Here is a 62,908-nt window from a genome sequence, read left to right as displayed (position 1 = left end):
TCTTAAATATTCGTATCTTCCCTTGGTTCGCTTGTATAAATGCTATTCACAAAACAAACTTACTAAACGTTAAGAAACAATAATATGTGGGACTTCAATACTTTCAAGACTATTGGTGTCTTGGTGATAAATTTGGTGGTTTGATTGACATTACTGCTGAATCATCAATGGCAACAGATTTATCGAAATAAGGGTTCTTGTACGTGGCCATGTTAGTAATGGCGTTTGGTGTTAGGAGTTAACCATTGAGAATAGAAGAGTGTGGGTTGAGATTCGCTTATTGGTGAGCTGCTCGATCCATCCAGGCAAAATATGAAACCTGTGTACGTCACCATCCATAGAATGGAGCCTCCGCCGGGATTTTTCTGACGTCGAACACCATGTCCGATGATCAGCAACAAATAAAAATCCAACGGCGTGCTGATCACGTGTCTGGAAAAGCGGGAGAAAGTCAAACTGGTGGGTCCAAGGAAGCAGTAGTAAGGTCGAGTATTATGGAGACGCGTGTGCAAAGTACTTTGCATTTGAATTCCTCCAATTTCAATTTTGAAGGACGGAAGATGGATAATGTTTGCGGCTAGGCTGCACATGGTTCCGTTTTTATCGGTTTTTGCCAAAATCATCAAAAATCAATGAAACCATGTATTTCGGTTTTATTGGTTTCGATTTTTACTCGGTTTTGTTAAAATTCGGACGGTTTTTGATTAACCGAATGATTTATAAACAATCTTTCACTGAGTCCATGTAATGTCTCAGTGTTTTATAGTTTACACAAACAGCACGTCCAATACTACAAGCGGCAGAAAAGTTTGCTAGCAACATAACAGATACATAAATGATGAACAACTAAAATGAAATGACAACAAAAGGCTGTAATTCGAATAATCCTCCTAACCAGTCCTAACCATTCATTAACTACAATTCATCATGTGAAAAGATTCGTTCTGCTATGAGAATAATAGAGGTTCGCAGTATCGATCTAAGAAAAACCTCAAACATCTTTTAACTACATACTAATTGAAACAAAACTAGCTAAAAAGAGAATAAAAGGCGGATAAAAGATAAGAGCTTAATGCTCCCCTCATTCCCAACCACCAGTTGTAGGCCTGCTGGCTCCCAAGCTACCTCTCCTCTTTCCACGGGAACTCAATAAATGATAAACAAACAGAAATGAGTCTACAAATGGTGGATTATGACTTGGGTTTGATTGGTACCTGTTTACCACTAGAATCAAACTACATAAGTATTCTAAAGCTGTAGTTTGGTCACAGAGTTGATGTTAAGAATTTTGTGTATATTATTTCACGTCTCTTCAAAACTGATTACAAGGATATATATGTGCGACCACATAATAGAGTCCTAATAGAAATACATTCCATATCAGTCTTGGTTTCCTAGAATAAGTCTTTCCTAGACTTTCCTAGTATAAACACATTCCATATCAGTCTCAGACTTTCCTAGTTTATGTTCTAAGAGACGTGTACATCTGAGACCTTCCTAATTAGTCTCAGACACATTCTCAATACCCCGCCTCAAGACGGAGCATGCAGGTCACAAATGCCCATCTTGGACAATAGACCATGAAACTGAGCTTTCCCCAACGACTTTGTGAATATATCCGCCAACTGTATTGTGGTAGGAGTATAAGAAGGTGAAATAATCTTCCTTATTATCGCATCCCTAACTAGATGACAGTCCACTTCAATGTGTTTCGTTCTTTCATGAAACACAGGGTTCTTCGCAATATATAACGATGATTGACTATCACAAAGAAGACTCATTGCTTGTGTATGGTGAACTCCCAAATCTCGGAGTAATTGTTTCAACCATTTTAATTCACATGTAGCCGCCGCCATGGAACGATATTCTGCTTCAGCCGAGCTACGAGACACAGTTTGTTGCTTCTTAGTCTTCCAAGATACTGGTGAATCACCAAAAAGAACAAACCAACCCGTCAGTGAGCGTCTAGTTATAGGACAACTTGCCCAATCCGAATCACACCAACCTCTCAATTTGAAACTACTATCAGAGCGCAACAGAATTCCTTGTCCAGGATTTTTTTTCAAATATCTAACCACACGAAGTGCTGCTTCCCAATGCTCCAGTCTAGGTCGTTGCATAAACTGAGATAAGATATGCACTGAGTAAGCAAGATCTGGTCTGGTGACGGATAAATATATTAAACGCCCAACCAATCTTCTATATTTCTCTACATCACTAAGCAAATCTCCTGTTGCTAAGGCAAGACGATGATTTGTCTCCATAGGAAACTCTGCAGGTTTCGCACCCAATAAACCTGTTTCCATTATAATATCCAATGCATATTTTCTTTGGCATATGTAGAAACCCTTTTTACTACGTGCCACTTCCAATCCTAGGAAGTATTTCAACTTTCCTAAATCTTTCATCTTAAAACATTGACCCAAGTATGCTTTAAATTGTGTAAGCGCAACCAGATCATTTCCTGCAATAATCAAATCATCAACATACACCAGCACATTAAGTTGCATCTTTACCTTTAGTATAGTAAAGAGAGAATAATCTGAGTACGATTGCCGAAACCCATAATTCTTCAATGCAGTGGACAGCTTCGCAAACCAACACCGCGGTGCTTGTTTTAGTCCATACAATGATTTCTTCATTTTACACACCATATTAGGATTACCCTTAGAAAATCCAGGTGGTATTTTCATATATACTTCCTCTTCCAAATCTCCATGTAGGAATGCATTATGCACATCCATTTGATGCACATCCCATTGCTTAGCCGCAGCAACAGCCAAAAACATACGAACAGTTGTCATCTTTGCCACTGGTGCAAACGTCTCATTGTAATCCAAACCTTCAACTTGATGATTTCAAAAAATCACAAGTCTTGCTTTTAAACGTACCAAAGTACCATTTTCATCATATTTTTCCGTATATATCCACTTACTTCCTAGAGCCTTCTTACCAGGTGGCAATTCGGTGATATCCCATGTGCCTTGTTCTTCTAAGGCCCGTATTTCTTCCGCCATTGCTTTCCTCCAACCTGGATGTGTCATTGCCTCTCTGAAATTTTTCGGCTCAGACTTTGCCGACAATGCAGCAATATAATTTTTATGCATGTCAGAAAACCTGTCACAACTAACATAATATGTCAAAGGATAAGGTGTACCTGAGGATGATGACTGTGATGATTGAGAGTGAGATGGACTATTTTCTCGAATGGTGTGCGTCACAAAACCTTTCAGCCTACTTGATGGGATCTTCTGACGCTTTCCCTTACCCAAATCGTTGTTCACAGCAACGGTATTTGTGGGTTGTCCATCACCATTTACATCTGCCTTAATTTCTGATGCCGTAGACTTGTGCTTAACAGCGTTATCTTCAGCATATGTCGCAGTCTGTTCTGCTGCAGATGTCGCAGTCTGTTCTGCTGCAGTTTCTGCAGATGTCGCAGTCTGAACTGCAACATTTCCACCAGGCGCTGCAGTCTGTACAACGACATCTGCATCTGTCTGTCGTTGTATTTCTGCACCTTCTTCTCCGCCAGCTATTACTGAATCTTCATCACTATCATCACTCCATTCTTCACCAACACGATCTGTCTCATGTGTAGTGCCAGCGACATCAGTCGTTATATGAGTTATAGTTCCATCCAACTCGGTCTTATATGGAAATTGTGTCTCATAGAATTTTACATCTCTAGACACTATAAACCTTCTTGTGTCGAGATCGTACACTTGCCATGCCTTCTTACCGAATGGATATCCTAGAAACACACACCTTCTTCCTCGACTAGCAAACTTATCTCCTTTGCTACTTTGATCATATACATAACACAAACATCCAAAGACCTTCAACTGTTTATATAGAGGTGGTTTTCCAAACAATACTTCATATGGTGTTTTATTATTTAGGATAGGTGTAGGAGTACGATTGATCAAGTACGCCGCTGTCAATGCACACTCTCCCCAAAACCGTTTCGGCAAGCTTGCTTGAAATCTCAAAGCCCGTGCCACATTCATTATATGTTGATGTTTTCTCTCAACTCTTCCATTCTGTTGTGGAGTACCTACACAAGACGTCTCAAAGACTATTCCACTAGTCTTAAAATACCCACGTAATGCATTAAATTCCGTTCCATTATCACTTCTAACAATTTTAATATCCTTGTTAAATTGACGCTTCACAAGAGCAACAAATTCACGAAATATTGATTCAACTTCTGTTTTATTCCGAATTAAATAAATCCAAACACCTCTTGAAAAATCATCAACTATTGTTAGAAAATATTGTGCTCCACATGATGAATGGATCTTATAAGGACCCCATAAATCTATATGAACTAAATCAAAAATACAATTCGATTTACTCAAACTACTAGCAAAACTGCTTCTACGATGCTTTGCCCGGGGACAAATATCACAAGCATCATTATTCTTCTTAATTAATCTACTCACACCTTGCAATTTCTGCAAAACTTTTTCTGAAGGATGTCCCATACGCTGATGCCACAACTCATATGAATCTTCATGCACAGCCATAACTTCAACATGCGGCACACCACAGAAAATATATAGTCCACCTTGTCTCTCAGCCACTCCAATCATCCTCCTCGTAGACCGGTCCTGTATAAGACATAATTTGTTAGTACATTGAATAATACAACTCATCTCATCAATAAGTTGTGTGACTGAAATTAGGTTACAGGTTATCTGTGGTACATAAAGCACGTTTTCAAGTTTCAATCCACCAGGGAGAATCACGGTTCCAATTTTCTCAGAGTATGCATATTTTCCATTAGGCAATCCAACTGAACATGCCCTAATATCTCGTACACTCCTCATGTTAAGAAGTTCATACGTAACATGATTTGTTGCACCTGTGTCAACAATCCAGGATGTTTTATTCTTTTTACCTTGTAGATGAGAACCAGACTTTCTTGAGTTTAAAAACTCCATCACCTCTTGAACTTGTGCTGCTGTAACTCCTACTAGACCCGTTCCATCAGCTGATGACGTACCAGCACCAGCACTCTCCTTTGCTGCCGAAATATGCAGGTTATGAGCACGAACAGGATTTCCTCCTTGTCCTCTACCTCCTCTTCCAGTACGTCCTCTTCCTCCAGTTCTTCCTCCTCTTCCATTCTTTGGTCTGTCTCCCCACCATTCTGGATATCCAATAATCTTAAAACAGCCATCATCAGAGTGTCCTTGTCTGCTGCAAGTTTTGCAGAGTATGTTGGGATCATAAGCACTATTAAGTAGGCGTTGATCAGATTGCACCTTAAAAGCCATAACATTCTCTTGCATCTCTGTAGTCACAACTCCATCTCCAATTTTCAGGCGTTCTGAGTTCACAATTGTTTGATATGCAACATCCACAGACGGCAATGGTTCTCTTGCAAGCAATTGTTCACGCAAAGAGCTGTATACAGAATCTAACCCAATCAGAAAATAATGCAATAAATCTTCTCTCTCAACAAACTTACCTGAGATGCAATATTACAGGTGCACTTTCCACACTTGCATTGGGGTATCTTCATATAAGTCACCATCTCATCCCATATTTTGTTCAATCTTCCAAAATATATAGCAACTTCCTCCGTTTTCTTCTGTTTGCAGTCACTTAAAGATGCTTTTAGTTGGCATATTCTTGTTCCACTAACAACGCAAAATCTTCTCTTCAAGTGTGCCCATAATAGACTTGCATCCTCATAATCTCCCAGAGTTGATCTCACTGATAACTCCAGCGTGTTACTGATCCATGAGACCAGCATTGATTGCACTGCTATCCATTCTTCCAACTGATCCGGATCTTCAGGTCTTGTAACTGTTCCATCAATAAAACCAAATTTTCTTTTGGCTATTAACGATCTTCTTATGGCTCTAGCCCATTCATCATAATTATTTCCTCTCAAAGTTATTGGCGTGATGATATTTCCTGTCCTCGAACCTAGGTAATATACAGGGTTCTTCTTTTGTACATCATATTCCACCGTCTTTCCTTTGGATGATTCAATTTCGTTAACCATCTTTAGTTTTTTTTTTTTTTTTTTAGGTTTCGAAACTGGCTCTTGATGCCATGTTAAGAATTTTGTGTATATTATTTCATGTCTCTTCAAAACTGATTACAAGGATATATATATGTGCGACCACATAATAGAGTCCTAATAGAAATACATTCCATATCAGTCTCGGTTTCCTAGATAAGTCTTTCCTAGACTTTCCTAGTATAAACACATTCCATATCAGTCTCAGACTTTCCTAGTTTATGTTCTAAGAGACGTGTACATCTGAGACCTTCCTAATTAGTCTCAGACACATTCTCAATAGTTGAATACCTAAAAATGTATTAAATTGGTTCCGGCTTGAGTAGTTCAGGAACTTAATCAGAAATTATGAACCAGTAGAATATGTCTATACATACACTAGTTTATATTATGACTAGACCTGGTGTGTCCATAAAGGTGTTGTACACTACTATGATTGTAACAAATAGCAGTAGAATTCAATGTGCTTAATGGCAGTTCAAATGACTTACGGTACAACTCAATCTTCTTCTTCTTCATCATCATCTATGTCAATGCGGATGAACTTAGAAGTTGCAAGAGAACCTATAAATTCTGCAAGAAATTACATCAATAAGTGAAAAACAATGAGTAGATAAAATAACAAATCAGAATTTTACAAACAATGAGTAGAGAAAATATCTGAAACATCTTCGTCATCATCAGTTCCTAAGGTGTTTGGATCAAGATCAACCGGTGTCCATAACCAGATTTGCGTGCAAAGCCTCAACTGTTTTAGGCAGCAGTGAACTTCGATAAGGATCAAACATAAAGCAAGGTATACGATGTTTTATAAGTGTGCAGTGTACTGTTGTCCCAAAGGAACCCGAATATCGTTTTCCCACGGAAAACCAGTTTCTTTTCAAGCTTTTTCTTTCTTCTCCACCGTTTCCTTCTGGTTTCCCCGTCGTCATGAACGGATAATTGGCCGCTCACAGGCTCTGATGATACAGACGCACTTAGTTCTATAGGTTTTTTCTCAATGAGGTGATATTATATTAGGGTTAGGTTTAATTTTTAATTGGAAGATTGGTAGTGGTGGTGGCAGTCGAGAAGTCTTTTCAACAAAGCTAAATCTACACGGTTGCGTCTCAATTTTTATCACCCATGTCAGGTAATGATTATGAATATCCCCTCTCAGTCCGATTCACTCTATAATCACTCTTCTGATATGCCGGAAGTTGTGCTAATTACTGTCAAATATAGCTCTGAATTGACATCTATTTCAATTCCAAAGGTCTTCTCATATACCTGTTTGGTTTTGATTATAGTTCATTGGTTTTTGGTACTTAAGCTTTGACTGAAATCTGAGTTTGGTCTGACATTTATCCATCCGGTCTTTGCGTTTGGTCTAAAGACCAACGCCGACCCGCGTTGACTTGGTTAGACCGTAACTTGCCAATAATTATGTTAACTAAATTAGAAAATACGAAAAGAAAATAAACTTTAATAACCTGCCAAGTCCAAAACAATGCACGTGTATCGGTGTGTTGTATCTAGATTAACAGACAAGATCCGTTAAGAATTTAGTTCATACATAAACATCAGCAGGTTTTCAACGTACTTCTTCCTCCGGTAAGAACTCGTTCTCCCTAATTTTCCGGCGACTCTCATCAAAATTCTCTTTTAATCCATATCCAGCCACAACAATTCAAACTCGTATCAAAAGTTTAGTGTTTATTTGATGCCAAAATCTACTCGTAGCCACTTTCAAATAAACCAGGCGGAAATAAGCTTGATGGTTTATGCATTCTATCAAATACTTGTTGTACGGTGGTTTGTTGCTACAAACATGAGGATGTTTTTGATATCTAATACCATCTGTGTCTTTTTCCTGCAGCAATTTCTAAATTCGACAACCCCCACATTTCTAATTAAATCAAAACTCTTAGAAAACAAAAAATAATTCCATTCATTACCGATTAGCAGAACAAGATCCCAACTCATTCATTGAGTTCACGACCACAATCATATCAAGAGATTCAAGATTCTGTGAACACTTCCGAATACTTTTGACACCAAAGCACAACATCTCTTGCACTCTTGGCTAGCCGCCGACAAAGTTACCTCTTGTTACCACTGCAACCATCAAATAAAAAATCTCAATTTTACTTATGCTTAAAAATCCCAAATTCATCAATCAAAAACAAACAAACCCGATTCACCAAAAACAAGCAGATCCTAATTCATCAAAAACATGCAATGGATCTAAACAAAATTCCCCTAAATCAAACAAAACTAGTTCACAAAATCTTCCTTGATCAAGAGCAATGGTTTCTATTTGCTTATTGGAAAGAGTACCGTTTTAGCCGATTGATTCTTAGGATGTTTTGAGAAAACTGGAAAATGATTCTTCTGCTCTGCTTGAGCTTGGTGGCGAAACTGGTGCTATATTAGCTATCAAGATGGCTTTGATATCAATGGCTGATTTAGAAGAGTTTGTTAATGGGGGAGTTCATTTGGAAGAGTTTGTAATTAGTGGGAAATCTAGGGTTGCGGTTTTAGGATTTGATCGGACTTGGCTCGTTAAGGAATCGCCGGAAAGCTCTCTCAACTTCAGCAACCCGCGGAACTCAACAAATGAAAGTCAAAATCGATTATCGATCAGAAAAATAGACCCGTCTGAATTGATCCCGCAAGTGAGTCACGTGTCTAACGGTGCCATTAATGAATAACAGAAATCAACATTTAACTGAGTCAACGCGGATTAACATTGGTCTTTAGCCCAAACACAAAGAATGGGCAAATGTTAGACCAAACACAGATTTCAGTCAAAACTTAAATACTAAAAACCAAATAACCCTTTTGATTATCAACCTATATTCTATCCAATCGTTGTTAGTTTAGACTCTGTGATTTTTTAAAACCTAATTGATTCAGCGAAGCAATATTTTAACAAAACCTAATTGATTCAGTGAAGCAATTTTTTAATCATCTGCAAAATCCTAGTTCTTCCCTATTTAATCACCATATCTAATTGTATTCTCAAACCTTGTTATGCATCCTTCTTTCTGCTCACTTTCCAACCTTACCACACTTATCTAAAAATTCTCTTCAAAACCCTTTCAGTAGCTCTCCAGCTGAGTTTCTGTATCACCGTGCAAGCTGTTTGGCATGGTGATGTTTTAAACCTAACAAACATGTTACAAGCCTCTTTGAATTTGAATAGTGGTAGGCAGTTTGCTCTAGAAGATATTATCCCACCAAGGTTCATGAATAATGAGCAATTGTGGACAAGCTGCTTGTTAGGAGTCTTTGCTGAACCAGTTAATAGAAACAGCAGGGATGTTAGAAAAGCCCTTTTATTTTAGTGGAAGATTCAAGGAGGCCTCTCTGTCAAGTCTCTTAATGAATTTATGTTTCTGGTGAGGTTTGAGAGAGAAGAGAAATACATAGAGTCTTTGCAGTGGCTACAAGAGTAGTCTATGGTGACTTATTCTGCATCAAGAAATGGGACAAGAGAGAGCAATTGGTTAACTGGATCCCAACTGAAGAAATTTTTTTCATCACAGTGCATAACCTAACTCAAGCTCAGGTGACTAGTGAGAACCTAATTAAGGAGTTACATATCTTGCATGGGAGAAATTCTCTCTTTTTCGTATCCTGTAAGAAAAGAAAATGGGAGGTATTCAATAACCATCATAGCTAATATTAGATTCAGGCAGACACTCATCTTCAGTGTTTATGCTGAAAATGAAATGGGTTTCAACAATGAAGTGTCCTTCCAATTCCATCATTTTCCAAACAACTATTGTGACTTCTGCAAGGTGATAGGTCATAAAATGGATAACTTTGAGCAATTTGTGGCTTATCAGCAACAAGTTGAGGCAACTGATGTATTGGCTGCTATGCAGAACATTGATGAACAACAAAAGGAGCATGAAAATCTACAACAACCAGCTCAGCAGGTTATCCAAAATGACATGATGGGCTTTGATGAGGATAACTTAATTGATTCTGATGAAGAACAAGGTGCATCTGAGATTACCTGCTCTGATTATCCAAAGCAGTTTGAAGTACATCATGCTAGTCAAGGTAGTGCTGGTGAAACACAACAACTCAGTGAGACTGCTAATCCTACCATGAGTGCTCTAAATGCAAATGCAACTCCTTTCCCCCCTGTTGGAGGTGACAACAAAGATGCTTACATGTGAAGGTAGTTCAAAAAAGAGATAGGCATGGTCATTCTCTGAGTTCCGAAGATGATTTTTGGAGTGGTTCTAGCTCATCTCATAACCATCCCCACTTGGATATGGACTATTCTAGGAACTGGCAACTAATGCAGTCTTTTTTTCCACTGGGATGTACCTCTACCAGCTTCGAAGAAACTGAAGAAAACTGAGATTGACTGTCAGCAAACATAGCAAATTCCTGAGATTTCTAAGGACATTCATGTAATTGAGGAGCAAGACAAGTCCATCTTTACAAGCTCCCATCCTCATCAGTGGTTTGGTGGTGAAGGCTCTACTGCCTCTCAAGTCATTGTGGACCCTAAGGCTAAGTGCAAAGAAAAATCCAAGCTTGGATGAGGCGTTTATGACCCCATATGAATCATTAGAAACCTAAATGAACCACAGTGTATACTTAGATTCAGAACCTATGGATCTTTTCTTGGTTGTTTTTTGTTTCAGTCTGCAACTTCTTTTTTTTTTGCTATTATCTGTTCTTTCTTATTTGTATTTAGTTGTTTAGTCCTGTATTAGTTGCTTAACTTCCCTAGTCTGTTTAAACCATATCTTGTACATCCAATCTTATATATAACTACTTTGTGTTAAGTTGTCTTCCTGATTAATTTCGGTGCCTTATTAAAATTTCCCTTCATAATTCACATTAATCTTTTTTTCCTTTAAATTTTTAAGTGTCGGTGTGTTGTTTGTTTTACTAGGTTTCGTTACATGCTTGTACTAAACTGCTTCCCCCTACCTATTATTTATCTTCTGCTATTTATCTATTTTGGTTGTAAGTTAGGCTTCTGGATGATTTTATTTTTCTCTCTAGGTAACTTTTCTAGGGATTTCCTTACTTTTCTATTAATCTTGTAAGACTACTTTCTTATTTTTCTTCCTCAATGAAGCTACTATCCTGGAACGTCCAGGGTTTTGGAACCCCCATTACTAAGGATCATTTTCATTACTTGTGTCAGTACTACAAGCCTGATATAGTTGTTTGGCTGAGACAAAAGCTCCTTTGACTCGCATCGACTCTTTTTTCAAAAATTCTTCCTTTGGTGACTGGTTTATTTTTCCTTCCGTGGAATAGCTAAGGGTTTAGGTTTAGTTATATCCTGGCACAGCAATATTGAACTGAAATTAATTTTGTCAAAATTTAATGTTTGCCATTTTGATTCTAAAATAGAAAATACAGATATAATAATCACATTTGTATACGGAGCAGTCGAAGCAGAAGAAAAAATCGACAATGGACATATATCATGGAAATTGCGCAACAAGTAAACAAGCATTGGGTTCTAATAGGCGACCTATATGTAATACTAGACAAAAATGAGAAACAAGGTGGGACCATAGCTGGATCCAGCAACAGTAAATCCTTCGTCATCGATGCTATAGACACTTTGGGCTTACAAGATGTGGTGTACGAAGGATCGCCATTCACTTGGTCAAACAACCGCAAGGGGAGGCAAACATATGCAAACGAATTGACAGGGCGCTAACTTCATTCCTGTGGTCGCATAAATTTCCGGATACTAAGGTAACTCACCTCCAAAGGGTAAGTTCTGATCATATGCCTATTTCATTGGACTCAAACCCAGAAAAATATAGGATCCAAAAAGCATTTAGATGTCTTCGATCCTGGTTAATTCATCCCACTCTACCTACGGTATTTGATGCATCTTGGAAATTACACTCCGCAAACTCCAATGGAACTTCATTCACTGGGCTTATAAAGTTACTCTCCTCCGATTTAGCCGATTGCAACACTAATTTCTTTGGGAACATACACAAAATTATCAAATCCTTAAACAATAAAATTACTATTCATAGATCTGGAAACATCTTTGAACAACTAGATACCCTAAAAAATCTTCTCGCAGAGTTAGGAAAATGGTATAAAATAAAAAAATGATTATTATCGTCAACTCTGGATATGTTGTGATTCTTTTTCTCTTTTTGGCTTCTTTAATATTTCTTTTAGAAAGTATTTACTGGCTACCCTAATCAACCTAATATGGTGCTCTAGTAATTTCCTCTCCACCAATCATACTATTTGCCCAAACCTATAAATAAAAAAACCAAACGATTCCAATTCTCCTCCACCAAAATTCCATCTCTCTCAAATCTTAACAATGGCACCGAAGGCAGAGAAAAAACCATCAACAACAGAAGAAGATCAACAACAAGAAGAGAAGAAATCATCATCACCAGCACCATCACCAGCAGAAAACAAACCTGCCAAAGCAGAGAAACGCTTACCAGCAGTAACAAAAGAAGGATCTGGTCTGATCGAGAAAAAGAAGAAAAAAATGAAGAAAAGCAATGAAACATACAAGATCTACATATTCAAGGTTCTGAAACAAGTGCATCCAGATATTGGGATCTCAAGTAAAGCAATGGGAATAATGAATAGTTTCATAAATGACATTTTTGAGAAATTAGCCCAAGAATCATCAAGATTGGCTAGGTATAATAAGAAACCTACAATTACGTCGAGGGAGATCCAGACATCAGTTCGGCTCGTTCTTCCGGGAGAGTTGGCGAAACACGCTGTTTCTGAGGGTACCAAAGCTGTTACCAAATTTACTAGCTCTTGATTCAATTAGGGTAATAAGTAATAATTTCCTGGTGAAAGTTAATGTGAATTTTTGCTGGTGAAAAATCATGGTGGATTTTTTTTGCTAATAATAGGGTGAATTGCTGTATTTAGATCCGTATTTGATTGATGAAATTGATGTTTTGTTTTTTTGTTCATTGGATTCGAATAATTGTACCTATCTTGTTGGATAAAATTTTAAAGTGTTGTTCCTTTGTCATCTGGTAAAATTTTTGATAGACATTATGCGAAAACATGACATCGTGGATATGCAGAAACACGTAGATGTGAATCATTGTCGACATTATCTGTCGACGTATAATTGAGATATTGTAATTTAACATGTTACAGGTGGAGATGGCTGTGAAAATAATCGACTCATAAACTTGGTACGGGTTTTGAAGATGATATAAATCTAGGTGCAGTGTATCACATGGTATCGTGCTTCTCTCTTCCCACCGCCACAACTGTTGCTTAGTGTAATCCTTGTATGAAATTCAGTATACAATTCTTATTTTTCTTTGTGTTCTTGATAAGTTGATAATACTACATTTCAAAACAATTTTTTGTTGTTAGAGAGTTTTGTAAACGCTGATATTACGAAAGTTTTCGAAGCAATATAAGTATAGTAGATCCTTTCACCAGTGAATACTGAAAATTCATTAAATATATGTGTTTGTCTGTTAGGAATTTAAGATTTCTTCTATTAACATTGGGATATTGTGAAGTGGATAACTCCGGGATCTCGAATACTTCCTCGTTCCAAAGTCTTAGTTTAATTTGTAAGATACTTTGGTGCCTTCGTAAAGTGATCTTGTTCTTGTAAGTAGGGTGTAACTGGTTGGAGGCATAAAGAGACACTTGAAAATATCATGGATTGTGTAAATTTAGGGGATGTAGAAGCACCTCTGATTCCTGGGAATACAACTCAAAATTATACCAAAGATGTCCATATACTGAGCTGTGCTTTCTTGTTAATATTTTTGGCTTACGGTGCTGCTCAGAATCTGCAGAGTACTGTCAATACTGTGAGTAGTTTCAAATTCATATATTTTGCTAATTGTTATTGAATGTTTTCTTGTGGATTTAAACAATTTCACTTTTGGGTATTTGATACTTCGTTTTTCATTTTTTCAGGAGCAAAATTTGGGTACTACCTCACTGGGAATTTCATATGTATCCTTCACTTTTTTCTCTCTATTTTCTTCAACAACAGTTCGGTTGTTGGGTTCGAAGAATGCTTTGATTTTAGGCACAACTGGATATTGGTTATATGTAGCTGCGAATCTGACACCATCTTGGTAATTCATTTTGATTAGTTAAATTTTTTTCTGAATCATTGGTTTATACGATAAGATCACTTTATTAGTTTCATTTCAAAGCAGGAGTAAACTAGCTAAAAAAGTGATTTCCCTTCCTGCAGGTATTCGATGGGACCTGCTGCTATATATCTTGGTTTTTGTGCTTCAATTATTTGGGTTGGACAGGTTAGCTGGCCAGTATTCTATTTTATTTCATTTCATTTTCTATGCTTTAATTTCGTTTGGGCGTGAAGGCGTGAACCAGTATGTTGGGATTAATCAGGGAACATATCTTACTTCCGCTGCGAGAAGCCATGCCAATGATTCCCAGTTACATGAAGGAACGGTCATTGGGAACTTCAATGGAGAATTCTTTGGAATGTTTGCAAGTCGACAGGTGCGTTTTCCTGCGTACACAAATGAGGATTATGATAACTTGGTGCTTCCATTTCTTTCTGTTTTTTTATAGACTTTCTTACGTGATTCTTTTCATCCCGCAGTTCTTTGGAAATTTTCTAACACTAGCTTTGTTGAGAGATGGAATGGTATGTTAATCTCTTATGATCTTCGGCTCTGCAACTTAGCCTTGCATGTTACAAATTGCAATATTGTATCTACAATTGTTAGGTGGATACTTTAATGAATATTCGATTTTATAGATGACCCCAGTGATTGACAGTTTTGGTATATTTCTACAGGAAGGAAAAACTAGTGGAACGACATTTTTGTTTGTGGTCTTCCTTGGAAGCATGACCTTCGGAATCATACTAATGTTCTTCTTGCATGAACGAGATGATGATGGGCGAAATCTCAAAGCACAAAAATCTTCTCTCAGTATAAAAGTTACTGCTCCTTTATTGGACCTGCGAATGCTGCTAATTATCCCACTTATCGCATATTCAGGCTTACAGCAAGCATTTGTGTGGTACTGTCTATGTTCTAATCCGTTGTATAATTCTTTTATTGAACACTAGTATAATTCGCATAATTTTTCTTGTTTCCCCGTTCCCTGTATATATTACTGTTATTATGTTTTACGTATTAGGGCGGAGTTCACCAAGGAAGTAGTTAAGCCAGCACTTGGGGTGTCAGGTGTGGGTGGTGCAATGGCAGTGTATGGGGCTTTTGATGCAATTGTAAGTACTAAAAGCTGATAAGAATTAGTACATACAATTGACCAGCAGTAAAGGTTAGAGTCTGACAAGGCTTTGGCTAATCTAAACCTGCTATGATGTCTTTTGTATCAGTGTTCATTGATAACTGGGCGACTCACCTCAGGTCTCTCTTCAATTGCTGTCATTACTCCTTGCGGAGCTTTTGTTCAGCTTATTGTACTTCTATGGATTTTGCTGAGTTACAGGTACACATTCCATGAAAGCTGAATCCTAAATCTGAAATTTTGTATGTCATTAGCTATATGACCGTGTGCCTGACAAGGAATTGATTTGCTTTATCCGATCTTTTTTGATGCAGTGCAACTAGCGGTGTTCTTGGTTATGTCTACCCTCTTTTGATGGCAGCTATGTTAGGTATTGGAGACGCAGTATTCAATACACAACTAAATGCGTTGCTTGGAATCCTTTTCAAAGATGACACGGTAAATTCAGATTTTGATTAACTTGACACTGATACTTCAAATTTCGCCCGAGTTTGTATCCTTCGTTTGGTTTCTTGTGCGCTTGATCCTAATCAAATTTAATAACCTCAGCTCGTACATTGCCTTATCGAATTTTCAAATCGAAACTAGTCTCTCTTTACGGCTAATTTGTTGAAAATTACTAGTTTTGCTGATTGAGCCCGACCAGTATTATGAACTCACATGGAAGCAGTTCAGCAAAACAGAATCAAGACCGGTTTAGATGTTCTACTCTATTTTATTGCCACACAAACACGTTGACAACTATGCTAGAGTAGTCTAGAGAATTATTAATTTAGGCCTAACTAAACTAGTTTCTCTTCTGCAATCCTTTGTGTATAATCTGTTGTGGCAAGCTTATTAACGATGCTGTTTTTTGGGCTTGTGTGCTGTAGCGAGGTGCATTTGCTCAACTCAAGGTTTGGCAAAGCGCAGCAATTGCAATTGTGTTCTTTCTGAGTCCGCTCATCACATTGGACGCGATGTTAATAATAATGATCACTGCTCTATTCTTCGGAATGGCTTGTTTTTTCTTTCTAGCTCTGCACTTAGACAAAACTGTCTCTTCTCAAGTTCTCCTATCTTAAACAGTATCTTGATATATTAACGGAAAACAAATGGAATGTGTTCTGCAAAGATGAACATTGTTTTTGGTTGTAACTTTGAGATTCGCTGCCTTGTAACATTATAAGAGAGTTGTTTGGCTCTAAATAACCAGATGAGCGACTAGTGCAATGAAGCCGAACTTGTAGACATTGGGACCATTTGTTAATTATTGTAAGTGTAGTTGCAGGTTTCCTTACAACCACACCCTAGTATGATCTAAGAAATCTATCACTGAATATGAAATTCAACACTTAACTTTTATTGATTTTTCTTATTAATTTTACAAAACTCTCGAGAACACTCAAAGGGAAAACAATTCTCTTTACAGACTTTCTCTCTAACTTTATTCTTCACCACCACAAAAGATCTCTTCCTTTACTCGAACTATTAGGTCCTTATACAAAAATTACATAGTGGATGACAGCTAAGTTCCCCACATTTTCGGATTTGGCTTGCGATCTTCTCGTGGATTCACAAAGGTCCTTCTTGCACATATTCTTCAATCTAGCTAAATCTTCATGCTTTTCTCATGTTCGAGCTCACGTCACTTATTACATCATTCTCCTATTTATCTGTGACGACTTCGCACACACTTATTAGTAGAAATTCGTCAAAGCATTATTGCTGCGATATTTTGTTCCTATATTTTACCTCTTCCCACGTCTTTATCTACAAAGAAGAAAATGATGTGAGAATCTATCCTCCGAAATGCCGTAACTACCTATTTCTCGATATTCTCAGTTTTGGACAACTTTCCATGAATCAAGCACCGTTCTTTCCCTTTTTTACCGACACGTTCCATTTCATCGTGTCATTCCCTTTTGCCTATTTAAGAGGAGAACCTGCTGAAAGAATATCTCTCTTCTTTTACTTCGTCTTCCCCATCTTCATCTTCCTTATTTCTTCGTCCTCTGCAACTTTCCTTTCTTTCACTCTTTACAAATTTCACTGCCTACTATCGTTTCTACGGAGGCTCCAAGGTTAGTTCCCTTATTGATTTTGCTGAAATTGTTCTTATACTGTTTATTTTCTATATTAATCTCCACATTATGTTAATCTCCACATTATGTTGTCATGAAATTCTGTAACTAGGGACTTAGTTATTACATTACATTCCAATCTCTTACTCCCTCCGTCCCACTATTAAGTGACCTAGTGTATAACTAAATTACACTAGGTTACTTAATAGTGGGACGGAGGTAGTATTATCTTCTCTTGTTTTTATTAACTCAAGCTTACTACGTTCACAGATTTCTTTCATCACTTTTTTGGATATTACTTCCCAAGAATTCTTTAATTTTTGAAGAATGTCTACCACAAAATCTTATCCGAATCAATTTGTATATGTTAATTACACAATTTATTCTCGAAACTACTCAAATTCTTCATCAATTATCTCTTTCTTTTCTAAAGCACCATGACAATCTTCAAGCTTATTTTCCAATAAGCTCCACCAACAAGAACAATCCGAGTTGATTTCTAACGTCAAAATGTACTTGCAGGTTTCCCTACAACCACACCCTAGTATGATCTAGAATCTATCACTGAATATGAAATTGGACACTTAGCTTTTATTGATTTTTCTTATTAATTTTACAAAACTCTCAAGAACACTCAAAGGGAAAAAAATTCTCCCTACCGACTTTCTCTCTCTTACTTTCTTCTTCACCACTCCAAAAGATCTCTCCCTTTACTCGAACTACTTGGTCCCTTATATAGGGAATTACATTGTGGATGATAGCTAAGTTTCCTAACATTTTTGTGTTTGGCTTGCGATCTTCTCGCGGATTCACAAAGGTGCTTTTCGCACATATTCTTCAATCTCGCTAAATCTTCATGCTTTTCTCATGTTCGATCTCACGTCACTTATTACATCATTCTCCTATTTATCTACGACGACTTCGCACACACTTATTAGTAGAATTTCGACAAAGCATTATTGTTGCGATATTCTATTCCTACACCGGGGCTGTAATCCCCTTCTCAAATTCCAGTATCTTTTTGGTCGGGTCAAATTAGTCGGGTCCTATAGCCCCTGCGGTTATCCCCTACACAAATTCTGGTATTTTGTTGGACGAGTCAAATTAGCCGGGGCTTATAGCCCCGACTGTAGTCCCCTGAACGAATTCTGGTATATTATCTGTCGGGTCAAATAAGTCGGAGCCTGAGGCCCCAGCCGTGGTCCCTTATGAAATTCCAGTATTTTGTTGGTCAGGTCAAATTAGCAGCCCTCGGCCATAGCCCCTTACACAAACTCCAGTATTTTATTGATCGGGTCAAATTAAACGGAGTTATAGTTCCTTACGCAAATTTCAATATCTTATTGGTCGGATCAAACTATCCGGGGCTGTTGACCCCGCCCATAGAAAAAAAGTCATATTTAAATTGACTAATTCGATGAGTGGAATATATCCGTTGGTTACGAATAGTCTTCATGGTTGTCTTCGAGAAGGGAAAAAATAGTTTACCTGTTTCTTTTTCTTGAAGCAATAGTCTTCATGGTGGGTCATCCACTATTACATTATTCGAATAAGAAAATCAACCTTATGAGAAGTGATGTTGAATGGAGATAAGTAATAGATTAGAGAATAATCTCATACCAATAACTAAAAGAAATGCTTCAATAAAAAAAAGTCAATAACTAAACGATCGATTCGTAGGTGTATATATCCTGCATAGATGATACTGAGACAATCGTGGTAAGTCGTTTTAGGTTAAGAAACTGTTAGATTATTAAATCCAATTAAAATAAGGAAACTCGAAAGAGAAACGTGATAATTAATTTCAGTTTTGGTGATTAGGTTAGGTTAACTTTGGTCCGAGCCGCGGCAAATTACAGTCGTGATTAGTTTAGGTGATTAGGTTGGGGTTAACTTTCGTCCAGGCAGCGGAAAATCAATGCCGTCCAAAATAATAAAATCTCAAAGGATCGGATGGACGTCTATATAAAACATGTTACCCATCAATCCGAGCCATGGGATGAAAAAAATCAATGATCGGATTTGCCAGTCTACACACAACATTTTTTTTTATAATATAGATTGTATTTTTGTTGTTCATATTTGATTTTATTTTACTACAACTTACTTATTCAAGTCCTTTCATGTCTTGAATAAGTAAAGTAGAAATCTTCCAGTCTTTTATACGATAAAAGCACACCAGATAGCGGAGTCTGTATTTGCCTTGACGAAGGGACTCCTGAATCAGCAAGATCTTAATATAAAGCATTCGGGATTAAGGTAGCTGTCATCAAACGAAAAAGCAAGTTAGATGCATTGATCAGAGTACTGAATGCACGTGAAAATTACAATTCTTCCAGATCAAAAACGTTTGGGCAAAGTGAACGCAGGGTACTAGGATTGCAGAAAAGGGACAAAAAGCAATTTTGACCAGGGTATTGTCTCACCATGTGACATAGAGTTTGAACTTTAAAGAGATGCATATCTAATACACTATATAAAACTAAACTGACATTTCACAAGGGAGAAGTGTTTGGTACCATTATTTTACTTGACTATGGGTCTGTATACACATTGAGTCACCACCCTACACGTATCCAAGGATTCATACGTGGAGGGGTACAACTAGGGGCCATCAAGGCACGATGCGGCATCAACCACCCTAGGAGAGTCTGTCCTACGGTGGATATCGATATCTGGGCGATCCACGGATGAGAATCAAGGGGCACGGAAGGAAGCAAACTGTTGAGAAGCATTGGATAGTAGCCGAAGATCTACTTTAACCCATCTCGAGGAGGATCCCAGATCAACGGATGAGATCGAACCATCTGACATAGAAGTGGCAGGCGTCGCAGACAGCTGACCGCGCGTGCAGACAGCCCAACCATCCGCATTAAATGCTCTGAACAAGGGGCACGTGTTAACCAGCCAACGTTGGAGACGAAGACTACCCAGCGGAATTTCCCTCTCACCGCTGGGGCCAGAGTTTAGAACCGAAGCCACCCAGCGTGATCAACACATAACCCAAGAAGATAAGGATAACATCTGTCTCAAGTGGGGTCCACGCTCAACTACTATAAATACCCTTTTCCACGTAGAGAGGGTCAAGCAAGTTTCAGTTAGAAATCTTAGAGAGAGAAATAGAGAAAAGCAGAGAGAAAGATTGTCGAATCCAGAGCTAGGCTTCGAGATTCACTTAGAAAATTATTTAATCATGTTTGTAACCTCGAAAAGACATGGTGAAACAACCAATTCCCATGGACGTAAGCCTTAGTACTTTACCACGTAAATCGCTGTCTCATTTACCTTCAGTACTGATTCTTATATTTTAATTGTTTAATCTTCGTTGTATAATACTTACTCACAGCACAATGTCTTAAATATTATACCTATGATCGGACAATGACGAGCCCTAAGGCTTCGAGTCAAACGATCATCGAGATCACATTCTTATTTCCACACAATAAAGCTTTTTATAAACTTATGCTCGACGCGAACATTGTTTGTGAACACGTTGATACCAGCATTATTTTTGTGTTCACAATCTGGCGCTAGAAACAGGGACCTTGTCCTGGTAAAGATTTATCTTTCCTGTGATTTTTCCCTTTATTGAGTTCTCAGCGCTATTCTTCATGTAATAGTGTCTTGGGAAAACTTTTATTATTATTTCTCACGCTTCTTATTACGAAAAACGATGCTTTCTTATTACGAAAAACGATGCTTTCACTATAAAAAAAACGTTATTCTCTGTAGATCTAAGTTTTCCAAATCTTTACAAAGTAAAAACTTTCATTACAGAAACTTTGTACGTTTAAAATCTACGTTTTTCTAGGATTTGTTCGAAAAAATGATATCTTTGGTGGTACAACAATGCTCTTCTACCCAAACCAAGTTTTCATCTCATACTTTTTTATCGAAGATAAACCTAGTAAAACATTTTTTGGAACCAATAGGTAGTGTTAAGTATCTTTTGGTCAAAAGAACTTTACAGAAAAAACGATGATTTTTCGAAGGGTTGGTTTTGAATGACTTTTCAACCCGATCAATGAAACAAGTCTCTTGATAATTTTTCAATAAAACCCATATATCCGATCTATGTTTTTAACGTGTTGTAAAGACTCGGAACTCCTATCTACGTTTTTAACATATAGATCTACAACCTGCTAAGAAAATTTCCCTAAAAACACCTTCTTTCAGCGTGTGAAAAGAGGAATACCATCTTTCGTTTTTGATTAACGTTGTTAATAATGTGTTATTTTTAGAGGCAAAGAACAAAGAGATCGAAGATGGAGAAAACAAAAGATGTGGGAAAGACTAAAGACTCATCCAAGGAGACGCCGACGACACCACCTGTTATCACATGTAGCAAGCAGAGGGGTGAGAAAACTAAGTCATCAAACCAGAAGCCAAATACAACAGAGATCACATCACCACTGAATGCAAAGGTTATAGCAGCGGCAGCGGTCAAAACTATGGCGGCTAAAACAGAAACAACGAAAGCGGCAATGACCTTCACAGCCCAAGAGCAGCGGGAAGGATTTGCTGACTCGACGATGCATCCACCAGTATTGGGAATGCCAACGACAAATGAGCAGAACAGGACTTTGCCAGCTACTCTACCTTTGCTTACCTTAAACCAACCACCAACCCCTTGTATTGAACCACTTGTAATCACATTCGAGCCTCTTATGCCCTTAATCAAAACAGGTGATGAAGATCATACTGTGACAGTTGAGGGGAAAGGGAAGGTTGTGACTCCAGACCAAGGATCCAACCACTCCTTACAGTTGATTGCGGAACTTGAAAAACTAAAGAACAATCAGAAGGTATATGCAGAGGCGGTGGCATTGTTAGCCAAAGAAAACCAAGAGCTTAAGGACAAGATTGCCCATAGCACAACAACGGTCCATCCGCACGACGAGGAAAATTCCAAAACACCGGAGCCTAACCGCGAACAAAGACTCATGTTGACCAATGCTAGGGATCCCGAACCTCTAAACCGAAGGGTTAATATAGGAAACAGGTCTCCCGATGCGAACCATTTTCTAGAAGATCCAGACTACTTCGATCGCGAAGAAGCTTCAGAACGATCCACCGTAAGGGAAGATCATCAGCGAGCTATGAAAGATCTTCGTGCAGAGATGATGAAAGAGATCAAACAACTGAAATCCAGTCATGGGGGAGGAAGGTTGGAAGAAGTAAGAGAAGCCAACACCTACATTGTTGAGTTAGCATCCATAAATCGTCAAAAGTTGTACTCTTTTTCCTTCGTTTCAGGTTTTATCCCACGTGGTTTTTCCTAACAAGGTTTTAACGAGACAACATCTTTTTGACATTTAATTATTTTATTTTATTTAAAATGTTGATATTTTTGCTCTTTTTCCGTCGCCCAATTTGTTTTTCCCCCATTGGGTTTTACTGGCAAGGTTTTTAATGAGGCAGTTTAATTCAACATGGTGGTCATCCAAGGGGGAGTGGTTTATTTTGGTTATTTTATGGATTCTCACCATTAACTAGGTCATTTTTTTAGACCAAATCAACATAACAAGCCCTTAGTAATTTGGATGTCATTTCGATCCACATTAGGTATTACCACAAATACAATTTTGTAATTTATTTACATCTTGGCTCTATGTTTAAGAAATTACATCAACAACTTCTGCAAATCATCTCGGAAAGCTAGCAATCCATGACACAAGTTCTCAATATGTTGAAGAAGAATGTAGACTCTGCAAAGTATTAATCGAAGACAATGCTGCTTGGGCAACACAAAATAAGACTTCATCAACTATATGATATATTCATGAAAGCACGACGATCATCTGCATTCAAGAAATCATTCATCGAAACTTGGAAGTATGGACTCAAAGATTTGCAAGCCAAGATTTAACTGAAGTACTTATCACGTGGAGCATCATAGTTAAGGTATTTTACCGGACTATCACGTTGTACTCTTTTTCCTTCGTCAAAGTTTTGTCCCATTGGGTTTTTCCTTGTCAAGGTTTAATGAGGCAACATATGCATGTCCAGCTTCGTTCTAAGTTTACTCACAATTATACTCTTTTCCCTTCGGTCAAGTTTTGTCTCTTTGTGGTTTCCTGACAAGGTTTTAACGAGGCAATTAGTTTAGACACAATGTCATCAGGGGGAGTGTTATAAACATGTAATTACGTTAAGAATATCTAGGGTGAATCTCGTTTATTATTGGGACGCCCTTGTGTCTAGTCTTATAAATATGGGCTCTAATGTTTTTCTAATATACATGTGAATAAGAAGTCTCTCTCTTTTCTTCTCCATATTTTATGTCTCCTTATCCTTTTACACGACTTTTAAATAAAAGAAAAATTCATTTTTTTTTGGTGGTGTTAAGGCTTTTAACGCAGTTACTCAGTTTTTCGGGCCTTGACTTACATCTTAAAGTTAAACCCAATAAGTTTAACAAACAACTCATAGTGGCCGGAGAGTTCAAACCCTAGAGCGACATCACATCAAATCAAATCAAATCTTAGTAATTGTACGATTACTCCAAGAATCCTATCTAGAAATTTTCACAAGTTATCAACATACATGAAATTTGCATGAATCCTAATATTTATAACTGTACGATTAATTGTAAGTTCGACAACTAAATACACCACAAGCTTTTCGACGGTGATCTAAAAAGTGCAAAGGCTTCATCGAAGATCACTCAATACAGTGGAATAAAACTTTACCTATCAATAATAGATGCCGTCATAGAATATCCAATTGGATACCTCCTCCCTATAATGTTGTGACTATTAATTGCGATGGATCCTATTTAAATAACTTGGGGGTACAATACTAATCATTTAAAATTATGCAGGCACACAACTGGCAGCAAAATGTATCCAACTAGAAAGCATAAGGAGCGCTGAGGAGGCTGAATGTTGGGATTGTGGGAGGCTGTTAAATGGGCGCATTCTCTCAATCTATAGAAGGTGCATTTTGAAATTGACGCAAAGACGATGGTTGATGCAGTTGTGAAGAATTCCTCCTATAGACTCGCGCCTTCTCCATATGATTAAAGATATTCAAATCTTTTTTAGTAGTAACTACTCTTGGAAATGTTATCACATTTCAAAAAGAAATGAATAAAGTAGTTGATATTCTCTCTGGATTATCTAGAATAAATGGATTATCATGTACTTGGTCTAGCTTTTCTCCCATTGAGATCAGATCTAAACTTCTTGTAGACAGGCCACAGCCATGTAACTGATATTTTTCTTAATACAATTATCTTTTCCTTCAAAAATAGATAAATTTGACTTTGCATGTGAGGAAATAAGGAGGCATGGTCCAAAAATCTACCTTCTAACCAAACATATTCTATATTTTGTCTAAACGATCGAGAATTTACCTACTAACCATACTTTTCTCTATGATTTATTTTTATTTGCGACTTTGAGATGATAGTTGGGCACACCTTACTAAATAATTTTTCCCAATACTTTTCTCAAGTCGCAAAACAGGCCTTTATCCTTCTTTCTCCGGTTTTTTGGGCCTTGGCTGATATCTTAAAAACAACAAACAGCTCCTAGAGAGTTCGTTTTGCGAGTTTAAACCCTCGACGCTAGAGCGACATCAGCTCAAAGATCTTTCGATCCAAATTCCTGCCCTCTCTTGACTGCAAATCTCTAAGAATCCGAAGATTTCAGCATTTGCTCGGGCTCCTGTTATCATCTTAAATCGCAAGTTTTTACAAATCAGATAAACTTTGATTTGTAAATTGTCTACTCACTTCAAGTTGATTAAGGTGCATCATGGTGGAGGTTAAAGATTGGGAAGTCTCTTCTGATGGAACACAGGATTCAGAGGTTAATTTACAAGACAGTGATGAAGATGAGCTTGTTTCTATGTCTGGTTCCATACCTAAGTTACAAATTAGGTATGAAATTTTTATTCAGAATCAATTTTTAAATTAGTTATTTTCATAATTTCATCTTGGTTTGTTTGTTTTAACTCTTAATTTCTTTAGGAAACTTAAATCGAAGGTCCGCTGGAATTCAGAGATGAAAATGGCAGAGGTATTAGAAAAGAAAGGTAGATGTTGGGGTACAACAGGAATTGTTCGAAACAGTAACACTTATTTATCGATTGAGGAGACCGTGTAAGTGCATCATCTTATTATGTTTTCTGGTGGTGAATTTGTATGTTTCGATTGAGATTAGTTTAGATTATTGTGGCTGAATTGTTTTTTGAATCTTGGCCCATTGTTATGAAAGTAATTAGAAGTTGTATTTGTGGATAATCCGTTTAGGTGTAGAATTATAAGCAGAAGGTCAGATGGATTCAACATGTTTTGCTAAATGTGGACACCATTTTTTCCTGATAGATTGGCGTTCGGGTTGGCTTGGAACAATCCGAAACTATTTCATTAGAGTTCGAATGATAAACCTGCTTATCTTGCGGGTTTAGAATTCCCTGTTTTTAGGGGAACCTAAAAAATTGTGGGAATGGAATAGTGTTCCAGGGAATATGATTCCACACCTGTGAACTAAATGTGGTCTAAGAGTTTGTTTGGTTCGAGGGTATGAAATCACTTTCCTGGAATATCATCCCATTCCTGTGTTCGGGGATTGGATATTGAAATGTATTTCCCTGATGTGGGTTTCACTAAATTGGGATACTTCTAATCCCATGGAGGAAGGTGGGTTTGTTAAAATTGCTGGGGGTAAAGTCGATACTGTTAGCAATTATGGTAGGAAAATCAATGATCTGTTCAACATGTAAATTTCCCTCTCCAGAAATCAACTCATTTTAAGACCTTAAACCATCACATGTAGATAGCATATCCACGGTAAACTTTATGTTACCCCGGCTTTTTATTCAAGTCATGGAGTGATGGTTTCCTGAGTTATAAAATATGCTGAGGATGATGTATGCAATGAGGAGAATTATAAGTAATTATAAGCAATTTTGGGACCTTTCGGTAAGTAAGTAGAAGTTGTATTTGTGGATAATCCGAAGAAAATCAAATCGATGTCTTGCTAAATGTGGACACCATTTTTTCCTGTTAATGCATGTTTGGTTGGCTAGGATGGAAATGCAAATGTGACTTTCCTGTTTTATGAACTATTTCACTAGAATGAGAATCGTACACCTGCTAATGTTGTGGGTTAGCTATTCACTCTTTTTTGGGGAGCCTAAAGAGTCGAGGGAAACGATGTCTCTCCTGATCTTGCAAACCAGATGTGGTTGAGTGGTATAGCATTCCAGGGAATGTGATTCCCTGCCTGCCAACCAAACGTGGTTTAAGAATTTGTTTGGTTGGAGGGAATGAATTCGCTTTCCTGGAATGTCATCCCATTCCTGTGTGGTAATTGGATTGAGAGTTTATTTCTCTGATTCTTTAGGTTTCACTAAGTTGGGGTACTCCTGATCCCATGGAGGAAGATGGGTTTGTTGACAGTGCTGGGAGTAAAGACGGTATTGTTAGCAACTATGGTAGGTATAATCAATGACTGAACATATCAACAGTATGTATAGATAAACTCCCAGGTATCTACAACCTTGTCTGTAATTGAAGTTTTTGTTTAGTTGTAAGATCTTTGTCTACTATCAGTCATTCATAGTGTGTTTTTAAACTCTTATTGCTAATTCGGCGAATTACCTCAGTAGAAATCAACTCCTTTTAAGACCTTAAACCACCTTAAACCATCACATGTAGATAGCATATCTACGGTGAACTTTATGATTCCCTGGCTTTTGATTCAAGTCACGGAGTTTTGGTTTTGTGAGTTATAATGTATGCAATGAGGACAATTATCATATCATGAAGTCATCCCCTTTATTGTTGCTGTCTTGGTGATCATTGGATTATTTCCTTGTATATGACTAGCAACCAAGGTTTTTAATGTCGATTTACAGTGGCCTGCTTGTCATTTGGATGATTCTCACTGAAAACCACACCATCCTTCCTATGTTGTGGGTTTAGTATACCCCCATTTAGGAGAACCTAAAACGTCATGGAAAGCAATTCTTCCTCTAAACACGAGTATTAAACATAGAAGTGCAACCACATTTGCTATCCCATTCCCCCAACCAAACATACTTAAAGTTAGTTTGGTTGGCGGGAATGGAAACGCTTACATAAGAATGATGATTCCATTCATGTGTTTTGTAAGTGGTTTGAGAGAGGAATGAGCTTCCTGATTTTTGGTTCTCTCAAAATCTGGGTGAATACTGAGAGTAAAGTGTTATAATCACTTGAATATGATGTTGGTCAGGTTGGTGTTCTTCAGAAATTAGTTCCTGCATATGACTAGTAGTAACCAAGTTTACCAGAACTTTTGTGACTGTGGCCACAGAAGGATTATGCAAGGTTTGAAAGTCGATTTTGGGCGAGGATGAACTGTTCTCCATATGGATCATCCTTACTGAAGTCTTAATTTGTTGTAGATTTACGTTAGGATGATCTATGTCGTATGGAGTGTAATCATACCCGAAATCAGACTTTTGGCCATCTTCTTATTGGCTCATGAAATCTTAACCACGTCTTTGAATCACAGTTTTTCTTCCTTTCGCTGGTCTACATAAGTAATCAACTAGTATTCAAGACGGGATACATCGTATTACCTCAACTTGTTTGTTTGTCGTCCCTTTCCGCTTTCCTTGCATAAACTTGTACATGTCATATTAGCTACCTGAAGGTATAATATTTTTTCTTCAGAAGATTGGGTTGGAATTTTCTGCTTTTGTTTAGTTATAGATGGCTTGACATCTTGACTCAAACCCAAATTAGTCAAATTCTAATATCGAATCTAAAACTCTGTCTGTATCTTCTCTTAGGTTCATGGCTGAACTAGGAGCATTAGTTCTTGTTAACAGTGATGATTCACTTCTTTCTTTAGGAGATATGTATGCTATGCTTACAGAACAAAAGAGCGGTTGTAGTTGGGATTCTTTTAAAGCTTATGTGCACTTGAAATCACTTGGATATATTGTTGGTCGTCATGCTGTTCAGTGGACCTTGAAGAAGGACAAGCAGCGGGGTTCTACTACCTGTGTTGGGGACTCGGACGGCAGCAACGGAACATCAATAACCAGATCGCAAGCTGAGTTCTCAATCACTGACGGTCTGAGAGACATTCATATAAGTAATGAAGCCACACCAACTTTTGATGTGTATTTGCCTAACAACAAATTCAAGAAGTCTTCTCCCGGTGAACCTGATTTCGTGGTATATGTAACCAGGTAAACCCACTACTCATTTCCATGCTTTTTAGTCCTTTATGTTCTCTATGATGATTTTATTCCTTGTTTTTTTCATTAGTGTTTCATCACTATAAGCATCACCACAAACTTCATTCTATAAAAGAAGAAACTTCTTATCAATCTCGTAGCTGATTTTTTGGTTCTAATAAGCATTCTTTTTAACGTGTGAAGGGAGGATGATCCACCTTCTAAAGAAGAGATTGAAAACCTAAAAACAAGGTCTAAAGGTGCCCTTATGATCTGTCAAGTAGAATCTTGTCGGGTCAGTTTGTTTTCGTTCAAAAAGGTGGAGACTGTAGTCTTCTTGCCATGATCCACCTAATCAGCTGACTGAACATCGTCTACATCAGTCTTCTATGATATAATTAATCGAGCGAGTAATGATTTAACATCATATTTTACGCATTGGTCCGGTACAAACAATGAAACAATACTGAGGAGATCAGGGAACAACCAATCAGAAGATGAGGTTTTAGGCTGCTGGGCAAAGTTATTCTCTCTTATCTTTTTTGATTCAATGCCGCTATATCCGTGAAGGGGCGAGGGTCGCATTCGCGGCCTCTCGAGTTCAAAAGAATGTGATAGGAATCTACTGGGCTTCTCAGTGGTTCATAAATCGAACATGTTGTTTCTGGTTTAGTGGTTCAAACTTCAAAACGAAACAAAAATCTTATCTAATCCTGTCACCTATAATTTTGATGTCCGTTGAATTGAACCGTTAGATCTGATCATTTTTTCAAGATTTATAAATAAACGGTCTAGATTAGTTGATCTAACAAAATATAGTCAACTTTATCATCTCTAGTCTAGCTAAAATCAAAACCGCGCCAAATTGGAAATCACTCTGGTAAAAGAAAATTTTAGTGTTAATTCCGGACAAATTTTGTTTTATTTATTTGTATTATCTCTTCAATGAATTTTAGGATCTTTCTGTAATTGAAATCAAGATAGAAAGAAACCCCAAAATCTTGATTTTATTTTAGCCGGCTAAGTTTTTATCAGAGCGGTACAGGGAACGGGAATGGAATCTAGAACCGGTGTCATAGCGGTATAGGTACCGCTTCCAATGGGATTCCCGGAAGGTAACCGGACCAGAAAAACCGATTAAACTTAGCCGTCCAGATGAATGAATATTATCCGTCGATGGTAGGCTTCCTTTCTTATACTGTCGAACAGAAATCAAAATGTATTCACTCGTTCGTTCTTTCCTGCCTCTTTTTCTTTTTTTTCTCAACCGAAATATGTAGACTGGAGAAATCAAATCGAGATTTTAATCCAATCAAATCGAATCTCGTTAGCTTCTTCTTCTTAACCATCTCTGAAAAAATCAAATCGAAACCTAGAAGAACAGATTGGATGGTTATTTCAATGGGTTTCTGAAATTGAAGGTTAGGGTTATGGAGGAAGTTTATGTTAATGGAGAATCGATGAAATTGAAGAACATATTGGACAGTCAATTAATTAGATTAGATTAAAGTTAGAGGTAAAACCCAGTTTTTGGTGATGAAATTGGTTTTCCAGTAATATAAGGGTTTTGTTTTTGAAGGTTTTGACTGATTTGAGGCAGAGGAGATGATTCTGGTTAAGAGTAGTATTAATTGATATGTAGACTGAAGTTCAAAGGTCTTGATTACAAATTGGTGGTGCTAGATGATTTCATGCAGTTCATTGATTTGAATTCAGTTGAAGATGGATGGTTTTCCCTCTATCAAATCCTTTTTTTTTTTTTTTTTTGCTTATATTTGTTTGCTGCCTTTTGGAGTGTACATGAATGAGTTCTTGACTGTGTTTGCAATTTTTTTTAGGACTGAAAATATTAGATGTTGTTTGACATAATCTCTGTAATCGGTTTGGAGTAAAAAACCGGTACCGGCTTAGAACCGGACGAGTACTACCGGACAGAGATAACACCGGAACAGGTATATGGACCAGTCCTTAAAATGAGGTATCGGTCAACAGCAGGTACAATGACCGGTTCTATAAGAAAACCGAACCGTACCGGCTCTTGTACAGCCTTATCAAAACTTATCCGGATGTGGATAAGTTTTGACTATTATGTCCTTGATTTCTCTATTTATGATATATAAAAGGCTATTTTTCATTTCCTCCCCTATAAAGATCGCTAAATTGCATTTCCTCCCCAAATAAATCAAAATTAGTGTTTCCTCCCATCATTACTTTTTCCATCCAACTTCCAGTTAGCTGAGTCAGCAATATTATACACATGGCATATATAAAGGTTATTTTACTAAATTTGCTAAAATACCCTCATCTTCTTCGGTTCATCATCGAAAATTTCTTTAGCTGTTCCTGTTGAAAATTTATTTAGATGTTCCTAAAATACCCTCATCTGAATCTTCATCTCCTTCCTCTCCTAGAATATTTGTTAATCTTCATAATGATCTAAATATGAGTTATTTCTTAGATTGTGATTGTATTCTTCCCCAAACTCAATCTCAAGAGGAAAACGATGGATTTTACCAACAACAACCGGATGAAGAGTATTTGGGTACCCAGGTATGCTTTAAACTTAGATAATGCTTGTTGAATTGCTCCAAATTTTCAAAAAAATGTAAATTTTGATGGTAGATTTATGCTTGTTTGGTCACCTTATGTGAAGAATGGGTAACCGAAGTCATCTGAAAGTGTAGTTCGGTTACTTGTTCCAAACACGCAGGTTACCAAAATCGATCTTTAATGGAGGTTTTTAGTCGTTCGTTCAACAGACATGTTACCAAACTTTGTTCATAGGATTTAAGAGTAAAGTTCGGTTGGAACGCAATGTCACCAAACTTTAGGGTCTCAAATTTCGGTTGGTTTGCAACCAATAATTAACTGAACTTTACGTAAAATAAGATTTGACTTATTGTACAAAGTTCGGTTGGTTCGCAACCAATAACTAACCGAACTTAACGTAAAATAAGATTTGACTTAGTGTACAAAGTTCGATTGGTTCGTAAACTTGTACCCAACAACATAACTAACCGAACTTAGAAAAAAAAAATCAAAAGTTACAGTGTTGTGTTCGGTTACCTAGTTAAAAATGGAAGGTAACCGAACTTTGTACTTGTTATTTTTTCCGTTACATGTCAAATTGCTTTACAAATCAAACCTTGAGTTCGGTTATCGCGATAAATTTTTCTTGTTACCGAACTTGTTTGTGATTGCCATTGCTGTTGTTCCATTTCTTGTATATTGAATGCCCACCTATACCAATGAAGAATCAACCTTCTCCGTTTTGTAAGTTGTTCTAAGATACATCCTATCACTATGTCAATGATTTGGGATTTAAAGAACCTATTGATGCGAAGAATTGGGCTAGAGAGCATGCCAAGAAAGCCATGTGTATATTAGTTTTGAATGGAAAAGAAAGCAAAACTCGTTTGGAAATGGTTTGTGAGAGAAGTGGAGATCCGGATGTTAGTCACAAGAGGAAGGGTTATGTGTATAAAGGAAAGATGACGAGGAAGAACACAACATGCTCAAATAAAATTAAATATCCGTTCAAGCTAGTATTTAGTAAGCGCAAAAAAAGGAATGGATGGGTTCTATGTATGGATAAGGTGGTAGGTCATCATAACCACCTCGTCCAGAGGATCTTGAAGGACATGCAATGGCCGCAAGGCTCACTCCTCAAGAAATGGTGAAAATAGCTAAATATGGGAGAATGGGTATTTCACCGGTTATTATGCTTCGCTTATTAAAGGATGATAACCTGGAAACGTATCATCTTTTTCCCCCATTTATAATGCAATTGAGACAATTAAAGGGAATAAATGGAAGGATAGACAAGTCATGCAATAATTGTTCTTTTTGGCTCAAGAGAAAGGCTACGCCGTCAAAAGAAGGTAGGTCCAGAAGAATAAATAACTCATCTCTTCATTTCTCATCCGAAGAGTGTTCAATTGGCTCAATGCTTCCATGAAGTTCTTATAATGGATTGCACTTACAAGACTAACAAGTACGAGATGCCATTGTTGAACATTTGTTGGTCGTACGTCGACGAAGTCACCGTTCACCGTTGCTTTTTGTTTTCTAAAGGATGAGCAAGAACCAAGTTACACTTGGGCGCTACAACAAGTGAAGGAGATCCACCGAGATGATGATATCCCCGAGGTTATAGTGACGGACAATGACGTAGCATTGATAAACGCAATAGAGAGAGTCTTCCCATTGGCACATAATACTCTTTGTACGTTTCATATATGGTGCAATGTGATGGATAGGTGCAAGCCTCAACTTTGTCCACCTAAGAGGAAAGCATTTGAAGAGATTAGTAAGTTACCGGAAGATGAACAAACGGATACAAAAGAGTATTTCGAAAAATAATACACCATAAATCACGCTAAATGGGTTGTTTTATCCGGCAAATGGGAGACATTGACTTGGTCTCTCACGGAAGAAGAGTATAATATAAATCTTGACGAATTTATCGAACATTGGTCTAGCCCCAAATATATTGTAACGTATGTGGTGGAGCAATGGTTGGAACAGCACAAAGAGCGCTTCGTTTATGCTTTTACCGACCACCATAAACACTTTGGGAATCAAGCGACAAGTTTGGTAGAATCGGCTCACCACCGGTTGAAGAAAAATCTTTTTGGATGTGTCGATAATTTTGTGATTGCGTTTAACGTAATGGAGATTTACTTCAACCGTGATATTGATAGAATTAAAGAGAAGTTTCAAAAAAGCCGCATCATGAAGTACAAAAAGATTGTACAAAATCAAGAAACTAGGGGACATTCGGTTTTTCAAGGGACTCCACTATAATGTTTCACATGATTGCACTAAGAGTTTAATGGTTGAGGTGAATTTGATCGACATATGAGGAACCAAGCCGAACGAGGTGTGTGTTTGCAACATAAAGAAGTTAATGGGACTCCCTTGTCGTCATATGATATCTAAGTATGAACATGGCATAATCCCTTTAAGAAATATAGATCCACATTGTCAACAATTAAGTTTTGTCCCTCCTCAAAGGCGATGTCGGGGATGAGTTTGGTGAAAACGAAATAAGAAGAACCGTGATCAAGATGTACCGGAACATGAACAAACTCGAAAGGCAAATATTTTTGGATGACATGCGGCCAATCGTTTATCCACACACTTCGGATGATGTGCAAGAACATAATAAAGGCAAGGGAAAAGGAAGGACAAGAACCAAATAAACAAAAAAACAAGTTAGAGAATATGCAAAGGTGTTGGCTAAGAGAAAAGATAAATGACCCATTTTACTAGAGACCTTAGGGGCATAAGCATACTGTGGCGAAGTACCAAGAAGATTTTTAAAAAAGGTCTAGTAATATTATGGAAAAGGGCGAGACAAGTGAACGGAATATGAAGAAAAAATGACCGATGTTACACTCTCCACCAACCCAACCTACTCCGTCGGAATCGAGCCAACAAATTCAACGAGACGTGAAGATGAAGGATTCAATTGGTGATACACCACCTCTTGATAATACACCCCCTCTTGGTGATAAAAGGTTCTTGGAAGAGATACCTCATTACATTAGAGATTACGTCATATCCACCCATGACGTCCCTACGGATGGTAATTGCGGTTTCCACGTTGTCGTACAACAACTAGGGACTTTCACCAAAGATGCCAAGCTATATAATGATAATCAAATCACTTATATCCGTCAAAGGTTGTTGATGAAGATAAAGGAGAAACCGGAATTTTACAAGACAATGTTGTCGGATGGGGATGTTAGTCTCAATATGCAATTTGTTTGGTATAAAATCCGTCTCTACGGGGGAAATCAAATCACAAGGGATCATTGTATGGGCATGCCGATATGTGGGCACTTAATCACCGACGCATTCAATTGCGTGGTTCACTATTTCTCAAAAGGTGCTAGTTTCACATACACTCCCAAGACAACCATATGTGTTGAGCAACTTAGACATAGGAGAGTGGTGATTGAGTTGATTAACAACGACTATTTTATAGGTCAAAATACTAATATATATAGAAAAATATATGTCAAAATATAACAAAAAGACTGAATAATCTTAATGGTTAAAATTCAATACCTTTGTCGCAAAGATCTTGGCAGCCCATTAATTTTTGTAGCCAAGAAATACCTCTCCTCCATCTCTTGGAGTACCATAAGTTGGGTTCTTTGCCTGCAAACACAAATTATCTTTAGTATTATATGCATATCTAGCACAAGGCTTTTTAGGCGTCTTTTTAGGGGTTTTTTTGAACAATTTCTACTTGTTCCTCTTCATCCGAGTCCTCCTCTGATTCGTCATTTTATTTATCTCCATCTTCCCTATCTTCTATACCGTCATCATTTTCATCCTCATTTCCTCCTTCTTCTTCAGTTGGTTCCTCTCCTCCACCTTGATTATGTCCTTGATTGCCCATCTCTTCCACAATCTCTTCATTAACTTGATTGATTGCACTGTCAACATTATCTCTATTGACCTCATCTTGGATGACAAAACCGGTAATGAACCACCTCCAAACTTAGCATTTTGGGTTCCACGCTTATCGGCACCTAAGTGTAATCTTCCTCGAGGCATGGGAGTTATCATATCTTTCACTAATCCTTGGTTGGATTTTTTTCCTTTGCCACTAATCAAGAAATAAAAAAGATATTAGCTAACCTATGAGTTTCAGAGAAAAGTTCGGTTAGTAAAGTAATTTTACGAACAAGCCGAACTCTACATTTATGCGATTAGTTAGGAGTTCGGTTTGTAAAGAATTTTTGCGAACCAACCGAACAGAGTGGCCAAAGTTCGGTTACACTGGATTACACTGTTCGATTACACTGTAACCGAACACAACATACAAGCAAAAATAACACAGTTCGATTACACTAGATTTTTTTTGTAATATGGTGAAGTTCGGTTGCTTAGTAGTTTTAAAAATTGTTTGTGAATCAACCGGACATAGATGGACAAGTTCGGTTACACGAGAACTCAACACAGGGGGGAAAATAGCACAGTTCGGTTACATTGGAATTTATTTTTTTTAAATATGGGTAGAGTTCGGTAACTACATAGACTTAGAAAAATTTGCGAACCAATCGAACATAATAGACAAATTTCGGTTGTATCATAAATCAACACATTGTCCAAACAAGCAGAGTTCGGTTACAAAATTTCAACAAACATAATTTGAGTAATAAAGGTGAAGTTTGGTTGCAAAACAGTTTTAACATTTTTTGCGAAACAACCGAACTACGAGTTCGGTAAGCTATATCTAAATTTCATGAAACCAAATTGTTCTTCGTGTTCTTCATATCAGGAAGTTCGGTTAGACAACTGGTTTTTTTTTAAACTCGTTCTAACCGAACAACACACTGTACCATCCATTTAAACCCTATTTTGATGATTTTTATACAATTAAACGAATCAAAATTAAATTAAAAGTAATGGGTTTGCATAAAAATACCTGCGGATATTTTCCACGGTAGTTTCAGGGTTCTTCGGGCGTCTATTGTAGCCGATTATGATTCATTTTCCCGTTCCACTTCTTTATGAATCTCAAAATCACTTGGATGACTTGCTAGATATCCTAATGGGGGACATGTTCTTGCGATTCGGTTGGTTTCCTTTCGAAGAACCATTCTTATACTCGATTGATTAATCGACGATTATTCGATGAAGACGATGTTGAAAGGAAGAAGAAGAAGATTTTTTTTTCTTTGTGCGGCGGTAGGGAAGGGTAGTCTGATTTTGGTTTTTGTTAATAGATTAGATTAGTGTTGTGTTTGGAATCCTTGATATCCTAACCGAGGTTGGGTTATCCCATAAATAACCATATATTGTGTTTGTGTGGGTGCTTATTCCATGTCAAGATAAGAATAGTGTATCCTACCTAAATTTTAGGAGGCTAAAAAGGTGGGGTTTGGGAATTCCATGCAAAATACGGAATACCTCAATCCTTTCCTGGGTTTGACGGTTACTTTTATAACTAATATTTTTAATTTTTTTATGCTCAAAACCATAAAATTATATTGTTTAGTTTTTTATTTCTTTTTTAGTTAATTATTAGTTTGTACACAAGTTTTTTCTGAAAAACAACACACTACATTAACCCACAATGGAAAACAAACACTATTAGAATAACCATTCCCATGATAGTCTTGGATAAACCTGGACAACGTATTTCATATTCCAGTTGACAAACAGACCCTAGGTGTTTGTTATATTTTGGTAGGTATTTGTTTAGTTATAATCTCAATTAGGGTTAGGGGGCATATTAGTAATGTCTATATTTTAGGATATCCCTTATAAGTAGAGGGTGGATGGCCTTATAAAATAATGGTCCCCTCAAAAAAAAAAAGAACCATTTTTTGGGGACCATGGTTTTTTTGGGGGGACCATGGTCTTATTAGGCCACCTACCCTACAATGATAAGGGATGTCCTAACAATAATCCTACGCCTTTAACCTAATAACATTAACCCTAACCGTGCTACATTAACCCTAAAAAAATAAAAAAAAAGCTGCCACACCCACTCAACCATTCCCTACTCGTCCTCGTCTTCCTCTCTTATTCTTCTTCTTCTTCATTTCAAACTCGTCTTCATCAAAATAGGAATAATTCATTTTAATTTGTTTTTCATCGATTCAGTTTAATAGAAATCATACACGGGTATTTCTCGACAAACCCATTCATTTTAATTTGTTTTTCATCGATTCAGTTGAATAGAAATCATCAAAATAGACTTGAAATGGTAGTTACAGTGTTGAGTTCGGTTAGAATGTGTTTTCTATTTTCCCTAAGTTCCTAATGGAACTCAGTGAACTGAAGAACACGAAGGACAGTTGATGAGTGCCAAATATTGTATATTTTTATCCCTTTTTGTTGGCAATTAACTCATCTTTTGTGCATCAATTCTACATTTTATCCCATATTCTGTATTTTCATTGTTTTCAAGAATAAATATTTTTCTTACTTAATTCTATATTTTTAGGTAACAAATAAAGTTTGGATGAATTGCGGAGCGGAATAGAGCAGAAAAGTAGTGAAAAGCCGGGAGGAATTACGCAAGGAAGCCGCGAAGAATGGTGCGCACAAGACCAAAAGGTAGGAATGGGCTCAAGAAGGAAGAATTGTTCTTAAAGAAGATATGGGCTTGGCATACCCAAGGCCCAAAACCCTTACCCAAACCCATTTTCTATATCCATACCCGCCTCCATTCTCAGCCGTTAGATGGGATTACATCGAAATCCAATGGTCGCTTCAGTAGAGTGCATCAAGATCCGAGGTTCTTGTCAAACACCATAATGCCTAAATTCCAAACCTTCAGATTAGATTGCAGTTGAATCCTACGGTCGCTCCTATGCCTGTGCATCAAATCTCGATACTTCCGCTTAACACTACAGTACCTAACCCCATCTAGAGCCGTTAGCTTCGTTGCATCTCACAATCCAACGGTCGATACCATATTCTTCTCTCTTAGCCGTCCGATACAACTCATATCACATCATCCAACACTCTTCATACGCGGACATCAAAACTTGATGATCCACCTCACACCGAATCGACAGAACCTTATACCCAAACAGAAAAGAAAGAAAACCTAACTCTTCCATCTTGTTCCTTCTTCTTCAACCGTACCATCACCATGTCCGCCATCACCACCACCTTCTCCCCTGTCATCTCCACCAAACGCCGCCAACAACTCTCTCCACCAAACCGTATCTACCCACATCACCCCCCATACCCTACATACATCTCTAGCCACCTATTTTACCCATTTCCCCTCTAATTTTCCCTTGAAACCCTAGGTGGGAAATTAGTAAAATAGGTGAGGTTATAAGACTGAATTGGAGCAGGAGAAGGACTGAGAGAAGGCAAAGAAGGATGGGTCGACGTCAATTTGAAGATTAGGTGAGTAATTTTAGGATTTTCAAAACCCTAATTTTAAAATTAGGGTTCATAAAAATTGGGTAGTTTCTGCTATAAATAGAGAGTGAGGTGTGTGTATGGAGGGGTATTCCTGGACTAGCCAGTGCGTCTATAGGATAGTTTTAGGTTTTTACTTCTTTCCAATTTTAATTTTATCCAACAGTGTATGTTTATCCATTGTTGCTCATCATGTTCTAATCCATCATGCTAGGGATTTGATGAAGCCTTGGTCTACTGTGTGTATTACATTGATCATATTGCTCTTGAAGGATAAACAAGTTTAGGAAAGAATTGAACTTAGTTTGTCATCATCTTACTTTCACATTGTATGACATGTATGCATTGTAGTTAGATGTATAAGATGTTGATAAACTGCAACTCCATGCTGAATTCATATGCCTTTGACTAGTTGTACCTTAGAAAGACAACTAGTACTTTGGAAAAGACCATAGTTGTGTTTAACATCCTAATAGAAGACTGCATAGCTAAGCAAAGGTGAATTCAAACCCCTAGTTCTCACCTATTCCATCCATAACATCTTCACTCATCCACCTTCACTGTCCACTTTTATTTTTCTGTTTTCCTTAAATTTTTTTCTCTTGTTCCATTGTTGTCTCTACAGCCCATCAATTGTCCACTGTGGTGTTAATAACACCACACAACCTCACTGTTCACTGCCCCTAAGAACAAGTTAACAAAATAAGCAAGAAACCAAAAATAGCAAATATATGCCCACCTTGTCCCTGTGGACAAACCCTGCTTGCACACTCACTGCAACTGACTCTGTGCACTTGCAGGTATCATTTCTGTGACTCTTTTAGAGAGCCACCAAGTTTTTTGGGCCGCTGCCGGGGACTCGGTAGCGGCGAAATTGCTTTTTCTTTCTTTGCTTTTGCTCTTGCTTGTTGATTCTTCTCTTCTGAAACCAACAGGTGCACTGCCTTGCTGCTTGCTGAAACTCCTGTTGGGCTGTTACTATTAGGCATTGTTGCTGCACTGAACTGGTGCCGTTTCTCTTGCTTGCAGGTGCTGTTGGAGCTGGTGCTAGGAGAAGCTGCCTGACCCTGGTGCAGCTGCTGTTGCTGCTGAATTGCTCCTGTTGCTGAAGTTGTTGCCCCTGCTGTTGTTGCTGTGACCTTGCTGTGAGGCTGAGAACAAACCTCTGGTGCTGATGTGCTGCTGTGAAGCCCAAATAGAGCTGAGCTGCTTCTCCTGCTGCTGCTCCTGATCCTGCTGCTGCTCCTGGTCCTGCTACTGTGCCTCAGCTGTTGCTGCTGTGCAAAGGCAAGCTGCTGCTACCCCCTGCTGGTCCTGATCCAAAGCCCAACTGGGCTGATTCCAAGCAGCTGAACAAGAACAAAGCCCAACTGGGCTTTGCAACTGAAATACCCAACTGGGCCACAGAAAAGCCAAAGCTTAGGATGATCCAAAGCCCAACTGGGCTTTTGCAACCTAACTGAGCAGCTCGGCTGTGCTTAAGCAAGTAAGCCTAAACCCATTAAGAGAACCCAACCTGTGGGCTTCCATTTTTAATTTGTGGGCTTGTAATAATTTTTGTTTTTCTTTATTTTTTATTTGGGCTTGTAATAATTTTTCTTTTTCTTCTTTTTCTTTCTTTTATGGGTTTGTAATTATTACTGTTGTTTTTATTTTCTTTTATGGGTTGTGCTAATTTATGCTAGGATAAGTTCAAAAAAAAAAAAAAAAAAAAAATTTACTTGCTCCCAGATTTTAAAACCAAATTTTATTTTGCTCCCACATTAACAACCAAATTTTTTTCTTTTATCCCACCAAAACCAAATTTTTCCCAAAAATCCAAACCCTTTAAAAACCAAATTTTGAGCTTTGTAAACTCTTTACTTAGCCTTTGAGCCCAATCATGTCTAGATCTTTTTCTACAGTTGGGGAATACAACAAATCCCTTAGAGAACTTGCGTGTGGACATACTTCACGTTATGAACCTCCCATAGACCATGATGTCAATAGTCATAGGAATTATTATGGACATTTTCAAAGTCCCGAGCCTCAATACATGAACCCTAATGACTATTCACACATGCATCATTCGCCACAACGTGAAAATGAACATTTTGCTAGTGCCTCACTCACACAATCATCACTGATCGATCAATTAGAAGCTCGAATCACAGCTTTAGAAATGCAATCACATGAGGAATCTGTCACATCTAATTTTCTTAGGCAACCTGAAATCTATGCATGTCCCGCATGTGGTAGTTTAGACCACCCTGTTGAGAATTGTCATAGTTTGCATGATTTTAGGCAATCTAGAGAAAATCCAAGGTATGAAATGCCCATAAATTGTGAGAATGGTAGTCAATGGGACCATAATCAATCCTTTGAGGGTTGCGATCAATCTTTTATAAACCCTAATGACCATGCACACACGTACCAATCACCACAATTTGAACATGAAGAATTTTGTACTCCCATGAATTCAGACTCCACCACAGAAGCTTTCAGACTCAGTAAGCAAAACTTCGATAGATCTACATCACGAATTCAGGCATATTTAGATCAGATTTTGCTTCACCTACAAAATGAGGAAATTCATGAGGAAATGTATGTTGTCCCTAATGAAGTGTCTAGTCCCATTCATGTAAATGATGTTGAATATGAACCTAATTTAGAGGAACATGAATCGACTAATGACACCACCACTTTTAATAAGGACCAATATGCATGCTACCATGATGATGATTATGATGATTATGATGATATGTTAGAAGAACATGAAAATATTGTGGAACCTGTTGGTTCAATAACATATGGCTTCTCGCCCTCGACCTTCATGAATGTTGTTTTTTCTAATACTCATTGTAATTCATATGATTTTGATATTGACATGGGATTCGTACAATTATTCTGTGAAGATGAGCATGACATAGGAATAGTTGAATCTTCTGTAGACACTAATGTTATTATGCATGAACATATAAGTGAGGTGTCTGATTCTCTACCTAGGTCACATTGTGATATTTCCATTGAATTGCCGATGCATGAGGACAAATCTGTTGATGATGTTGATGATTCTGAGTGTGAACTTGCTAATTTGATTGATGATTGTGAGCATGATGTGACATGTGTAGATGATTTAGGAGATTTTGATTTGATTGATAATGACGCACCTATTCTCCTACATGAGTCACAATCTGATGGCCTTCCACCCAACCTAGATTTGGTTTGTACCAATATTGTAAAACCAATTTTTCTGAGAATGCCTAATCTAGGTTTGGAACTGTGTGCTTCCCAATTCCTCTTGGACCATTTTGTATTTAAATATAATATCTTTGAGGAACCACAGTTGGAAATTGCATGTTTGCCCGTCCATAGCAAAGTACACTTTGAGTTAGATCTTGTGCATGATGAACCCCCAAAGCTGCGAGATTTTGTTTCCAAAATTTTATCCGTTGAAAAATCCAGGTTTGGGGGTAGCTCATTTTGTTTCACAGCTTCACTTGCATGCCTACCATATTATTATTGTGTGAAGCTGTTGAAACCTTTACACTTTGTCTTTTGGGTTGATCCTCAACTCTTTAGATTGTTAGTGTATGGTGAATTTTTTGTATACAATCCAGTAGATAAAATTTCTTAAAAACCCTTTTGTTCCTTTTGTATATATTTTGCTAATCCAATATGATCTCGGCTGACATATGATGGATTTTTGCCTTGAATAACGGAGTTCTAATATTGCTTTCGCCGAAATCGGGTATTCTCTTTCCTTTTTCTCTACTCAACATGATCCTCTTCATATGTTGTATTATAATTTTGTTCATATTTTGAAACATTGAGGACAATGTTTAGTTTAGGTTTGGGGGTGAAAAGTAGATACTTTGATAATATGCCATAATTGAAAACAAGAACTCCTTCTTTTTGAAAAAAAAAATTAAAAAACCAAAATTAAAAATTAAAAATTGAAAAAAAAAAACATAAAAAATGGAGCTCATTTACCTTGAAATGTTGACTCTTGTGCAAATATGTAATTATTAGGAGTCTTAGTCTAGATATTTAGGCACCCTGATTCTAGCACAATTCACATAGTGATAAGAAATTTGCACGCGCACGATCTACCAATACATGTATGGCCTCGATCTTCAAGGTGTTTGATAGGAAGTTACGATTGCCAATCACTTTAGAATACTGAACGAAACTTGACTAGCTTGTTCTTTGGTTGGTTGGGATAGAAGGTGGAGGTTACATTAAGAAAGACAACCATCGAATTTAACTGGGTGCATCAAAAAGGGCTACCTCTTGCAAAGTGTCATGTAATCTTTTGTTTCCTTTTGTATATGTATCAAAAGTGTCTCCTTAAAAAAAAAAAAAATATATATATATATATATATCAGAAAAATACAAAAAAATCAAGTATTTATCAATTCCATCATCTCTTGTTCCAAAAATAAAAAGAGAATAGTCAATGTAAATAAGAGTCATGTAAATAGTCATTTTGTTGTTTCATTGTAATAAGCAAGGAGGGTGTATGCCATTGATGTACAACGCGAGTAATTGTGAAATACCTCCAACTCATTCACAATTCTCGTAAAGTCCGGACAGCTAGCTAGATTTCGACCTTGGTTCTTAGCCTGAGAAACTATCTCTTGGTGATTAGTAGTCATAACTTCAGATCTTTCTTTACACATGTGTAGATACACTTTACACTCTTATCACATGTCCTATTTTTGTTATCAGTGCTAGGATTGTGCCTTTGATAGCTAGATTGACATCTCCATTTTGCTGTGAGCTTAAACTGACTTGCACATGTCACATTTGATGGAATCTGAGCTTATATTTTGACCTAGAACTTTGTAGGTACGTTCTAAGCAAACCTTCACGAGACTTCAACTCGTCCACTAGGGACACTTAGTGGTTTAAAAGGCTTAGTGCATACGCTAAATGCATTCGAGAGACCAGCGACAGTGGTATAGGTAGGATTTCCTTAGTTTTGTTTTACTTGAGGACAAGTAAAATTCAGGTTTGGGGGTATTTGATGAGTGCAAAATATTGTATATATTTATCCCTTTTTGTTGGCATTTAACTCATCTTTTGTGCATTAATTCTACATTTTATCCCATATTCTGTATTTTCATTGTTTTCAAGAATAAATATTTTTCTTACTTAATTTTGCATTTTTAGGTAATAAATAAAGTCTGGATGAATTGCGGAGCGGAAAAGAGCTGAAGAGTGGTGAAAAGCCGGGAGGAATTACGCAAGGAAGCCGCGAAGAATGGTGCGCACAAGACCAAAAAGCTAGGAATGGGCTCAAGAAGGAAGAATTGTTCTTAAAGAAGATATGGGCTTGGCATACCCAAGGCCCAAAACCCTTACCCAAACCCATTTTCTATATCCATACCCGCCTCCATTCTCAGCCGTTAGATGGGATTACATCGAAATCCAATGGTCGCTTCAGTAGAGTGCATCAAGATCCGAGGTTCTTGTCAAACACCATAATGCCTAAATTCCAAACCTTCAGATTAGATTGCAGTTGAATCCTACGGTCGCTCCTATGCCTGTGCATCAAATCTCGATACTTCCGCTTAACACTACAGTACCTAACCCCATCTAGAGCCGTTAGCTTCGTTGCATCTCACAATCCAACGGTCGATACCAGATTCTTCTCTCTTAGCCGTCCGATGCAACTCATATCACATCATCCAACACTCTTCATACGCGGACATCAAAACTTGATGATCCACCTCACACCGAATCGACAGAACCTTATACCCAAACAGAAAATAAAGAAAACCTAACTCTTCCATCTTGTTCCTTCTTCTTCAACCGTACCATCACCATGTCCGCCATCACCACCACCTTCTCCCCTGTCATCTCCACCAAACGCCGCCAACAACTCTCTCCACCAAACCGTATCTACCCACATCACCCCCCATACCCTACATACATCTCTAGCCACCTATTTTACCCATTTCCCCTCTAATTTTCCCTTGAAACCCTAGGTGGGAAATTAGTAAAATAGGTGAGGCTATAAGACTGAATTGGAGCAGGAGAAGGACTGAGAGAAGGCAAAGAAGGATGGGTCGACGTCAATTTGAAGATTAGGTGAGTAATTTTAGGATTTTCAAAACCCTAATTTCAAAATTAGGGTTCATAAAAATTGGGTAGTTTCTGCTATAAATAGAGAGTGAGGTGTGTGTATGGAGGGGTATGCCTGGACTAGCCAGTGCGTCTATAGGATAGTTTTAGGTTTTTACTTCTTTCCAATTTTAATTTTATCCAACAGTGTATGTTTATCCATTGTTGCTCATCATGTTCTAATCCATCATGCTAGGGATTTGATGAAGCCTTGGTCTACTGTGTATTACATTGATCATATTGCTCTTGAAGGATAAACAAGTTTAGGAAAGAATTGAACTTAGTTTGTCATCATCTTACTTTCACATTGTATGCCATGTATGCATTGTAGTTAGATGTATAAGATGTTGATAAACTGCAACTCCATGCTGAATTCATATGCCTTTGACTAGTTGTACCTTAGAAAGACAACTAGTACTTTGGAAAAGACCATAGTTGTGTTTAACATCCTAATAGAAGACTGCATAGCTAAGCAAATGTGAATTCAAACCCCTAGTTCTCACCTATTCCATCCATAACATCTTCACTCATCCACCTTCACTGTCCACTTTTATTTTTCTGTTTTCCTTAAAATTTTTTCTCTTGTTCCATTGCTGTCTCTACAGCCCATCAATTGTCCACTGTGGTGTTAATAACACCACACAACCTCACTGTTCACTGCCCCTAAGAACAAGTTAGCAAAATAAGCAAGAAACCAAAAATAGCAAATATATGCCCACCTTGTCCCTGTGGACAAACCCTGCTTGCACACTCACTGCAATTGACTCTGTGCACTTGCAGGTATCATTTCTGTGACTCTTTTAGAGAGCCACCAACAGTTCGGTTCTATGTGATTCAGAACTTAGTTACCGATCAGTAGAGTTCGGTTGTTTCGCAAAGAAATTGTAAAATTTCCATGTAACCGAACTGTAGGATTAAAAAAATAGAAAGAAATTTTGAGGATGTAACCGAACCTTACCTATGAGTTCGGTTCGATCGCAAACATTTTAAAACCTCCATGTAACCGAACTGTAGGGTTTAAAAAATAGAAAGCAATTTTGAGGATGTAAGCAAACCTTACCACTTTTCCCATTGGTTTTATTAGTCTTAAAACCGAACTCTGACCTATAAGTTCGGTTCGATCTCGAACATTTTAAAACCTCCATGAAACCGAACTGTAGGGTTAAAAACCTCAAGAAATCACAAATAAGTTCAGTTACATGAAATTTGGCAAGTAACCGAACAAACAAAAGGAAGAGAGTTCGGCAACATGTAAATTTTATCGCAACAACCTAACTAAACACTGGAAATTTAGAATTTTTTTTGCTTTGGAGGTTCGTTGGCTACGCTCTAAGTTCAAGTTTAAGAAACAACTGAACTTACTAATTTGAGTTCGTTGGATCGCAGAAGCATGCAGTTTGCGATACAATAGAACCTTATACACTTATATCAAATTAATTTGTACGTAAAGTTCGGTTAGTTGCGAACCAACCGAACATAACACTACATGACAGAACTTCCATTGATATGGAGTTTGGTGATGGTTTATCAAAAGTGATTGTAATAGTGGTAAAAAGGGTCTTTTCAGACTTGTGAAGAAAACAATTTTTTTTAGATTTAATTTAAAAAGGAAAATAAATAAAATAATTCAAGTTTAGAGAAAATTACCAAGACTAAGATTCCACCATTGACCAAATAAATAGTAAACTCTAAATAGTTTTTATGCAATTCTATCTTTAAAATCAATTCTAATATTTGCCTCAAATATGTTTTTGAAGTAATAATTATAATCAAAAAGTATAAAACATCAAAAGCTATTAAAACCCAGCATGCTTCATCAAGTTAATTCACAATTATTCAATAAAAACTAATAATTCAAATTCAATTCATGCAAATAATTAAATAATAATATTGCAAATAAATAGAAAAATTAGAATTATACCAATAAATTTTGTGCCAATGGCTTCCTCAGTCGTCTTGGTTAATGGGTTTAGCTCCTCATCCCAAATCACACTCACAAGATAAATTCATGGCTAAAATAAGTGTTTTTATTGATGAATATAAGATGAAACAGGAATTTGCAACGCTGTAATGGTGTTACAGCGCCACTGTTACAAAGGGGAAAGGGCTGAAAATCAACGATACAACTTAGGTGTTGTAAAACAATGACACTGGGTTCCACTTTTAAGACTGTTGAAGAACATTGTCTTAGCTAGTCTCTTCTTCGTCTTCTTCTTCCTCCTCGAGCAACAGCAGCACTGTAACTCTCTGTAACTCGATTCTCTCTTCTCTGCAGACCTCTAAACTCTCTCCTAATGGTTTCTAACCCTTCTATGATATAAATCCAACTATTTATAGGCTTTAAATCCCCTAGAAACTAGATCGAAATCGTTGAAAATTCCCATTACTCTTTACGGGCAGTTGGGAGAATAATTCCCTTTTTGTTGTGTTCCACTGTTTTGTTATCTATTCTCTCGTCACCAATCTCTTCTATGACTTGGACTCAACTGATTTGATGTATATCTCACGAGAAAATCTCCCAAAAATCTCTCAAATAATTCTTGAACCCTAAACAGAGAACACGTTTCCTGTCTGGACTTTGATCGCTTCTCCCGGCCATTCCATCCCAATTGGTTGGGTCCAATCGATCGTAACAGACTTTTTTACTCAATTATAGCCCATTAGTACCAAATACATCAATTGAATCTTCAAAAATCACGTCCAAAATTCGATCACCAAATCTGCCAGCGCTGAAACAAGTCTTCCCGCCAAAAATCCATTTTTGAATTATGAAGATGACCTCCCCCTTATCCAGTTCGAGAGTCCCTTTAGTACATGCCCTGAAATGGATTGCCCCTTATCCAACTTAGGGGTGCCTTTAGAAATTCTTCTAGGATGTTTTCCGCACTTTTTCAGGGTTCCTCCGGGGTATTTCTGGGGTACTTCCGGTACACTTCTGGGGAGCTTCCGGTGTGCTATCTACGGAGGTCCAAATGCCACGTTTTGAGCCAAATTCGCCACAAGAGCTTATTTTTCCAAAAACACCTACAAATACATAAAATAACCAAATAAGTACAAAATCGAGTACTAACAATATATACAATTGAGATATATTAGACACATAAATGCGTCTATCAAATCCCCCAAACTTATTATTTGCTAGTCCCGAGCAAATCAAAACTACAAAATAAAATCCTAACTCACTGTCGCAGGCATCGTCGATTGCATTTAGTGTATGCAATAAGCCTTTAAACCCCTAGGTGGCCCTAGTGGCCGAGTTATAGTCTCGGGAGAGCTTACTAGAGATATACCCACAAAATCTTTATTCCAGACCCTAGCTATCTAGGCAGAACCTTGGAAGGCACTAAAGAACCTCCTTGGTTGGCATACTTATTGATTACAAGAGGAAGTACCCTGATGCGAAATTCCAATTGTTGTACACGAGTTTGCACTCTAGCATACTAAAATTCATATATAAGTGACAGAGCTCTACTAAGATAGTTTCACAATGGACATCATACCCGGAGTCAAACTAAACACATGGATAGATTAAGAGATGGATATAGAAAGACATAGATGGTTTTGATGTTGACTAAGTGAACAATGTTTCTCATATCTGTCTGAAGGCCACTGCCAAAACGAACCTATCATAATGGATTGAGATAATGGTCTGACTAATATCAACACAACTGGCATATACAAGGGAACCAGTGGTCGATAACATAAATCTAGATCAACAAACTGGCATATACAAGGGAACCAGTGGTTGACTACATAGAACAATTTTTCGATTTTTTTTTTAACGGCATGAATAGATCTTTTTAATCCAAGTGCATGCTTCTTGTCAGCAGATTACATGATAGTTCCCACGGGTCCTGCATTCCACGCTTGTTTAGGCGACAGAGACAGGGAGAACACACACATATTGCTATCCAAGTGTTAATATTTATTCCGATTGGTCTCATGGTCTATTCTTTTTTTTTTAAGTAACTCAATCACTCTATTTCACCCTAGAAATGGTAACAACTTGAATCGTGAGCCCCACCTAATCACTTAGAGAAACATAGTTTAAAATGAAAAAAATAAAAACATAAGTGAAAAGGACTCAACGATATATGGCGAAACTATCATGTTATTTCTAACACCTGAGCTCTGTGCTTTTATGAATAGACTCTTTAGATGTTTCCATCTAGTCAGATTGGTTCCTCAACTCCTAAAATAAAAATTCTTCCATCCACTTAGATTGGTTAGTGCTATCCTTAATAGACATAAATTTCTAGGTTCTGGAGTTTATTTATTGCAACTAAAAGCCAAAAAGTGTTTCTTCCCCACCCCCAAACTTAAATCTAACATTGTCCTCAATGTTTCTAATGAAAGAACAGTACCAAAAGTGAAAATAACATGAGGAATCAGTAAATAGAGAAGTTCGGAAAGATAGTACCTGAGTGGAGTGGAACCAAAAACCACAAAAAATATTATACAACATAGAAACCTCCTCGATGGTCAATCAAGGTAAACAGGGTCCTCCAGAGGGACCTCCTCAATGTCACCTATAGGAAAAGGATCTAAAAAGGGCTTCAATCTCTGACCGTTAACCTTCGAAGAACTACTACCATCTGGTGTCTCAAACTCAACAGCGCCGTGAGGAAAAACAGTACGGACCACAAAAGGACCGGTCCACCGAGAGCGCAACTTCCCGGGAAATAGATGCAAACGAGTGTCATACAGAAGAACTTTTTGACCTAGAGAAAATGACTTTCGTAAAATATTCTTATCATGCACAAGTTTCATTTTGTTCTTCCTTAGCACTATCATATGCATCTCTACGAATCTCGTTCAACTCATTGAGCTGGAGATTTCTGTGAGCTCCTGCCTTGTCAAGTGAAAAATTAACCTGCTTAATTGCCTAATAGGCTCTATGCTCTAACTCAACAGGCAGGTGACATTGACATGCCTTGCCAAATACTAAACGATAAGGTGACATTCCAATGGGTGTTTTAAACGCAGTACGGTAAGCCCATAAGGCATCAGTAAGCCTCGACGACCGGTCTTTCCTATTAGGACTAATTGTTTTTTCTAAAATACGTTTAATTTCCCTATTGGAAACCTCTACCTGACCACTAGTTTGTGGATGATACGGGGTATCTACCTTATGTGTAATACCATATTTCTTCATCAAAAGCCTAAAAGGTTCATTACAAAAGTGCGACCCTCCATCACTAATTATAGCTCGCGGTATACCAAAACGTGTAAGTATATTTTCTTTCAAGAACTCGATCACAACCCTATGGTCGTTGGTTTTACACGCAACCGCCTCAATCCACTTAGAGACATAGTCTACAGCGACAAGGATATAAAGGTTACCAAAAGAATTAGGAAACGGACCCATAAAGTCAATACCGCACACATCAAAGACCTCAACAATTAAAATTGGGTTCAAGGGCATCATGCTCCAACGAGAAATGGTTCATAATTTCTGGCATCGCTCACAAGTAACACAGTAACTGTGGGAGTCTTTAAACAACGAAGGCCAATAGAATCCACACTGCAATATCTTAGCAGCAGTTTTCTTAGCACTAAAGTGACCTCCACAAGCATGATCATGACAAAAGGAAATAATACTGGACTGGTCACTCTCCGGTATACATCTCCTAATAATCTGGTCTGGACAATACTTAAACAAATAAGGATCATCCCAAAAGAAATGCTCAACCTCGGCTAAAAACCTAGAACGATCTTGTTTACCCCAATGTTGGGGCATTCGACCAGTAACAAGATAGTTCACTATATTCGCATAACAAGGTGATTGGGTAACAAGGAACAGTTGTTCATCAGGAAATCTATCCCTTATAGGAAGGGAATCATTTGGGGAACTAACAACTAGCCTAGAAAAGTGATCTTCTACTACATTTTCTTCGCCCTTTTTGTCTCTAATGTCTGGAGAAAATTCTTGCAACAATAGGATCCATCTAATCAATCTAGGTTTGGCATCCTTCTTAGACAAAAGGTATTTCAAAGCAGCATGATCAGTATATATTACGATCTTAGAACCTAGGAGATAGGGTCTAAACTTGTCTAGAGCAAACACGATGGCTAAAAGCTCCTTCTCTGTAGTGGTATAGTTCAACTGGGCCTCGTTCATAGTTTTGCTAGCATAGTAAATCACATGAAGTAATTTGTTTTCTCGCTGACCTAGCACAACACCAATAGCATAATCTGAAGCATCACACATGATCTCAAAGGGTAGGTTCCAGTTGGGTGCCTGGACTATGGGGGCAGTAGTGAGTAAAGTCTTAAGCTTCCCAAAAGCCTCTAAACAAGCATCATCAAAGACAAACTTAACATCTTTTGCAAGCAAATTGCAAAGAGGTCTAGAAATTAAGCTAAAATCCTTAATGAATCGACGATAAAAACCTGCATGCCATAAGAATGACCTAATATCTCTTACGGTTTTTGGGACCTGTAAAGTCTTAATAAGGTCAACTTTGGCCTTATCTACCTCTATACCCTTAGAAGATACGATATGCCCTAAAACAATTCCTGAACGAACCATGAAATGACATTTCTCCCAATTAAGCACTAAATGTTTCTCCTTACACCTAGTCAAAACTAATGAAAAATGATGCAAGCACTCATCGAAAGACGAACCAAACACTGAAAAGTCATCCATAAAGACCTCTAAGTACCGTTCTACCATGTCAGAAAATATGCTCATCATACAACGTTGAAAAGTCGCAGGGGCATTACAAATCCCAAAAGGCATGCGTTTATACGCAAAGGTACCAAAGGGACAGGTAAAAGTGGTTTTCTCTTGGTCTTCAGGGGCAATAACAATCTGATTATAACCAGAGTAGCCATCGAAAAAGCAGTAGTGACTATGTCCAGCTAATCTCTCTAGCATCTGGTCGATGAAGGAAAGGGGAAAGTGGTCATTCCTAGTGACTTTGTTCAATTTTCTGTAGTCAATACAAACACGCCAACCTGTGGTCACTCGGGTTGGGATTAACTCATTGTTATCATTCTGGACTACAGTAATACCAGATTTCTTGGGAACAACCTGAACGGGGCTGACCCACTTACTGTCTGAAATGGGGTAGATAATACCTGCATCTAACAGCTTAAGAACTTCAGTTCGAACTACTTCTTTCATATTAGGGTTTAGTCGACGTTGCATCTCCCTAGAAGGTTTGGTATCTTCCTCTAAATAAATCTAATGCATACAAACAGTAGGACTTATACCCTTAACGTCTGCTATGGTCCACCCTAAAGCTTCCTTATTGTTTTGAAGGATGGTTACTAGCCTACTTTCCTGATATCTATCCAATTCGGAAGAAACAATCACAGGTAAAGTCTCAGACGGGCCTAAAAACACATACTTCAGGGTATCTGGCAATGGCTTTAGGTCCAACTTAGGAGGCTCTTCTAAAGAAGGAACTAGGGTAGACTTAGAAACTGGTAGTGGTTCGAACTTAGGTTTCCATCCATCACTAGTATCTAACAAAGGGATTAATCTAACAAAGCATTCACCTCATTAATCACATTATCATCATCAAAATCAATCCCAAAGTGATCTAGGCATTTCTCTAATGGATCTTCTAACAAAGTATTTGGTAATGACTCATCGACTAATGTTTCTATCATGTTCACCTCTGCTATTCTTGAATCATCTAGTTCAGAGGGTATCTTACTAATATTAAAAATGTTCATCTCAATGGTCATATTACCAAAAGACAAATTCATAATACCATTTTGACAATTAATGATCGCATTAGATGTAGCTAAAAACGGGCGACCTAAAATCACTGGTATTTGGTTCTCTGGGTCAGGGACAGGTTGGGTATCTAGGATAAAAAAATCCACTGGATAAATAAACTTGTCGACCTCAATAAGAACATCCTCGACACACCACGAGGAATTTTAACGGACCTATTAGCTAACTGAAGTGTCATCTGGGTAGGTTTAATCTCACCAAGTCCTAGCTTAAGGTACACATGGTATGGCAGTAAGTTCACACTGGCTCCTAAGTCAAGCAACGCTTTCTCAACACGGTACTTACCTATTGTACAAGAAATGGTAGGGGACCCTGAGTCTTTATACTTAGGAGTAATGGTATTCTGAATAATAGAACTCACATGACTATCTGTGAAGGCTTTCTTCTGGACACTGAGCTTACGCTTTCGCGTACACAAATCCTTAAGAAACTTGGCATAAGAGGGAATCTTCCTAATTGCATCTAATAATGGAAGGTTGATATTAACCTGCTTAAAAACCTCCAATATATCATTAAAGTTGGACTCCCTCTTAGTCGGAACTAGCAGCTGTGGGAATGGGGCTCTGGGAACAAAGCCGGGCTCAACAGGACCCTCATTGGTCTCTTTGAGACTCTATCAGTCTCCTCATTTCTGGCTCAGCAGGGTGAACTACAGCATGTTCACTATCAGGCATGGCAACCTTGTTGTCAACTTTCTTTCCACTCCTAAGGGTTGTGACAGCATTCACATGATTGTACGATTTCTCTCCTTTGGGTTGGATCAGTACGACTAGGGAACCTTCCATCTTCTCTCTCACTTATGAACTTAGCTATTTGTCCTACTTGAAGTTCTAATTTGGCAAGACTCTGGGAATTATTCTTCAATTCTTGCCTAGTTTCTTGTTGAAAGCTCATGTGGTTCTTTGTAGCATTTCATGGTTATTTGCTAACATAGTGATTCTAAGGTAGAGATCTTTTTCTCGGAAGTGTTCTGAAACTGGGTTTGACCTGAAGAGTTCTTAAAACCAAAACCTGGGGGAGGCTGAGAATTGCTAGACTGGCCTTGACTCTGGCCCTTAGACCAAGAGAAATTAGGATGGTTTCTCCAACCAGGGTTGTAGGTTTCTGAGTATGGGTCAAACTTCTGACGGTTCTCAAACCTAGCATTGTTATAGACAGCATGGGCTTGCTCTTCACTAACCTGACCTTCCCAAAATGAATTATCGGGCTCTATTCCACAACTAGAGACTTGAGAGGCTCTATTAGGTTCAACAAGGGACCTATTTTTAGACTGACCCATTTCCAAAGCTTCTAACCTTCTAGACAAAGCAGCAAACTTAGCATCTGACGCAAAACTCGTATCTACCATATTGGTGCTACTTCTATTGACCAAGAGTCTTTTAGGGGGTTCAACACAAGATTCCCACTGTTGGGATTTTTCAGCGATAGCTCCTAAGAAGGTAAAAGCATCATCAGCATTTTTACTAGTGAACTCACCAGCGCACATAGACTCAACCATGGCTTTGGTCGAATAGTCTAAACCATCATAAATAATCTGTACGAGTTTCATATTATCAAATCCATGGTGAGGACACTGAGATAGGAGATCATTGAATCGCTCTAAAAACCTATAAAGAGACTCTCCCTCTTGTTGCACACTAGCACTAATTTTCTGCCTAACAGCTGCAGTTTTATGCTTAGGGTAGAATTTCATATAGAAAGCAGCAATAAGTTCCTGCCATGTTTCAATGGATTCAGATGGTAGGTTGTTCAGCCAGGTCTTGGCTTTATCTCTCAAGGAAAAGGGAAACATCTTAAGTTTCAAGACTTCATCAGTAAGGTCTTTTATTCTAATTGTCCCACAGATTTCCTCAAAGTCCCTAATATGGAAATAAGGGTTCTCATCATCTTTTCCTAAGAATATAGGATCATCTGAAGAATACTAGGTTTTATCTCGAAATTAGCCGTAGTGGCTGGCAATTTAATGCATGAAGCTCGGTTGGTCCTAGTTGGGAACATGTAATCTTTCAAAGTTGCCATCGCTGGCACAACAGAAGTACTAGGGGTACTTTCCTCACGAAAGACAGATTCTCAAAACTGAAGTTTCCAAAAACAGGGCTCTCAAAGAAGACTTCGAGCTCCCTGCTTAACAGAAGAACTACTAGGTTTTTCGCTAATCAATCGACCTAGAGTATCTCTTTTCCAAGCCCTAAACAAAATCGGGCATACACTAAAAAGAATTCAAAAGAAATAAAAATCCTAACAGGAAGGTTCTAGCAATCACACAGGCTGACTCGACTTTACCACAGCAAACCTAAAGATTTCTAGCAAACAACAAGCATGATGGCTCCACTTAGATTGTTTCTAGACCAGCTTCTAATCCTTCGAAAGGGAATTCGTTACAATTTAGCAAACCCCTCTGGAATCAATCCGAGTTAAAGTAAGTTGAATCGAGGCGAGGGAAGCTCAGTGGAGCTTTGATACCCAAAACCTCACCGATCCAAGGCGGCGCAGTCACGCATTCAACTCACAGAAACCATCATGAACTTCGGAGTATGCTAAAAGAATAACCAATATTTTTCGAATGACTTTCCTACTAAGCTCGTTACCCTATAGGTCTCTTTCTAGTCAAAATTTTAGGCTTAGGTTCGCGTTTGGTTTCGTTTTCCTAAGGAGGGCAAGAAGGGAGCGGTGATGAAATCCGAACCCTTATCTTATATGGCCAGTTCTTTCCCTTTACTAGGAATTCAAAAAGAGTCCATATTCAAGTCCTCAGCATATATTCACCTTAAGGAAAACAGTAAACCCGCTTGCTGGAGATTCACGGGTGATTAGAATTTTACCTCCCGTACCAGACGGGTGAAGAACCGTTGAAGTCGACTCGGGCCACGACTCATATGTCATGTGCGAACCCGAGGGGCCGAGACGATATCGTAATCGTCGTCCTTCCCTGCACACAGTTTGTATTTAAGGCTACCCTTCCGTAGGGTATAAAAATAAAATAAAAATAAAGTCCCAAAGTTCACAGTCCAGAGTCCAAAAATAAAGTGCAAAAACAAAAATGAAAGCCTAAAAAAAATAATAATAAAACAAAAATCTCTATTTTTTTTCTCTCTTTTACAAAATAAAGAAAATCTTCTTCTTTCGCTCCTTTAGCTTTGCTTTTCGCTCCCAAACTTTAAGTAAATCACCACAAGCTTTGGCAAAATTGTCTTTCGCTCCAACTTCAAAAATCTGCAAGGAAACAAAAAAAAAACCCAAAAATGTAAAGAAGAACAAAAATAATAATAAAAAATAAATCTAAAAAAAATGCTACCTAAACACAAATCCGCGTCGGCGGCGCCAAAATTTAATGGTTTATCAAAAGTGATTGTAATAGTGGTAAAAAGGATCTTTTCAGACTTGTGAAGAAAACAATTTTTTTTAGATTTAATTTAAAAAGGAAAATAAATAAAATAATTCAAGTTTAGAGAAAATTACCAAGACTAGGATTCCACAATTGACCAAATAAATAGTACTCTAAATAGTTTTTATGCAATTCTATCTTTAAAATCAATTCTAATATTTGCCTCAAATATGTTTTTGAAGTAATAATTGTAATCAAAAAGTATAAAACATCAAAAGTTATTAAAACCCAGCATGCTACGTCAAGTTAATTCACAATTATTCAATAAAAACTAATAATTCAAATTCAATTCATGCAAATAATTAAATAATAATATTGCAAATAAATAGAAAAATTAGAATTATACCAATAAATTTTGTGCCAATGGCTTCCTCCGTCGTCTCGGCTAATGGGTTTAGATCCTCATCCCAAAAACACACTCACAAGATAAATTCATGGCTAAAATAGGTGTTTTTATTGATGAATATAAGATGAAACAGGAATTTGCAACGCTGTAATGGTGTTACAGCGCCACTGTTACAAAGGGGAAAGGGCTGAAAATCAACGATACAACTTAGGTGCTGTAAAACAACGACACTGGGTTCCACTTTTAAGACTGTTGAAGAACACTGTCTTAGCTAGTCTCTTCTTCGTCTTCTTCTTCCTCCTCGAGCAACAGCAGCACTGTAACTCTCTGTAACTCGATTCTCTCTTCTCTGCAGACCTCTAAACTCTCTCCTAATGGTTTCTAACCCTTCTATGATATAAATCCAACTATTTATAGGCTTTAAATCCCCTAGAAACTCGATCGAAATCGTTGAAAATTCCCATTACTCTTTACGGGCAGTTGGGAGAATAATTCCCTTTTTGTTGTGTTCCACTGTTTTGTTATCTATTCTCTCGTCACCAATCTCTTCTATGACTTGGACTCAACTGATTTGATGTATATCTCACGAGAAAATCTCCCAAAAATCTCTCAAATAATTCTTGAACCCTAAACAGAGAACACGTTTCCTGTCTGGACTTTGATCGCTTCTCCCGGCCATTCCAGCCCAATTAGCTGGGTCCAATCGATCGTAACAGACTTTTTTACTCAATTATAGCCCATTAGTACCAAATACAACAATTGAATCTTCAAAAATCACGTCCAAAATTCGATCACCAAATCTGCCAGCGATGTAACAAGTCTTCCCGCCAAAAATCCATTTTTGAATTATGAAGATGGCCTCCCCCTTATCCAGTTCGAGAGTCCCTTTAGTACATGCCCTGAAATGGATTGCCCCTTATCCAACTTAGGGGTGCCTTTAGCAATTCTTCTGGGATGTTTTCCGCACTTTTTCAGGGTTCCTCCGCGGTATTTCTGGGGTACTTCCAGTACACTTCTGGGGAGCTTCCGGTGTGCTATCTACGGAGGTCCAAATGCCACGTTTTGAGCCAAATTCGCCGCAAGAGCTTATTTTTCCAAAAACACCTACAAATACATAAAATAACCAAATAAGTACAAAATCGAGTACTAACAATATATACAATTGAGATATATTAGACACATAAATGCGTCTATCATTCGGTAACCTGCGTGTTTGGATCAAGTAACCGAACTACATCTTCAAACTAGTTCGGTTACTTGTTCATTTCACAAGGAAACCGAACAACACTTTCAGATGAGTTCGGTTACTTGTTCATCCTCACAAGGAAACCAAAGATGAGTTCGATTACTTGTTCTTCATATAAACTAACCGAACTGTTCAAAATCCAGTTCCAAATCTTACATTTTTGAGGAATTTTTACCAACTAAACATACATTATCTATGAGAGGATGGAGATGAAGAATCAAATTCATCACTTGAATACTCAAATGAGGTGAATTGGATTTTTTTTTATTTTCCATGTTTTTCTCCTTCATCTTCTGTAACTCTAATCTCACAAAAATTCTACTCATAATAATGTACTCAACTAATAATAAACTCATCTTTTAATTTAATCTCACTAATTGTTTTTAACTAGATTATTTTACTAATCATAACCTAAATTAATTAGGAGGATAGATTAGGTATTAGATAAATAACTAGATATAAGATGACCTAGAATTACTTCCAATGTCTTTATCCAAAATAGAACCATGGTCCCTCAAAAAAACCATGGTCCCCAAAAAACGGTTCAAAAAGAAAAAAGCTGGTCCCAAAAAATCGGTCGAAAAAAAGAGATGACCATTTGTCCAAGCCCAAATGTTTCGGCTTTAGAATTGTTATCTTAAAATCCTACATGACAGCCCAAGTGTTGCAAGCCTGCTGCTCCGTCTGTAACTAAACGAGACACCAAAAATGAAAGTAAAACAACTTTTAACTAGGTCGTACCTTATAGATTAGCCATGAGACACAGGCTGTAACAATTTTAGAGAAGCAGCTTTTTGTGTTCTCTGACTAGAGCTTAAGGCAACCAAAAGGATAACTGGCAAATAAACTAAGATTCTACCATTTTTAATGAAGAGCCTTTTACAGGCTAATGAGATTTGATCTCGATGTTAGCATAAGCTTTACCAGAAATCCTAATTGTGCTAGTCAAAATTTTGGATTACAAAGAGTCGCACATAAGGTAAAATCCCCAACAAGCAAGGCTCTAGATCCATGGCATGACAAGTCGTAGTGACACTGACACTCATTCCAACCATGACTGTCATATTGTATACTGATACATTGGTCTTCTTTGTTCCAAATCAGGGAACCATAGATATAGCCTGATCAAAATCACGTGGTGAGGTGGCTGCTAGAGCTTTTTCCACACCGAGCTTCTTTGTTCTTCCTTGGAAGAGTGCGTGTGAGCATCAGTAGCATTTTAGCGGCTTTAGCCTACTGCGCCATGCAAAATAGTTAGGATGCACATTATCACAAGGTAAAAGAGAACAGACCTAATTTAACAGTTAAAGGTTCACAAAGTTGTAGATAACAGATACACCTAGTTCGTGTGCCCTTAGCTTAATATTAGAAGTATTATAGCAAGTTCATTATTCACAATACGATAAGAAATGAGCACAAATTGATAGTCTGCTGTCGGGATAAATATATGAATACTGAACATAAATTTTCACCTTGGGGCAGTAAGTGGAGAACCAGCAGAACCTCTAGGATTTTTTACAATCGGAAAACGTCCCGTTTAATCGTCTTCCCAACAAACAACTTCACATCCTTACCACCACTCCCTTGGGGTGTACCAGATACAAGCAACATTGTTGTATCTAACCCATGGCCTTCTCCCAAATCCAAATTCACAGACCAATCTAATGAAATCACACCACCATCATCACAAACTCTCTGATACACAACATCATCACCCTGAAAATGAATAGTCATATTAGTAACTCCACGACAATATAGTTACTTAAAGCATCATATATGTATAAGCTATAAGGCATTAACTACTTTATCACCTTCTTCGGGTGGATCCAGATCATATGTCTTTAAAGCATCGTACTTGGAAAGATTGGAGTCGTATACGAATTCTTAGCTTCATCAGATTATATGCTTTCAACTAGAGATAAACTTTATGAAGGATTTGTTGTTATATATATAAGACACTACAAGTGACATTTATGTCAGCTGTAAGAAACCAGTACAGTTTCTTACACGTGACATAAACATTACTTATAGCGTCTCTTATAATAGTAACATCTACTTCGTCCAGCAAAGGATGACGGGCTTTCAAAAGTCCAAGCTCCAATGCTGTAAAACACGGCAGAGATGAGCATAAATAGGTCAGAAAACATGGGGACATGGATTATGATAATGGAAAGAACTGAAAAAGTTGTGGTATTTTCTTTTACCTGGAATTTGATCCAGTGAGTTTTCTCTTTGTTGCGCAAATTCATAGTTTTATCCTGGCTTCAATCCTGGGTCATTTTTGGAAGCAACTTACAGCAGGTTATACAATTAATTAGTGTTTACCCTTATGCAACCCAGTTTCACAGTGTTAGCAGATTTGAAACAAATGGCTAGAGACGGTGGAGCAAATTGAAAATATGAAACAAAGAGCTACTACTAAGTCTACGGAGCAAGAAATTGAAAACGTCAAACAATCACAGATTCACAAAAAAAAAAAAAAATGGGTACCGTGTTTAGATTCTATTTCTTTCCAAAGTCTTAATTCATATTCCTCAAAAATTTGTTCCTAGCAAATCAACACATCTACACGAAATTCCATACTTGCTTCGTTTCAATTTAAAAACAGCCAACGCAAAAATTAGAGCATACTTAGCTATATCCTCAGTACAATACCTTTAGTGAGGTTCTTATAAAATACAACTTACCCTTGGAAACCAACTCCACTGGTGATGCAAGGACTAACCAAGAATGATATCCCATTCAAGGGGCCAAATCATCTGCACTTTATTTATTTCTGTGTTAGTTTCGTTTACTAAGCAGAAGTCCATATTGCAACTTCATCTTCTGTAAGACCTCCTTGGTTGTCGGATGCTCAAGATGTGGTCGAAATTTGCCAACACATCCTGATACTTGCGAATTTTAAGAAAACCCATTACCATAGATATCTCATTCTCTGAAAAGTTTGCTTTATTCATCACAAGATCAATAAGGTTAATCAGTTCGTCTTCCATGGATAAAGCACAAAGACCTTCAGCCAACATAGAGAACGAGGAGAATTCTGGTATGTAACCTTTCTCTGTCATCTCAATCGCAAAATCAACGGCTTCTGCAATAGGTCCCCCACCAGAACAAAGACCACGGAAAACAATCTTATAAGTGATGGCATCTGGAGGATTACCACTCTCCATTTCTCTGAAAAGACGCATGCCTTCTTTAAGCCTCTGTTTTCTATAAAGTGCTTGAATTATTGGGTTATATGCTTGTGGTGCTGGGACAAATCCTTTTAACTGGATTGTCCTAAGAAGCCTACTCGCAATGTCAACTCTACCCGCCTTACACAAGCCACTAATCAGGGTTCCATAGGTGACTGCATCTGGTTCACAGCCATTAGAAGTCATCACTTGAACAATATCTGCTGCCTTCTTTATATTTCCGTCTCTGCAATAGTGAGTGAGTAATGAATTATAAGTAAACTTGTCAGGTTTCCGTCCTTCCAATATCATCTGATCCATGAGTATAAGTCCTTCGTCCACTCTATTGTTCTTGCATAGACCATCAATGAGAGAATTATACGTCCTCAAGTTCCTTGAAACCCCTTGAAGTTCCATCTGGTCAAAGATCTCTTCTGCTTCTTTGATTCTTCGGCTCTTGCAAAGTCCATCAATCAGAGTGTTATATGTTATCACATTCCGGGCACAACCATTCTTTTCCATTTCTCTCAGTAGGTCCAATGCTTCTTCGAGTCTTCCTCTGTTACAGAAACTATCAATCAAGATATTGTATGTAAACTCATCTGGCGGGCATCCCTTATTCTTCATATCCCTGAAAAGTTCCATTGCGTTCCTATGGTTTCCAGATGTGCAGAGACCATCTATAAGTGAGTTGAATGTGCATACATCAGGTAACAGTCCCTTCTCGGAAAGACCAAGAGCCAGCTTTGTGGCTTCTTCTACACGATTTTCTTTACACATGGTGCTGATGAGAGTGTTATATGTAACAGTATTTGGGAAACAATCTCTCAATACCATCAAATTCAGAACCTCCAAGGCGTCTTCAATATCACCAGACTTACAAAGCCCAGATATCAAAGTATTGTAAGCGAAGATATCAGGATCAAATCCCTCTTGAAGCATTAATTCCAGAATTTCTAAAGCATGCTTGACATGTCCGGCCTTGCAAAGGCCATTAACCAAAGTGTTGAAGGTGTATTTATCAGGACGAAAACCCTCCTCAGCCATATCTTGTATAAAGCTCAGAGCTTCCTCTACTTGACCCTGTTTGCAGAACCCATGAATCAGAACATTAATGGTTATGTTAGTAAACTGGCAGCCGACCTTCGCCATTTTATCTTTAATTTTCAAAGCTCCTTCCATATTTCCGTCTTCAATAAAACCCTGCATGAGGGTTGTGAATGTTCTCTCATCTGTGACCAAACCACGCTTCCGCATCTCTTCCATCATAGAAATGGCAGGCTTAATTTGGTGAGCTTTACACAAAGCCTTTATCAAGATATTGAAAGTCGAAACATCCGGTTTAATCCCTCTATCATTCATGTCTGAATGAACAGACTCAACAAGTTTCAACTTATTCCCATCAACAAGAACATTCAGCAAGTAATTATATGTGTACGTATCTGGTTCCAACCCAAATTCTTCATTCATAAATGTTAGCACACCAACAGCTTCATCAAAGTAATTCAATTTCACATAACTTTCAATAAAGATAAGAAAATTACCTTGATTAATCTCACACCCGGAACTTTTCATGTCATGAAGTACACGCTTCATCGAATCAAAATCCCCAAAAGCACCAAGCTGTTGAAGTATTTCTTCATATATGTCAGAAGTTTGAACAAAATTCGGCTGGTTTGACGCGCATTCGTACAGACTCATTAAAGAATCCGAGTTCTTTTGTCGCTGAAGTACACCGAGGAAATCTTCTGAAGTGAAATTTGGTAGAAGCTCATGGGTATAAAGAGAAGATAATGTAGAAAATGGGTTCAAACTGGATACTACCGCAGAGGAAGCTGTCGCCTTGAACTCATCGTAACGGTGCAGAGATGGAATTGGAAGTAATAGAGATTGTTTCTGAGACAAACAAGAAGTTGGGTTTTGTGGAAGAACCCATGGATAACATTTGAGAGTGGAAACCAAAGAAGCCATTGAAACAATTAAACAAACAGGTTGTGGTCACTATTTACTTCAACCACAAACAAATGAAAAGTGAAGTTCTTCAACAAATTACACAGGACCCAGAATATATCAACAGGAGCCGAACATAATTGTATAGATAATTCATGGATACATGAAGAAATTTGGCTTAGCAAGAACAGGAAGAAAATTTGAGAGAAGAGAAACAGAGCTAAAAAGTAAATTCCAAACTCCAATAGTACTTGCAGGGATCTAAGAATTGAGTAAGGGCTTAGCTAGAAATGAAGAAAATGGAAGTAATTTTCGTTTGTCTGTAGGAAATGTTGCAGACAGAAATCAACTGGATAAACCCCTTAGAGAGAAACAAGGATGATTTTTCTGTTGAAGTCCAAAATGATATCCTAGTGTTTTTAATTTAGACCTTCTTTTTCGTGTTAATTACTTTACTGTGCCATCCAGGATTATCTAATTCTCCCTAGGGAAACACCTAGTAAAACCAAAAACTGGA

At 37.7% G+C, this 62,908-nt stretch overlaps 5 protein-coding genes across 7 annotated transcripts; 3 read left to right on the top strand and 2 right to left on the bottom strand.

The window, feature by feature from the left end:
* Nucleotides 1-4,522: 4,522 nt before the first annotated feature.
* LOC113343493 lies at nucleotides 4,523-6,019 on the bottom strand. The gene is made up of 4 exons (XM_026587655.1): nucleotides 5,941-6,019; nucleotides 5,692-5,817; nucleotides 4,904-5,476; nucleotides 4,523-4,613 (listed from the first exon to the last, which is right to left on the bottom strand). The coding sequence occupies exons 1-4, from the start codon at nucleotides 6,017-6,019 to the stop codon at nucleotides 4,579-4,581; spliced, it is 813 nt and encodes a 270-aa protein (XP_026443440.1). The 3' UTR covers nucleotides 4,523-4,578.
* Nucleotides 6,020-12,327: 6,308 nt separating this feature from the next.
* Nucleotides 12,328-13,036, top strand: LOC113343453 (histone H2B.9-like). The gene has a single exon (XM_026587629.1). The coding sequence runs from the start codon at nucleotides 12,360-12,362 to the stop codon at nucleotides 12,822-12,824; it is 465 nt and encodes a 154-aa protein (XP_026443414.1). The 5' UTR covers nucleotides 12,328-12,359; the 3' UTR covers nucleotides 12,825-13,036.
* Nucleotides 13,037-13,182: 146 nt separating this feature from the next.
* LOC113343452 (UNC93-like protein 3) lies at nucleotides 13,183-16,577 on the top strand. 2 transcript variants are annotated; one of them, XM_026587627.1, is made up of 11 exons: nucleotides 13,183-13,259; nucleotides 13,654-13,851; nucleotides 13,961-14,124; nucleotides 14,247-14,310; nucleotides 14,408-14,521; nucleotides 14,625-14,669; nucleotides 14,823-15,049; nucleotides 15,170-15,260; nucleotides 15,372-15,484; nucleotides 15,598-15,721; nucleotides 16,156-16,577. In XM_026587627.1, the coding sequence occupies exons 1-11, from the start codon at nucleotides 13,257-13,259 to the stop codon at nucleotides 16,345-16,347; spliced, it is 1,335 nt and encodes a 444-aa protein (XP_026443412.1). In that variant the 5' UTR covers nucleotides 13,183-13,256; the 3' UTR covers nucleotides 16,348-16,577. The 2 variants fall into 2 exon arrangements, with proteins under 2 accessions (XP_026443412.1, XP_026443413.1); XM_026587628.1 differs by having other exon boundaries at nucleotides 13,187-13,311; nucleotides 13,511-13,851.
* An 8,290-nt stretch (nucleotides 16,578-24,867) lies between these two features.
* On the top strand, nucleotides 24,868-29,311 carry LOC113343467. The gene is made up of 4 exons (XM_026587638.1): nucleotides 24,868-25,231; nucleotides 25,322-25,453; nucleotides 28,135-28,539; nucleotides 28,732-29,311. The coding sequence occupies exons 1-4, from the start codon at nucleotides 25,107-25,109 to the stop codon at nucleotides 28,871-28,873; spliced, it is 804 nt and encodes a 267-aa protein (XP_026443423.1). The 5' UTR covers nucleotides 24,868-25,106; the 3' UTR covers nucleotides 28,874-29,311.
* Nucleotides 29,312-58,100: 28,789 nt separating this feature from the next.
* On the bottom strand, nucleotides 58,101-62,753 carry LOC113343469 (pentatricopeptide repeat-containing protein At3g53700, chloroplastic-like). 2 transcript variants are annotated; one of them, XM_026587640.1, is made up of 4 exons: nucleotides 59,473-62,753; nucleotides 59,080-59,371; nucleotides 58,741-58,984; nucleotides 58,101-58,504 (listed from the first exon to the last, which is right to left on the bottom strand). In XM_026587640.1, the coding sequence occupies exon 1, from the start codon at nucleotides 62,410-62,412 to the stop codon at nucleotides 60,088-60,090; it is 2,325 nt and encodes a 774-aa protein (XP_026443425.1). In that variant the 5' UTR covers nucleotides 62,413-62,753; the 3' UTR covers nucleotides 58,101-58,504; nucleotides 58,741-58,984; nucleotides 59,080-59,371; nucleotides 59,473-60,087. The 2 variants fall into 2 exon arrangements, with proteins under 2 accessions (XP_026443425.1, XP_026443424.1); XM_026587639.1 differs by having other exon boundaries at nucleotides 58,101-58,501.
* Between the last annotated feature and the right edge of the window lie 155 nt (nucleotides 62,754-62,908).

Source organism: Papaver somniferum, unplaced genomic scaffold, assembly GCF_003573695.1.
Source record: "Papaver somniferum cultivar HN1 unplaced genomic scaffold, ASM357369v1 unplaced-scaffold_6, whole genome shotgun sequence".
Classification (NCBI taxonomy): Eukaryota; Viridiplantae; Streptophyta; class Magnoliopsida; order Ranunculales; family Papaveraceae; genus Papaver; species Papaver somniferum.
Note: the sequence above shows the minus strand (reverse complement) of the source record. Positions and strands in the feature narration are given on the sequence as shown.

Excerpts from the sequence above, each read along its gene's own strand:
- LOC113343493 (XM_026587655.1), bottom strand. The coding sequence starts at position 6,019 with ATGGTTAACGAAATTGAATCATCCAAAGGAAAGACGGTGGAATATGAT. Across the intron at positions 5,818-5,940 it reads GAACCCTGTATATTACCTAG|TTACAAGACCTGAAGATCCG; the intron begins GTTCGAGGACAG and ends TTGATGGAACAG. Across the intron at positions 4,614-4,903 it reads GTCTGGTTCTCATCTACAAG|GACCGGTCTACGAGGAGGAT; the intron begins GTAAAAAGAATA and ends TGTCTTATACAG.
- LOC113343453 (XM_026587629.1), top strand. The coding sequence starts at position 12,360 with ATGGCACCGAAGGCAGAGAAAAAACCATCAACAACAGAAGAAGATCAA.
- LOC113343452 (XM_026587627.1), top strand. Across the intron at positions 14,670-14,822 it reads CTTTGTTGAGAGATGGAATG|GAAGGAAAAACTAGTGGAAC; the intron begins GTATGTTAATCT and ends ATATTTCTACAG. Across the intron at positions 15,722-16,155 it reads TCCTTTTCAAAGATGACACG|CGAGGTGCATTTGCTCAACT; the intron begins GTAAATTCAGAT and ends TGTGTGCTGTAG.
- LOC113343467 (XM_026587638.1), top strand. The coding sequence starts at position 25,107 with ATGGTGGAGGTTAAAGATTGGGAAGTCTCTTCTGATGGAACACAGGAT. Across the intron at positions 25,232-25,321 it reads ATACCTAAGTTACAAATTAG|GAAACTTAAATCGAAGGTCC; the intron begins GTATGAAATTTT and ends TAATTTCTTTAG. Across the intron at positions 28,540-28,731 it reads TTCGTGGTATATGTAACCAG|GGAGGATGATCCACCTTCTA; the intron begins GTAAACCCACTA and ends TAACGTGTGAAG.
- LOC113343469 (XM_026587640.1), bottom strand. The coding sequence starts at position 62,412 with ATGGCTTCTTTGGTTTCCACTCTCAAATGTTATCCATGGGTTCTTCCA.